Raw genomic sequence first — 72,089 nt, forward strand, 5'->3', positions numbered from 1 at the left:
ATAGAGGATTCGAGAACATAGGAGATAAAGATATGGGACATTTTGTGTATCGATTTGTGACAGGATTTAAACCAGAAATTGGAGACATGATTCCTCAACACATGTTGTGCTGGCAAGCAAGACCAATAGATGACATTCTTAAATACGCAAAGTATTGCGGAGATGAGATTGACAATAGACGAAAGAAGTTAGAGGAAAAGGTGATGTGGGCCCAAGTAAAATTAGCAGACCAGCAGGAACTCCAACTAAACAGTCAGACAGGAAATCAAGGAAAGGGGCAAGGCCAAAGTGAAAATAATAGGGGAAAACGAAAAGGACGAATGAGTAGAGAGGAGTCGAAGAAAAAGTTTCCATGTCAATGGTGCGGAAAATTGGGGCATTGGAAAAACGAGTGTAAAAATATTCAGAATGGTAATGGCCCAAATCAAAATTTAAATCCACAGGCACAGAATGAGGTGATAATGAGACAACCGCAGCAGGTTGTAAATCGACAGAGTCAGTTGCTACCTGCCCCTATGCCAAATTTTGTGAACCAGTCCAAGTACAGTGCGGACACCGGATTTCAAGGAGGAGGTGAGCAGGTTGTAAATCTACAGAGTCAGTTGCTAACTGCCCCTATGCCAAATTTTGTGAACCAGTCCAAGTACAGTGCGGACACCGGATTTCAAGGAGGAAATGGTAAGAAAAATTCTGTAACATCACAATTTCTTTTACAGGACACATATTTCGATGACAGCGACTAATGACGGTGCCTGAGGGGGGAGGAAAAGGAGTGCGTACTTGGCGCATCCTTACCGGTAGATCAGTCAGGTCCATATATTGATGGTAATGTAGAAGGAAAAGATATTACCTTTTTGTTGGACACTGGTGCTATTTGTTCTACTGTGAGAACAGCAGACATCCCAAACCTACCCCTCTCGGGAGAGGCAATCCAAGTAGTGGGTGTTTCAAATAATCAGATTAGAACCCCTATTACAGAACTAATGGAGGTGCTCATTGGCAATTTCAGGGAAATGCACAAATTTGTGGTGTGTGACTCCAGTCTTGTAAATTTATTAGGAAGAGATCTACTGTGCAAAATGAACTGCACAATATTTTGCACGCCGGACGGTGTTGCGATTCAAACCCCAGATGAAGACGGAGTCTACAAAATCATTGTAGCTAAACAAGGCACAGAGGTAGACGAGATGTATTCTTTGATGACAAAAGACGATTTACCAGATGAGGTCAAAATGGCAGTAAATCCTGATGTGTGGAATTTTACAGGGAAAGGAGTAGGGTGAATGGCAAATGTTGACCCAGTGAAAGTAACTGTGAAGGAAGGTGCAGTCTATCCAAACACTCGACAATACAAAATGTGCCCCGAAGTTAAAGCTGGTGTAGCAGCAGAAATTAATCGAATGATTGAACAAGGCATTCTAAAAGAAATAATGAGCAGTCCCTGTAATTCACCTATAATTGGCATTAAGAAACCCAGCGGGAAATATAGAATGGTTCAAGATCTAAGAAAGATTAACAAGATTGTGGTACCTTGTTGCCATGTAGTGCCCAACCCAGCAGTAATTATGTACCAGATACCATGGAAGGCAGGATGGTTTACTGTAATTGATCTATGCCATGCCTTTGTCTCCATTCCATTACACCCAGACAGCCAGTATCTTTTTTCATTTAAGTTTGAGGACCGTATTTTAGTCTGGAATCGCGTTCAAGGGTATATTGAAAGTCCTTCGATTTTTTATCAAATATTGAAAAAGTGCTTAGAAACCTTAGTGCTACCCAGGAGATCATTGCTGGTACAGTATATTGACGACTTGTTAGTCGCGTCTAAGACAAGAGATGACTATGTTACTGATTCCATTGCCTTGTTAAATCATTTGGCTGATGGTGGACATAAAGTGTCCCCTTGAAAAATGCAGACCCGGAGTCAAATATCTAGGACACCAACTAGAACGCGGAGTAAGGAAAGTGACCCCTGAAAGAATAGAAATAATAAGGCAAATGAAATTGCCGCAAACCCAGAGAGAAATAAGAATGTTCCTTCGGGTTGTGGGATACTGTAGGCAGTGGATTGTAGGGTTTTCTCTACTAGCCAAACCCCTAATACAAATGACCAAGAAACGAGCAAAAGATCCAATAGAATGGGATGATGAAAGTATGGAAGCATTTGTGAAATTACGGAAGTGTTTGTGTGAAGCCCCTGCCTTAGGTATGCCAGATAACTCGAAAGAATTTGCACTGTTTTCTTGTGAAAGAAACAGTTGTGCACTCTCAGTCTTGTCCCATAGATATGGTTTGATGCGACGTCCAGTGGCATACTTCTCTGCTACTTTGGACCCTATAGCCTCAGCTTTACCTGGTTGTTTAAAAGCAGTAGCTGCAACCTGCATGAGTCTGAAACAAAGCGAATCAATTGTGATAGGACATCCTGTAAAGGTGCATGTTCCACATTCAGTTGAGATTCTTTTAACAAGAACTGGAACTCAGTATTTTACTTCTAGTCGGATGACTAAGTATGAAAGAATCATATTGGGTGCTGGATACGTGACAATAAACAGGTGTACCGTACTTAATCCTGCCACCTTATTACCAGATGTATATGGAGAAGAGGTGAGAGATGAAATCGAGCACGACTGTTTGGATGTGACTGAACTTTGCACCAAACCCCGTCCAGACATACAGGACGAACTTTTGAAGAATGCTAAACATGAGCTATTTGTAGATGGCTCGTGTATGCGCCATGAGGAGGGAGGACTATGTGCTGCTGACGCTGTGTGTATATTGGCTGGAATAGTCGAAGCATCCTATTTACCAGGAGTCAAATCTGCACAAATAGCCGAGTTGATAGCTTTGATTAAAGCTTGCAAAATTGGGAAAAATTGGAAAGTAACAATTTTTACTGATAGCCAGTATGGTTATGGGTTGTGCATGATTTTGGTCAGTTTGGATACAGAGGGATTTCTTGAATTCTTCAGGAACCCCAATTAAAAATTGAAAATTCGTAAAAGAACTGCTTGAAGCAATACAATTGCCAAAAGAAGTGGCAGTGGTTAAGTGTGCCGCACATCAGTCAGGAGATGACTATGTGACAGGTAGTAATAGGTATGCTGACCAGGTTGCCCAATACTGTGCCAGAAATAAATTGTCGGTAAACAAGAAAATTGAAACAAGTGCAATTAACTGCCATTATGCTACTCTCAGGATTGGAAACATGGGAAGAAGTAAGACAACTACAAGATGAGGTAGAATTGAGAGAAAGAGAAGAATGGGTGAAAGTAGGGTGCCAAAAGAGGTCAGAAGATGATGTGTGGGTTTACCTAGATGGCAGGCCAGTAATGCCAGACAGTATGCTTTCACAATTGGCTAGGATGTATCACGGAGACACCCGAATAGGCAGGGATGCTATGATCAGACTCTTTAGGCAGGATTGGTTTAATCCAGAATGCAGGAATGTAGCAGAGAGTCTGTGCCAGAGATGCTTAATCTGTCAACAAATGAATCCAGGCAGGAAAACAGTGGTCAGTATGGGAAGAATTCGAAAAGCAGAAGATCAATTTACAAGACTACAAATAGATTTCATACAATTACCACCTTGCAGAGATTTGAAGTACATACTTGTCATAGTTTGTTTATTCTCCCGGTGGGTGGAGGCATACCCTACTAGAAGAAATTACAGTATAACAGTTGCCAAATTATTGTTGAGAGAACTGATTCCATGGTTCAGTTTTCCAGTATCTTTGGAATCAGATAGAGGGTCTAATTTTAATAATGAAATAATTCGACTAATCTGTGAAGCATTTAAAATTGAACAAAAACTGCACTGTGCAGATCGCCCAGAAGCTTCTGGAGTGGTAGAACAAATGAATGGCACTATAAAAATAAGACTGGAAAGGTGTGTGCATCCACCCCACTGGAGTAGCCTGATGCTTTAACTCTTGTTCTAATGGGACTCATAAGCATTCCTGACAAGAATACAGGATTGAGTCCCCATGAAATACTCATGGGAAGAGCAATGAGGCAAGCATGTATACCAGGACACAAACTGTTGAATACATCTGATGATTTGGTATTGGACTATTGCAAAGAACTGGCTGACCTTGTGCTTTCTATCTCTCACCAGGTTGGAGAGGATGCAGTTGCCAGGCAGCCGGATCAAGCACATGATCTGAATCCCGGTGACTGGGTGTTGGTGAAGAATCACACTCAAGAGTCGTGTTTAGCACCCGGGTGGGAAAAACCACATCAGGTTATGTTGGTTACAACAACAGCAGTGAAATGTGCAGGCTTGCCTAATTGGATTCATGCAAGCCATACTAAGAGAGTACCAGCATCTGACGAGGAAGGACCCCAAATGACTCAAGCAGTTGAGGCTGCAGAAGGTTGTGCAGCTGAAGGATCTAGACTAACAGATCCTGAAGTGGCTGACCAAGAACAACCGAGCATAAGTCAGGATGACTGGATACCCGTGGTTGACATACCTGAAGTTAATGTGAGAACAAGAAGCCAAACCCGGTTAGTAAGACAGGAGAATAGTGAGGACCAGATAGGTATAGAAGAATAAGCTCAGGAAAGTGAAAATACAAATGTTGGAGAACCTGAGCAGGATCAGAGAAGGAGAGAACAATCTACTCAGACAGAGGTGGATGAAATCATTCATGAGTCTGAGGAGGGACAGATAGGTCTAGAAGAACACGTTCGGGCTGCAGAAAACCAAAGTGCGGTAAGACCTGAGCAGGACCAGTCAGGAAAAGAAGAACAAGTTCAGGTAAAATAGAAAATCAAAGTAAAACCTGAACAGGGTCAAGCCAGGGAAGAAGAACGCATCCAGGCAGAAAATGACGTTACAGAAATAAGCCCTGGACAAGGACAGACAGAGAGGGATTCTGAAAACTAAAATAACTAGATTGTGCCACAACTTAATTAAAATTAAAAAAAACTCGAAGACAGTGACAGTGCAGTGCAAGCAAAAAGGGTCAGACGAGGTGATAACTGGCCAGGAGGTGTGAAAAGGTTAAAGTCTCATTTCAAGACAATTAATGAAGAACCTGACCAGGTAAATGAAATTTCTAGTCAGTCTGGGACATCTACTGATAAGCCAAAATGAAGAAGTCAAAGATTAAAAGTATTGAACAATAAGTTCAAGGGTCCTGAATGGACATATATAATTCTTGAAGAATTCGAGAATCTAGATTTAAATGAAGAAAGTGATGAAGAAATAAATGCAGAACAGATTGTTGAAGAAGTGAGACCAACCTGAACATTTCCCAAGAAGTTATATATTATAAATAATTTGAAAATAAAGAAGAGAAATCTTCTTAGCCCAAAATGGCTGATGATAGGGCAGCTGGAAACCCAAACCGAAATTGTGTACAAAGATGCTGTAGACTATGCATATGTAGTATATTTTTAGTACTTATAATTTGATTAATACTAACAGTAGCCATCCCTTATTTGATGGTTACAAAAGAAAAGAATAACACAAACACACATGAAAGGGTAGCTAACATTAAAGGAGATAGAGTAACATTAGAAGCACCAGATGAGTCTAAGACTAAAAGAGACATAGTAGATTTAGGCGCACCAGATGAGTTAGATGTACACCACACTGTGACAAATAATGACACTGCTTTAAATGTATTTACAAAGTTACTAGTGCAATATGTGGACACTATGGAAGTCAGTGATTGTTATGTGTGTATGAAATTACCTGCATCCATATCAGAAGGTGTAACATATCACCATATGCCATTAACCTATGGTATTTCTTGTAGTATTTTAGCAAGTTTATTTTATAGAACAGGAATGTTACAATATTAATATTCTAATGTAGATGTGATTGTTTCTGAGGTTCCTATGCGAAAGAGCATGAACCCAGTTCTTAGTACTAAGGATGCACAGTTTATGGGAGAATATTTTCTAAATAAACAATAGGTATAGCTGAAGCACACAAGCACAATCTAACATGTAAATTACACGAAGAAGAAAAGATATTTTAGAATTTAGTTGAGCAAAGGAGACAGGACTTCCAAAGAAGGGCTTCTGAACCAAAACCTCAAATACCTCAATGGGCTGAGAAAGAAGAAATGTATACAACTGGCAAGACTCATGCTGCTATGTCCTTCGACTTTGAAAAGAAAGTGAAGATATGCCTGCATAGATTAAAGACTGAATATAACAATGCATTTATTGATTCCAGTGAATGTGAACATAATTTCTTAGTTATTGGGGGATGGGTACTAAAACGTGGAACAGATCCAGTATTTCCTGGAGTTTATTACGTGTGTGGCAATAAAGCTTATTTCAGGCTGCCTGATCATTGGTACAGGAGTTGCTATTTTGGAATAGTATTCCCAAAGGTGTACCATGTGAAAAGAATCACTGGAAGCAATGAAGACGTAAAGGAACTAACACGTACTAAGAGAGCTAGTTTTTCAGAAATAGTAGGTGATATATTTAGTGCATTGATACCTTCAGTGGGAGTAATTCTGAATTCACAAAAAATTTGTCAGTTATCTACAGTAGTTGATCAGTTATCAACTGACACTGCTGGAGGATTGTTGATGATCAACACAGATTGCAATTAGATCTATGGTTTTGCAAAATCGACTTGCTCTTGATATATTATTGGCAAAAGAGGGCAGAGTCTGTAAAATGCTGAAAGCGCAATATTGTTGCACATACATTCCGGACAAAAGTATTGAAATAGGAGGATATATTAAAAATATTACAAAATTGGAGGAAGATTTGAAACCACTGGAAGTTGACAGTGTATGGAAAAAATTAACAAATAGTATCACTACCATAGGGAGCTGGTTTTCTAACATAGGAAAGAGCATTATAGGTCAAATAATATTGCCAATATTTGGAATAACACTATTAGTCTTAGTAATAATGATATGGTTCAAATGTTGTAAGAAAAGAAAAAGATATGAAGTGACCGAAAAGGGAAAGAAAAGAAAATACGATGAGATACAATTAGAAGAAATGAAAGGAGATCTACATAAAAATATGAAGAGTTTGCAGTTCAATAATGAAAAAGAAGGAAATGGAAAGGTTGTAGAAGGAATTGAGATGTTTTAAAGTTGGCATCTGATTTGGTGGTGGGAAATTAGTGATGGCATAAAATGCCATCAGAGAAGGGATTGATGGAGCAAGGGCTCGTATAAAAGAGACTTGCTCGGATGCAATCTTCTCAAAATAACTCGTAATACCATAATAATTGTGTTTGTGAATACCAATGTGCATCGCAGTTTATACATTTAGTTTTGGGGAAGCTTGCATATGTTTCGTATTAACAAAATACCCAAGCGTGATTTAAAATGGCTTCTAAGTGCAGAATTCTGTACTGCACATGCGTAAACTGCATCTACATAGTAATGACGAGCCTTTGCTTGGATGGAAATCTTTGCAGCTGCGCAATCAATTTTAAGATGACCGCTAGAAACTCACATGTTAAAGCGCATGCTTTTGCTGAACTAAACCCTGCAACTTTATTAAAATGCTAATGCGAAAGATTTTTATAAGTAAATGAGATTAGTGTAGGCATAGGTGGTATACAGTCAAATCATTTTATTTTGATTTCTAACAAGTTTCTTTGACTCTTTCTATTTACTTTGTATTTGGGCCTCAGAGCAATACTAAAGTCCATATCCCATGTGATACTCAACGCATGCACACTCGTAACCCGCCAGGAACCATGATGATGTTCTTGAACCTCAACCAAGGCCACGATCGCAACATGTCCTGGGAAAGCAGAAGACATCCTGGAGGATGAATGAGAAAACTATTAAATGTATACATTTATTGATAAAATTGTGAAATGCGGGTGGGAAATAAAGCTTGGGAAACCAAATTTAAGGGGCAGGAACGCTGAACAATAGACTAAAGAAAGTCATTAAAACTTAGCATGGTGTGATGATCATCCCCCCTTTCCTGCCCAATCAGAATTAGGAGTTCATAAACTTGAAAGATTTAGGGGTGGTACATTCCATTAGAAAAGTATAATTGAGGTAGTTTAGTTAGTCAGTTAGAGTTCGCAGCAAGACCAGTATGCTGAGAGACCGAGATGCTGTCCGAGAGCTGAACGAATGCTGAAGAAGAATCAAAATTACAGAAGTTAGAGCCTTAACCTAAATATTTAGAAGAACATCGTGGAAGAATCGAGGAGGTATATAATAGAAGAAGATCGCGGAAGAATCGAGGAGGAAGATAGTGTCAGAGAGGGGTGTGACGCAGGCGTCGTATCTAGAAGAGATCATCTATCCTGTCCCTGAATCCTGTCCTGATCCTTTGTCACCTGATCTGTCCCAGGGGACCCTTACCAGCTCCTTGGCCAAGGGTTTGGTATCCACACCATCTTAGGTAACTATAATTCTATGTAGTATATCATTGTATTGCTCTCTCTGTTTCTCCCTATTCAGGGACTGTCATCGTAATAACATTGTTTAATGATTTTTTTGACATAAATTTGATTCCCTTCCTTGGAGAAACGGTGTACGAATTGTATTTGGGTTCTTGGCTTACATGAATTTAACTAGATAAACATTTAAAACTCTCCCTAGTCTGTGGTTATTTAAAGCAATTTTATTCTATGACAATTTTTACCTTCAAAAGTTAACTAAAAGGTCCATTGACCACAGGAAAGTACATTCGGTCGGAAAGGTTTGGTAAAAAATGATGAGGTAAATTCATCTTACAGGTATTAGTATAACAAATTGACCCCAGCGGTACTTTACTAGCTCATGTGTATGCGTGTTTATTGGGCCCAGGATAGTATGTGGTTTGTGAGTATCTCTAGCTGGTAACCCACTGGGTCAGGCCACAACATCAGAGTCTGCCTCCGCCACCACCACCATCTCCACCCTCACAGCTGCTCCCATTCCAAGTGTCCGTGGACCCTCCCGTGTTCAGGAGCATGTCTCCTTCGGGCCCGGCACCGCACCCCCTGCATCCGTCACCCCTGCTGCCCTGAGTGTGGAGTCTGTGGATTTGCTCAAACAGATACATGTGGGGCAGATATCCATGCTGAGTGTCCTCCATGCACACAACAATCTTTTGACCCAATTGGTGTAATACATGGAGGGCATGTCATCAAACATGTCTGCCCTAAAGCGGACACGTCAGTCCATGGCCTCCTCACTGACAGCAGCGGTGTACCTCCTATAGCAGACCCTCACCCCTCCTACCTCTGCCCCATCCACAGTCCCAACTAACCTACCTGACCAAAGCACACTCACTCAGGCACATGCACACACCCCAACAGACACAAGCAGCACACAGCCACCTAAAACAAAGTCCCAAAAAACATGCACGCACACTCAGGGGACTGACATCACACACACAGGGGATAGGGCCAAAAAACCACATACCCATCCACAACCACTATGAATTTCTCAGCTACCTCTCTCTCCAAAACCCATACCCTTGACTCTCCTGCAACCCCCCCCCTTCCCAGAGGGTCTTCCTCTGTGACCTTGGCCTCTTCCCCACTGATATATCAGACCAGACTCGCAAGGGGAGTTGGAAATCACCCAGCACAGAGAGGAGATACACCCCTGCCCGCACACCCTCCCCTAAGAGTAGGAAGACTGAGGCCCGCACCCATACATCCCCAGAACAAAGATATCAAAAAGCCCACCACCATCCCACACTGCCACCACAAAACCAATTCATCCTGAGCCCAGGCCACCCCTCCCAAAGTTCACACATCACAACCCATCCCAGTTTCACCCACACACCATTACACCATCCCCAAGATAATAAGGTCCTCCCCCTACCACAAGCACTTCACCTCCCAAAACACCACACCTTCTGCCAGTTACAGACCCTGCAGTGGATACCCCACGCCCTCAATCAGACCTGTTCACCGCAGTGGAGCCCTCACCCCCTCAATCAGACCTGTCCACTGCAGTGGATCTCCCACCCCCTCAATCAGCCCTGTCCACTGCAGTGAAACCTGACACTCCAGTAGCCCCCATACCTCCCATAACCCATACTGGTACACCCTAATCCTGTCCATGTGGTGCCTGGCATGCCCCTAAAGATGGCCCTCCAAGGGGAGATGTTCCCTAGTTGTAGCAGTGCAGGCAAGCGAGGGAGTCTAAAGCATTCGGTTTGCCCCGTAAAGGGCTCAATTCAAATGGACTGTCCATTGGCCATATTGTTCTTCATGTTCTGAATATTTTTATCAAAGGCTGAATAAAACAGTACCTTTTCTTTTGTAGATTTGTATTTTGTGTACCTAATTTTGGTAAAGAAATTGCTGTTGAAATCTTGTTTAGTGAAAATGATGTATTAGCAATGTGAGGGATTGCATGTGGTCCATGGTATATGTGTACTATTACAGTATGTATCAGAGTCATCATTGACAGTAATTTCAGGTTGTCATGATACACAATGTTTTGGACATGGAGTGTGACCTGCTTTTGACAACATCCCATCTTTGACTTACACTTTGCACATAGGTTGTTCTGACATTTGTACACATTGTACAATTTTCCTGCGGTACAAGCTTCTATGATGGACATGCAGAATAGTGCATTGATGATGAACACATCATCTGTCTCATCAGTGCAACTTGTTAAACATGGAGTTTTCTTGAGTGCAGTTGACTTTGGGGGACACACATGCACGCAGGCTGATGGAAAAAAAGTATTCTGTGTGTTGGAATTGTTGGACCCATGTCTGAGTTTCATTGGGACATGGTAGGCCCCTGCCAAGACCAAGCTTGACACAGCTGACCTTACTCAGTAGTGACATCAGCTCATGGCAGTGTATAAATCTGTGACATATCCGGAGACCATGGTGTGTGTCATGTGAGCTTTGATCTCTGTCTGAAAACCTTATTTCCTGCCAAGACTGTAGTCCCTGCAGATGTTCCTGTTTGAGAATCTTTTTGTGTGCTGAGTAGTCCAGTGCTTTCTCTACCTATTGGACTTTGAGTGTCTGAGATGTGGGTGCACCAGTAGAGTGGAGTCATGATGGTGACATCCCTGGTTGGGTTGAGACAAGGGCCTGCACTGTGGGAAAACACACATGTGACACATTTTTTATTCCCTGAGTCACATTTGTGCAAGTAACATCTGCGGATTTTTAATCAGTCATCTGTTTTTGCAAGTTTGGCACTGGTATGTGTCTATGACTGCTCACCCTCATCAGTTTCTACCCTTCCCTGTAGCCTGATGGCAACATGTCTTTTTTGTAGGTCTACTTGAGTGTTTCATTATTCTGAGACAGTCTTAAAATTCCAAATGTGTCTGACACATATCACGTTATACACATGTACTCCATCTTAAACGGATCTACAAGTTTCAACATGTGTAATGCCTAGCTATGTGTATTGTGTTTATTAAACACAGATCCCACCACCACCCTTGGGGTTGTCAACAGCGCAGGGAGATTAGCTTACACATTTGCCTGTGCATTGGAGCCTATTGACACAGTTGTTGTGTGCCCTATCTGGTGAGACATGTATCTTCCAAGTCTTCTGCAGTAATCAGTCAGCATATTCATTTTGACAATAGTGATGATCTGCACATGATGCAGATTGTATAGCTAGATGCAGAGTTGATGTGATAGACATGGCAAAGAAGTTAACATTGTGAATGGTCTGATCTTGAGCTGTGTGCAACACACATAGTCAACACATGTTCACTGTCTTTTATGTTGTTGTTCCATGCTTTGTTACACCTCAAGTAGGAATCTGGTCTACACATGTAGCGCTAACAGCTGTGACACAACCATTTCATGTTTGTTGCTGTGGGAGCATCATGAATGTATTTTGATTGTCTGTGAAGTTGTGTGTTGTCATGGGCTGTCTCCTGTCATTCAACATGTCATTCTTCTGTGAGTTTGTTTACTCCTGTTGCCCTGCAGGGTTTGAATATGTGTTGTTGTGGACAGATGCTGTGAATTTGTGTCCCATACAGATGTGTGTCTGGCACCTCTTGTTCAACCATGAACTGTGTGCGTCCTAGTATGTGGCTGCTGTGTGTACCTTGCTGATAAAGTGATTGACATATTGGTCATACACAACAGTAGATGGACCCATGTTTGTATTTTGATCACAATGATATGTGGACAATAATTTGTTCCTCGTCATGTAGCCAGCAATACACACTGTCATGGGTGCCTTTGCAATGTCACCAGTCAATTTAGGCTAAGATGAGGCAAATTGATGCTGATCAAGGTGTGTGGTGTTTAGACTGGCCAAATGGGACTTGTCTCTTGGCAAGGCCCCTACCTATAATGTGGCCTTACATTACTGGCCATGCCATGGGAGTAATGTTTGGGTATGTGAGATGACAGTGGTTCTTGCAAGGAACGTGACACAGTGTGCAAGAGTGAATGTGCCCAAAGTATGGCCCACCTACTAATTTAGCATCACAGAGGGTCAGCAGACATGATACTGTCACCACAGTGTTGTGGCCTTGAGGGTACTGTGGAAGAGAGTCAGTCTCTTGATGTTTTTTTTGGTGTTCCACCAAGCTTGTTCCACATGTGACTCTTGTGCACCCACTCATCAAACAATGCCTGATTGCCCACATTCACTATCCCAAATTATGGAATCCTTACAGATTGTACTCAGCACGCATATGTCTCAGTGAGGTTCTGACCCACATCGTGTATACTGTGCCAGGCAAGAAACACTTCAACACTCACACAGATGTGGTGTTTGTTCTGCAGTGTGTAGCTGGTTGGTTGTCTTTGTGCATCTTCACCCATGTATTTTCAAAAATTTTTCAATGGCATTGAGTGGATGTTTAGTTTAGTTTTTTTTTTCTCTAATGGCCCTGTGACTCCTTCATCTTCACTCTGCACTCTGTTTTGCATTTGACCTTGCTGCCACAGTGTGGTACTGGATCTCATCAAAAATATTGTTTCAGATTGAATCCTTTGTAATTGTGTGTGCGTGTGACCAAAATGTGTGTTTATGCATTTTGGATGGTCACATGTTACATTGTCCAATTGAACATTGCTGGCAGTGATAGCCCCCAAAAACACCGATTTACTGCACATGGCTGAGGGTATCTGACACACACAACAATGTTGGCCTCAACAGTTCTGTTGTTGTTTGGCACACAACCACTACTTTATCACTACATTGCTTGTGTTTCTAGGCCTAAAAATTACATGATTGGTCTGACATGCTGGTTGTGTGAGACATACATTCACTTTTTTGTCACTACAGTGATGGGGGGTTATCCCCATTAATCCTATCTGCTTGAAAATGCTGGGTGATGGAACCTCACACTCCCCTTTTTGTCACTAGTGATGGGGGTATCCCCCATTATCCATATGTGCTTGAAAATGCTGGGGATGGCACCCCACACTCAACTTTTTGTGAGCTACAGTGATTGGGGTATCCTCCATTACCCCTATGTGTTTGAAAATGCTGCGGGATGTCACCCCACACTCACTTTTTTGTCACTACAGTGATGGGGGAGTATCCCCCATTACCCCTATGTGTTTGAAAATGCTGGGGGATTGAACCCAACACTCACCTTTTTGTCACTACAGATATGGTTTGTTTATCTAAGGTATCTCTTAATGTGTCAATTTTGCAAGCACTGTCCAAACTAAACACAAGTTAGGCATGACAGCACTGGGGGAGTATTCTACATCCACCCCCTATGGGGCGGGCAGTGCTGGTGGTGATGGGCATCCACCCCGTGAGGTGGGCAATGCTGGAAGTGATGGGCATCCACCCCCTATGGGGTGGGCAGTGCTGGTGGTGTTAGGCATCCACCCCCTATGGGGTAGGCAGTGCTGGTAGTAATAGGCATCCACCCCCTATGGGGTGGGCAGTGCTGGTAGTAATAGGAATCCACCCCCTATGGGGTGGACAGTGCTGGTAGTGATGGGCTTCCACCCCCTATGGGGTGGGCAGTGCTGGTGGTGTTAGGCATCCACCCCCTATGGGGTAGGCAGTGCTGGTAGTAATAGGCATCCACCCCCTATGGGGTGGGCAGTGCTGGTAGTAATAGGAATCCACCCCCTATGGGGTGGGCAGTGCTGGTAGTGATGGGCATCCACCCCCGATGTGGTAGGCAATGCTGGTAGTGTTAGGCATCCACCCCCTATGTGGTGGGCAATGCTGGTAGTGTTCTGCATCCACCCCCTATTGGGTGGGCAATGCTGGTAGTGTTAGGCATCCAACCCCTATCGGATGGGCAATGCTGGTAGTGTTCTGCAGCCAGCCCCTATGGGCTGGGCATTGCTGGTAGTGTTAGGCATCCAACCCCTATGGGGTGGGCAATGCTGGTAGTGTTAGGCATGGGTGTGTTGCCTTTCGCGGGATTGTGATGTTTTTGTGCGCGGCGGGTGTCTGACTTACCGTCTGTGACGGGATGACATGCGTGATTGGATGCAGGGATCGTGTTGTGGCACGAATCAGAGCTGAAATGCAGCTCTTCCGGATGCTGTGACGGGCTGGTGGTGACCTGTTCGGCACGTAGGAAGTACGCATCATACTTGGCTGGCTGGAAACTGCTTCGGAAATGGCTCCGGACGACTCCATTCAGCGTTATGGAGCTGGGTCATACAGAAAATGGTGCTGGAATCGGAGTGTACGTGTTGTTCGGGAATTAGAGACTTTTGTGCATCGTACTTCGTCATTTGGATGGATCGGTTCCCAGAACAAGTCGGTCGGAAGGCAACGCAACGGACGGCTCTCGGAGGGCCTTCTGAGGGAGATCGGAATCGGCCCCTTATTAGTAGAGAAATACACATTGGCTAAAGTGGGGAAATTAGAGCTGGCCTTTATTGACCTTTCTTCAGCTTTTGATCTGGTAAACAGATCAAAGCTATGGTCCATTCTGATCGATATGGGAATAGATCGATGTTTAGCTCACTTCTTTGCTGACTTACACAGGGATCTCTCTGCAAGGGTGAGAGTCAGCCAAGAAGGCAATTGCATAAAGCACTTTAGGGCTGGAAGAGGCGTCCATTTGGGCTGCATTTTAGCTCAAATGCTTTTTACCCTATATATAAATAACCTAGGAAAGTTTTTTTGACTCCACCAGCTTAGATATTCCACGAGTAGGGGACAGGGTAATCCCTGCCCTCCTATACGCAGATGACGCTGTATTATTGGCCCGTACAGCTGTAGGGCTTTAGAGGCATTTGGATTCCTTTGGGGCCTTTATGCAATCATTGAACCTACTAGTCAACATAGCTAAAGTAAAAAACCTTATATTGTGAATGCGTAGAGCTGTCTAGGGTGACCTCCAACACCTATTAGGGGGTCCTATTCGGCGAGAGGTGCTTGTGGGTCACCCCACAGAAAGCAAAACAAAACGCGATGGCTAGATCTACGGCTGCCGTCCATGGTTTTGCTCTGCGACTTAGGGCCAGGCCAATCGCAGCTATGCTTAATATTTACAGGTCTAAATGAATAGTCATTGTAATATACTACTCTGCTATCTGAGGTTATAAGTCGTGGAGGGGCTACAGACAGTTGAAAATAAGTTATTACACTCTCTTTTGTCAGTCCCCCAATCAACCTCCACTTTTGTAATACATCAAGAGTTAGACGTTAGCTACGTATCAGATTGGATAAGGCTGGTCCCGCTGGTATGTTGGTTTAAGACCTGGATTAGCCCAGAACTGTCTCCATGGAGGGAGTTAGCTGCATCCCGTCGTTACAACATGTTAAGTGAATTTTATATAAACCAGAGTACCCAGATCTCTTTTTCTTTCCCAGAAAAAATAAGAAAAGAGGAACTGGTGTGGGTAAAGAAACCATTTTTTAATTTATTGTCTGTAGAGAGAGAAAGGCGATTTAGCTAACAAAACCTACAGTAAAAGCTTATCTTCTGCTAAAAACCTCTGCCCAGGCTGAACCTTATATGACAAATGTCACTAAGCCCTTCCATCGCCTGCTTTTAACTAGATTTCATTTTAATTTGATTCACTTTTTACTAGCCGACCCGCAACGCAGGAGCAGGGTGAGCGACTTAGGCCCTTGCACATGTGACAACTTTTCAACCCAGTACACTATGCACTTGATAAAGTTTTGCGATCATTAAAGTGTTAATCGTAGCAGGTTTTTACTTCCGTTGTTAAGGGGAAAAGGTTTTATACAGGCTAGACCTGCTTTATTTTATCTTCAGATGTTGAATGATCCTTGAGAGACTTTTAACATTGCGAGCTACGTAGTCGCTGCTAGCAGACTTAGGAGAAAACGGTATTTCCTGACAAGTGTTCTGATTGTACCTGTATGACTAAATGATCTCCGTCTTAATGCTGGCACTTTGTCTCGAGCTGTTTTTTAATTCTTATCTTAGCTGCTTGTTACTATGTATGTATTAATGGTAACTCAGGTTTTTAGTGTGTCTGTAAAATGTTTTTTAGGTCGCCCATACTTATTGATGATTTGTATTTTAGATGTTTTTATTGTGTGGTGTTATATGTTGTATGGTTTTTCTTCACCAAATAAAGTGGTTTTGACTGGCTGAGTGGTTTCCATTTCTTAGTTTTGATAATCTGCTAAACTGATGTTGGGGCGGGTGTCTTTTCATGCAAGATCAACCAGTGGTAGAACCATCTGAAGGTAAATTTGGGTAATCCAAATTTTGAGATGTCATGAATATTAGGATACAGTTCTGCTGCAACATTGGTTATGTTATTGACATGTATAAATTAAAATTGACAAATCCCATAAGGCTATTGACAAAATAGCATATCATAACATAGGGCCTGATTACGATGGTGGAGAAACCGCCAGTGACAGCCTGTCAGTGGTGTTTTCACCACCATCGTAAGCTGGTTTTACGGCTGCCACATTACAATGGTGGGCGTGTCTCTGGCGGTCGGAAAGACCGACTGCCACTGTTCCGACGGGCTCAAGGAGTCAATTGGACCGTCGGAGCAGAATCATCATAGCTCTACAACGGTGGTGGTGCCTAACAGGCACTGCCATGGGATTATGATGTCCCTTTCTACCTGCCTTTTTCATGACGGGCAACCCACCATGAAAATGCAGGTGGAAAGGAACTTTTGGGGCCCGTAGGGGGCCTCCTTCCCCACTGCACCCCAGATATTGGCACTGGAGGACACCTATGGTGCCCCCACGTATCCCTGCACCATGTGAAAGCCACCGTATGGTGCCTGCCATGTAATGCGAGGATATGTGCAGTGTCCCCTTATTGTCTTCCGCGGCTTGTGCTGCAGCTAGCAGAACATGCCGCAACACAAAATATAGGCATTGCAACCACCGTGGTGGCGGTCGCATTGTAATGCCTATGTTGGGATTACCGACAGACTGTTGTAATCAACCCCATAGTTTTGAATATGTATGTTTGAAAAGTGGAATGCAAATTTACTGATTGAAAAGGAATATTTTTAGTATATTACTCAATGCTGGGAGAATTGAATTTGTTTTATATGGCGCTTGTTCCATTCTCTAGCCTCAGTTATAGAGAAGGCTCTATCCCCAGATGTATCTAATTTGTTTTAGGTGATTCTAGAAGGAACTGTCCTACAGACTAAAAGGTAGGGCTAGGTAAATAATTACTTAGATGTGTTATATGTCCAGTGTAGAGGCCAGGAAGGTGGCGAGGAGTTGTGAACAATGTTATGCACTATAAATAATGTGTTTAGTAATATTGGGGAAGTTTAAAATGAAAACCTCTGCAGACCGGGTGAGACCTGCTTCGTGGACGCACTGCTCTCTTCTTCCTGCTGCTGGCCCTGCTGGTGCTCCCTCGGCCCCCTACGCAGCATCCAAGCCTGCTGCCGCCGCTGTTTCATCGTGCGGCCTGGAAGCGGCTAGAACTGCATTTCCCAGGTGCCCCGGCGCTCCTTTGACGCAAAATACGCGCCCGGAGGCGCATTTAAGATCGGCGCTCCCTCGGTGGAGCGGGAAGTTTAAAATTAAAACCTCTGCAGACCGGGTGAGACCTGCTTCGTGGACGCGCTGCTCTCTTCTTCCTGCTGCTGGCCCTGATGGTGCTCCCTCGGCCCCCTACGCAGCATCCAAGCCTGCCGCCGCCGCTGTTTCACCGTGCGGCCTGGAAGCGGCTAGAACTGCATTTCCCAGGTGCCCCGGCACTCCTTTGACGCAACATACGCGCCCGGAGGCGCATTTAAGATCGGCGCTCCCTCGGTGGAGCGGGAAGTTTAAAATTAAAACCTCTGCAGACCGGGTGAGACCTGCTTCGTGGACGCGCTGCTCTCTTCTTCCTGCTGCTGGCCCTGCTGGTGCTCCCTCGGCCCCCTACGCAGCATCCAAGCCTGCCGCCGCCGCTGTTTCACCGTGCGGCCTGGAAGCGGATAGAACTGCATTTCCCAGGTGCCCCGGCGCTCCTTTGACGCAACATAACCAAAAGGCAAAAATAAGAAAATTGTACTACCTCCCCGCCAAGAGAATGGGGACAAAAGAAAGTTAATAAATAGTATTGAATCCCCTAACCAAGATGATAATTCCACCTTACAAGAAGGAATTACATTGAATGATTTGGTAGACTTCATGATAAAAATAGAGCAGGTAATGAAGTCTTTGATATTGCCAGCAGTAGGAAGACTAAAGACCCTTGTTGATAAAATTGAGGGCTTAGAAAAGCAAGGGGCAGGTAACTTAGAAACACTGGAACATCTTAGTACACTAATTAGATCTAAAGTTGTATTGAATACCAACAAAACAGATAATGCTGTTATTAATGTTTCGCATTCATTAGCACCTGCAATTCTACCTGAAAGGTGCGAGAAGGATGATGCACCCCCTATCCTACCTACGGGGGCAAATATGTTAAATGAAATGGATTCTGGTGGTAAAAGAATTGAAAAAGAGAAAGGTAAGGGATATGATGAGAAGGAGGGAATGGCAGACTTAAAAGTCTATAATCGAAATAAGGATGGAAACGATTATGACAAGGATAAAAGAATATATATTGACCTCCCTCCACAGTCAATTCCCTATACCGTAGTGTTGACAGGGGTACCAGAGTTGAGCAACGGAAAGGCCGAAAATTATCAGGAACTCAAGAATAAGGTAATTCATTGGCTGAATTACAATAGGCCATTGCCTGGACAAACGCGTGTAGAAATTCTAAATGTTAGGAGAGTACACTGGATTGGACAGAGGCATAAAGATATTCAAAGAGATTGTATTATCGTGAACTTGAGGGACAGAAGAGCAGTGAGTTTTATTTGTCATTGGGAACCTAACTATAATACTGTCAGAATTCAAACTCTAGACCTAACCTACTTTTATCCGTTAATGGACCTAAGGAGAGATAATACCTGGTATCCCGGGGAACATAGGTTCAGACATAGAGGTAATGTTAGCCCAAATTTTAATATCCCTTTAGCAAATAGATTTCAGATCTTGCATGGGTTAGAAGATATTGACTGACTCAGGGGAGACAATAGACCCACTGATTTGAATACTAGCGAAAGTAGCAAGTTAAAGGACCAAGGGCCTCGGAATACCATCACCGAACTAGAGATAGCTAAGGTGGTCCTTATTAGCGAGAGCCCACAAATCGAGGTACTTTGTGGTGGGGAAGCATCTCTAAATAGTAATAATGATTTAGTGGATGATCAATTTAGTGGGGAGGTTTGGTCCCTCATGAGTTGGAATATCGCAGGACTGAGATCCAAATTGGGTAATAAAAATTGGGAAAAACTGGTAGGCAATTTTGATGTTATTAGCCTCCAGGAAACATGGACAACTGAACCCATACACATTAATGGATTTAAAACATATTTCTCTCCAGCAGTAAGCTCAACTCATGGTAGGGCTAAAGGAGGTTTGTGTACTTACGTTTCGAATCTGCTAGTAGGAATTAAAACTGAGTTAGTTTTTAATAATGTGTATTATCACATTATAAGGATCACAGTCAATAAGGGGTTTTCCATAGTTTTGATTAATTTTTATGATAACATCCAAGGAGAAGACCCAATGGATGTCTTCAGATTATTAGGTAGTAATATCACCTCAGCAATTGGGAGGAGGACAGAGGACACCTGCGTTATTTGGGTAGGAGATTTTAACTGTCAATTATGCAGGAGTGCAGAGAGTGGGTTATGTGGGATAAAATTAGATAGAGACATTGGCTTTAGTCATTTTGAACATTCTGGACGAGGGGATTATTTAAATGAATTAATATTTGAAAATGATTTGGACTTTGTAAATAGGTTGATTAGTCCAGAAATCCCCTTTTTACCAACGTTTAATGGCAGAGGGGCAAATACAACTATTGACTATGCCCTAATGACTTCTAGACATAGGGATATGATACGGAATTATAGAATTCTGGATTGCCCGCTTAGCGATCATTTTCCTTTAAGCTTTAATATAACCATGAGACTTAAGAAATATCGTGGTAGGGTCAAATCTAAAGTGATAATAGATAACATTACTATGGCCCGTAAAAATGGTTACGCTTTAAAGTGGACAAAAATTTGCCCCGCAGATTTCCAGGAGAAACTAATAAAAAGTACGCTGCCCCAATTTTATGTATGTACAGATGAGAATGCCAATGATTCTGATTTCATTAATAATTTTTTATTGATTATTGCCCAAATAAGGAAGTTATTGTGGGTTGGTACTAGTGGTGGGAATACAAGGCAGAAGAGGTGGTTTGATTCAGAATGCACCAAGGCTTATAGAAGTCTAAAGCGTGCTATAGATGCGACAGAGAAGGATACTGATTTAATCAGGAATTGTAGGAATGTCTATAAGCAGACCCTTAAAAACAGGAAAAATGCTTTAAAGCTGGAAGCATGGGATGCTTTATGTGACGCCTCGTTAAGCAAAGACTCTGCCTCATTCTGGAAAGTTGTTAATGCCCCTTTTTTAAATTTCAGCGACACGGACCCACTAGACGTGGCAATTACTGAGAGTGAGTGGGCTGAATATTTTGCTAAGCTGTATTCCATTGTACAGGACAACATGGAAAGTACCAATGATAATTTCCAATTGAGAGACTGTACACAGAGTAGTAGCCAACTTGAACTTGAAATAACAATAACAGAGGTGCAGAAATGTATTGATGCATGTCTGGCGGGAAAAGCACCTGGCCCTGATGGAGACCCTGTCGATTTATTTAAAAACAACAGGGAACTATGGGCTCCAATCCTTACACGTTTGTTTAACGCCACTCTGAAAAAAGTCCTCCTCCCATCGTGGTGTGAATCCCTGATAGTCCCAATTTTTATAAAGGGTGACCGTGAAAACTGCAAGTGTTACCGCCCAATATCACTCCTGGATTCTACTATTAAAATTCTAGGAAGGGTAATCTTAGATAGGTTACATGTATGGGCTAATGAAGCTAATATTCTAAGTGACCTGCAGTATGGCTTTAGGAAAGGTCTTGGTACTATTGAACAGTGTTTGAATTTGCATATTTTAATTGAAAAATACACCAAAGTTAAAGAGGGACGAATGTTTTCAACTTTTGTGGATCTTACCTCTGCATTCGACTCAGTAACACATTGTAAACTTTGGGTAGTTATGAATAAACTGGGTGTGGATAAACAGATTATTAACTTCCTGAGAGATCTTTATGCAGGAGCATCGGCCAGAGTAAGATATGGAAAAAATGGTGAATGCACTGGATCCTTTGCAATCAAAAGGGGTGTACGACAGGGCTGTGTCCTGGCGCCGTTCCTTTTTACACTCTATATTAACAACGTGGAAAAGACATTGATAACTGAGTGTAGGGACGTGCCAATGGTAGGGAAAAGATCAATCCCAATTTTGCTATATGCAGATGACGCGGTCCTGATGGCTAGAACACCACAGGCCATGCAAAGAGTAGTTACATCCTTTTTTGATTTTATGAATCAGCTTGATTTAAGCATAAATTGTTCTAAGACATTCACCATGCACTGTGGACCGGGTGCACAGAGGAAGAAAAAAGCAATTTATATTGGAATTACCCCAGTAGAGGACACTTTAACATTTCCCTACCTAGGGGTCTTAATTGATAGTTCCGGGCTATGGAACAATACAATTAAGACAAGGAAATTGTTGTACTGTAAATCTATCATGGCTTTAAAAAATGTTAGTCGAAAAATAGGGAGGAAACCAATTAAGGAAATGTTGACTGTTTACAAAGCAACTTGTGTAGCTATTGTCACTTATGGGGCAGGCCTATGGGGATATGCAAATGCCAGCACATTACAAGTGGTCGAAAACAACTTTATAAATATCTCCTAGGGGTCCCACAGAGTGTTTCGACATATGTTTGCCATGTAGAACTTGGTGAACCATATTTAGAAGATATAATAAAAACTGCACCAGTTCTATTATGGCATAGAATATGGACCGCAGATGAATCTGGTTTAAATCGAATGATCATGGAAAATGCGATGGGTCTAGAGAAGTGTGGGAAAATTAGATGGCTGAATTATATTAATAATTTTCTCACGCTACTAGGGCTGGGGGACTATTACACAGACCCGCCCTCTCTTTGTAATATATCTAGGAAATGTTTAAAAGATAGATGTATGACCTATTTGCAAGAGACCAGAGTTAGAATAGAGTTCAAGAAAACTACGGTGGTAGCTCATGAGCAAATTGTAATTTGCAATAGTTTGCAGCCATATTTAAAGCTACTAACGAGTGACTACGAAAGGTTTTTACTGATACGCTTTAGATTTAATTTACTATTTAGATCACTCAGCTTTCCAGCTATGAATAATTGGTCAAAAATTTTGAATAAATGTCCCTGTGATGATCTATCAGTGCAATCTGATATGCATATACTTTTCTTTTGTAAATTTTATACCAGACCTAGACAAATGTTTGTTGTTCCTTTGCTAAAAATGATGGAAATTAATCGATGTCGCCCTGCTTTTTTAGCTGTACAGAAATTGGATAACATTTTAACAGTCGTATTTATTTCCTCATTTCTTAAAAATGTTTTTAAATTACGGAAAACAATTGAGATCTGAACTTACTCGGTTTTTCTTATGTTTGATTCCTATAATTGTTATTTTAATATATGTGTAATTATGTGTTTGTACTTTTATGGTTATTTTGTTTTAATAACCGAATAAAGATCAACTTGACTTGAATATTGTTTTCCTTAGTGGGAGCCACTGAAGAGTTCTAAGGATAGAGGTAATGCGGCATCTGGACCCTGAAACTAGTCGAAACTAGTCAAGCTGCAGCTTTTCTACTAGTCAGTGATGCTGCCTTCAGACAATTATGTGGGCATCAGTAGAGAGAGGCTTTGGCTCTGCCCACATGTTGTCAGCCGGAAGTACATGTTTTGTTTGCACAGAAGTTGTGTGCTTCCACAAAAATACACTTTGTTGTGATCATTTTGCTTATTTTTCCTGCTGGTTGCTCTTGAAATTTCAGGGGCACACACATGATCTTGTAATGCTGTAGACATGTCTTAGCTAGCTGTATAATTTATGGTGTTTGTCTTCCTCTGGCATCAGTACAGATGTGAGGAGGGTAGTCATTGACCTACAGGGGTTCTTAGGTCTGGCTGGAACGTGCACCTGTCACCTGACCTTTTAACCTACACCATATATTATCTACAGTTCTTTGGTTCCAAACAAATACAAATTAATTCCTATACTATTTACTTGTAATGCTTCAATTACCATACAACAGTCCTTTAAAGTCAGACCTATTGGCATTGCCAATGCTTGTTTTAAAGATGTTTCAGGCAGTCCCAAGTTGTCAGCCTTTTCATAGCTCAGCCGCGATTGAATTATGGCTGCCATGGCAAGCATAGAATTTCTGTGGGATTTGGAGTGCATTTTATTGTCGAATGCTTTACTTGCTAAAAGTACACGCTGTTTACTTTTTCATCCAGGTTTCCCTGGAAAGATTGGAATCAGTGGTGATACCAGACTTACCGACTGCTTTTGCCGGTATGGGTGGAAGATATTATTTTACATCTTACAAGATTTTACAGTGCGAGCTTCTCCAGTACCTTTCCAAAGCCTTCTTGATTGCTCATTCACCAATTACACGAATGAAATCATTTAAAAAAGCATCCTCGAAAGGGAAGAAGCAATAAAACGTGTAGCTACAAGATGGTTCAAACTTTGTTATTTCACATAATATCATCTAGATGAATTATTCCTCAACTCATCCACAATCGCCCAATCTTAGTTATTTACAGTGGTAGTGTATTATTAGCCCATGAGTGGCTCAAATGCCATTTATCTGAACTTGAAAAAAATGTAACTGGGGTCAAGTAATCAACGACAGATTAACATTATCACCACCTGTGAGATTGCATTGAAGGTTTTCCACATGAGCGATAAGCTCTGTATATGTGAAATTCCCCTGGGTATATGAGACAATATGATGATTGATTGACCAGAACTGAAGGAAATGTGGCCCAGCCTCTCCAAATCATTATAAATTGTTGCTGAAAAAAGTCTCATTTTAGCTGCTAAAACTATTCATGTATGGCTGCCACTGCACTTTAAAAGGAAATGGTCCAGAAATGAACATGCAAGTTTCATCTGGTGATTAGTTGCTGTTGTGCATGACCATTTCTGTAGGGTTATCCCTAAATGTTTGCCTTCATCCTCCCATTGTTCTGATCTTCTTTTTGTTAGCTTTAGGACTCTGAGCATGTTACCACTGCTAACCACTGCTAAAGTGCATGTGCTCTCTTCCCCACAACATGGTATGAGTGATTTACACCTGATTTACACCTGTTTGGCATATTTAATTTACTTGTAAGTAGTATCCCATATACCCAGGGCCTGCCTATAATTTAAATGCAACCAGGGGGCCTGCAGCACTGCTTGAGTCACCAAAAGAAGTAGCCTTTCAAACATGTCTCAGGCCTGCCACTACAGGGGATGTGTGCGCAATTTACTGCCACTTTTAATTGGCATTTAAATCTACTAGCCAAGCCTTAAACTCCCCTTTTATTACACACAGGTCACCCCTAATGTAGGCCCTAGGTAGCTCTATGGGCAGGGCGCTGTGTAAATAAAAAGAAGGACATGTACCTTTATGTTTTGCAAGTCTTCTTAGTGACAAACTGCCTATTTCGTTTTTCACTTTTGTGTGGCCTACTCGTCTCATAGACTAGTATTGGGAATTCCCTTACATACTTTTAAGTGGTAATTCCTGACCAGAAATAAGTGGCGTTGCCACATTTGGCACGTTTTGAATAGTAGTGATAAATCCTACTTACTGGAGAAGTTGGATTTCACTTTACTATTTCAGAACTGCAATTTTATAGAAGTGGGCATTTCTCTGCGCGTATAACTCTTTGCAGCCTGTCTCTAATATATGGCTGGGTGACAGCTACACTTTGTGAATGCTCTCTACACATCCACAACACATAAATGGCTGGGTGTGATTGGGGATACATCTGAGTTTATCTGCATACTGATATTTTTCCTGGGCAGGGAGAGGTGGTTCATACTTACGTTTGAATAAGCTGTGTCCTACCCTCACACAAAGGGCTGATTTACCCCCTACTGATCGTCAGGAGACAGGGCTGGGCTAAAAATGAATATTTGTGCACTTCTGAGTGTTACTTTGAATTCATCCTCTACATCAAAGGCATTTTTTAGTATAACTACTGGATCTCAGACCCCATGCTTTTAGATACTGTGTGGAACTTGTAACCAGGCGCTGCTGGCTCTACAGCTGCATATTGCCAGGAGGACTCCTGTGATGCCCACTATTCCAGTTTACTGCTTTGCTGTGTTGGTCTACTGCTTGCTGATTGCTGGGCTGAAGGAGGGATTGCCACTTCAACTATCTGAATGTGCTGGCCTGCACCTTGCACCCGCCTCTGTGCCCTACCAGTGCTCTCCAAGAATTTGTAGGCTGGCCCCTGTTTTGCAATCTCTGGGCCATGAAATAATGCCCCTAAGAGCCTCTGCCATGGGACTCTGCTAATGAGAGTCTGACAGCAGCATGCTGACTAAGGAGCAAAGACTGACTGCTCCTTACTTTGCCTTTCACACCCAGGGGAGCCTCCAGAAGTGGCCATGTCTGTCGCTCATCAATTGTTCCTGGGTACGGAGCCACTGCTGATGCCAGCAGAGACTGCTCTGAAGAGTAGCTGCATCATGAGAGGTTGCCGCCTCTGGTTCTCCCGGCGGTAGTTAACAACCACATTTCTTTTCCAGGCCTACCCAGGTGGTCCGTCGCCACACCGCCTTCCAGCGGAAGAGCCCCAGGGAGATGAGCTCCAGCTGCAGCAAAAGGTACTGTACTTCTGCAGCTGCACCGTGCGCTCATGGGCAGCTGACTCTGCGAGTGGAAGCGAGGGACTGAGTGAGGTCTTTCGTGTCGCCTTCAGTTTGTGCCCTTCCTTTTCCTTTGGAACTAACTTTAGGGTCACTGTTTTTGCTCTGCTTGACGGGGTGATACCTCTGTGGAGGACCCTGAGAGAGGTGTGAGCCGCCCCTAGAAATTGTGTTACTGTGGCACCTGAGCTCCCAGAAATGTTCGTATAAAGTTGAGTAGGTGAGCAGCTACCCCTATGCCCTATGTTTTAATGATGCATCCAATGTTCTACTTAAAATGTATGTACCTGGAAAGTAATTAGGTTTTTCATGTATTTAAAGTAACATTAGCATATCTCAAAAGGTATTTATTGATACATGTTGTTGCGGGGAAACTGAAATAAAGAAAAACAGGACTCCTCTTGGCAAGGTAAAAGCAGGGATACTGTTGGGGCAGGGACAGTAGCTATCTCCACACAGGTAAACAGCTGGTCTTAAATGGCTGCTCCCAGGCAGCCCCTTAAATAGTTATACAAACAATGTGCTTATAAAAGGTAAACAAAATAGGTTACTCAATAATTACATATTTGTTACAAAACATCACATTATCTAGGTCCTCCACTCCTTTTTCTTCTACACATTCAATTTATTTTAATTCTAACAATGCTTAACAAACCATGTATTTGATTTTTTTGAATGCATGTATGTTTTATTGCTTATCAGATTATGTGTGTTCTTGGCTGATTCTATCTCCTGTTCCTATTCTTTAATCATGTATTCAATTTACTGAGAACACAGTGCGTGTTCTGCTGTGACCATAGATTTCTTCAAGCTTGCAAACACAGGTTTTCCTTTAACTAAGATGTTGCTGATCATGCACTCTATTTCCTAGTGAACTCTTCACCTCTTTTGCATCAGCACTGAATTTAGGCCTGCCCTGCTCTTTCACCACGTATAGCTGTGTAACACTCTCTGCTGATGTCTACTGTAGCGTAACTTCTTCATGTTTCATTTCCTCTCCAACATTCCCCCCTCTGGTTGATAGTCAGTCAGTCAGTCAGTCAGTCAAAAGTCTTTATTCGGTTTAAGTGCAAACCATAAAAGCATACTACAATAAATAAACTTAAAAATACAGAATTCATTTTAAATAACCAATACAGCTAAAAGACGCATTGACATAGATTAATAGAAATAGAGCAATGTGTCCAATTAAAAAAACATTAAAATAGATACAGTTCATTTCCTCAAAGAGCGAATTAAAACAGATAAAAAATTCGCAATGTTAAAAGTTTCCCAGACATCATTTAACATCTGAAGGTAAAGAAGAGCAGGTCTCACCTGAACAAAGCCTTTGTTTCTTAGTATAGGTAATAAAAAGCGTTTCCTTATGTCAATAAAGTGCTCACAGAAGAAGAAAAAATGTGTCATGTCCTGTGGAGAAAAATTATCACAGGAACAAGGGCCAATATCCATAGCCCTTTTCCAGCCTTTCCTATCTCCAAACAAGAGGTGTAATTGATTTAGTCTAAATCTAGTCAGTAGGAAACGATGATTTGCATTTGTGACATAGCCTAAGTAGGGTTCCATGGATGGTGTAGTTTTACAGAGCTGGTGAGCCCTAACGGTGCCCTTAACCAGCTCGTTCCCTTCCCTATCGATGGTAGATATGTACACAAATGTTTCTTTACACCATTTAAAGTCACCTTTTACCAGGGCCTTTGGGGACTGATATAATTCAGGTCTACCTAGTTTTATGGCCAGGTTCTGAATATATTTCAGCCAAGGTATACGGGACCCAAAGTCTAGCAGTGTGCAGTCTTTCATGATTGTGTGGTTTAATTGTAAGTCTGGGTTAAGCCAAATGCTAATCCATTTCAATAATGGGGCCAGGGCGATACTATCTTCTACAGAACCGATTCCAAGTTCCTGGTGAACATTATAGTTGGCAGTTGAAATCGGGACTGAGAGGAGGTTTTTTAGAAACCTGTCCTCAACGATCTGAATGCTTTTAACATTTTTGTATCCCCATATCTCGGCTCCATACAGTGCCAAAGAGAGGCATTTAGCTTTATAGACTTGAATAAGGGCCCTCATTGGTCTGGCACCTAGCTTTCTGGCAAAACCCAGAACACCCACAGTGGCTCTAGATAAAACAATCTTTTTTGCTGTAATTTGAGTTACCCAAGAACCTTGGTCGTCAAAAAGAACGCCCAGATAAGGAAATGAAGATACCCTGGATAATTGGTGACCCCCACATTTAAACGTTTTAGACTTAGCAGATTTTGGACCAATAACCATAACATGCGATTTTGCAAAGTTGACAGTTAAATCCAAGGCCTTCATGAAGCCCGCAAATGAATCTAGCAATAACTGTAGACCCACTCCCGTTCTTGCAAGTAGGGCGGCGTCATCAGCATATAAAAGTGCAGGGATTAAACATTTCCCTGCACGAGGGATATCATTACATGAGCGGATTAGGGCATTGTCTAATTCATTAATGTAAAGAGTAAAAAGCAGGGGTGCCAAAATGCACCCCTGTCTAACTCCATTAGATATGGGTATATCTTTTGTACAATTGCCCAATTGATCGTACCGTACCGTAGCCGATAGATCCCTGTGGAGATCAGCTAAGAAGTAGACGATGTTTTTGTCTACTCCGTGGGATAGGAGCAAGGACCATAATGTTGACCTATTTACACGGTCAAAGGCCGATGATAGGTCCATAAAAGCTACCAACAAGGAACCCTTCTTGGCCACCGTGTATTTGCCTATTAAGAGTTGTAAATTTAGACATTGGTCTATGGTACCCATCCCTTTTCTAAAACCGTACTGGACCTTGGAGAGTGTTCCTGTCTCCTCTAGCCAACCAGTCAATTGGGCGAGGACAACCCTCCCCAGTACTTTCACAGATGAATCTATTAAGGAAATTGGACGGTAACAGCTCGGATCGCCTCTATCACCCTTTTTAAATATAGGTATGATGACAGATTTTGCCCAAGTCAACGGTAGACCCAGTTGACATGCATTAACGAAAACGTTAAATAAGATTTTAGACCAGATTTTTATGTCTGATTTAAAAAGGTCAGCCGGGACTCCATCAGGTCCCGGCGCCTTATTACTTGTCATTTGCATAATGGCATGTGTAACCTCTAATTCTGTAAAGGATAGGGTATAATTCTCGGAGTTCAATATAGGCGTCACCCTAGGGCCATCTCCATCATACACCTGTTTGAAATGGCTGAACCACTTGTCTTCTTGAATACCGCAATCAAGCTCATTATTACTTTTTTACCATTAAAAAAAGGCTTGTTTACGATAGTCCAAAATTTGGCACTATTTTTAATGACATCAAGGGATAGGAGTTCGTCCCATGCCTCTTCCCTAATTTCATTTTTACGCTTATTCTGGGCCTTTTTGTAGGCTTTCCTGAATACAGCGATTTCTGCTCTGTCTGGTGGGACAGCTTTCAGAGCTCTCATTAACTTCCGTTGGGCCAATGAGCAACTGTGATCAAACCATTTCTCCCCAATCATGGGTTTGGCCTTGCAAACTTTCTTAAGGTCACTGTTTACCTGTGAACAAATTTTGGCATAGGCGGTCAAGACCACTTCGCCAAAAATCCCGTCTTGCAAACACGTATGCATTTCATCCCCAACCTTTTCCAACAAATTCTCATTAAAGTCCTTCGGGACCACTTGACACCATTTCAGGCGACGTGTTTGGTCAGTTAGCCTTATATCCAGAGTTCTGACTGTCGGATTATCAGATTCTCTTTTCCTAAGATCGTCAGACAAAGTTATCTGGACAGGGTTGTGATCACTATAAGTAGACCAGATAACATTATACCGACTTACATTATCTGCCAAGGTTGTACTGACAAAGATGTAGTCAATAGTGGAACCCAAATCAGTACCTTTGTACGTTGGGATATCATTTAAATGATTGACGGGGTGAACCAGAGCATTGTCGGCAAGGAGTTCTTCTAAATACATGCCCTGTAGTGTGTGTTCGAAGTGCATATTTCCTTGGTTTGAAGGACCTAAGCTGTCCCATACAAAACATTTGCTAAAACAATGATGAACATTTAAATCACCAAGCACTATAACCGAATAAGGGTTCTTATTATTTTCATTATACGTTTGCAAGAAATCATATAGACTGATCAAATGTTCATTTGGTGTACTTTTAGTAAATGAATTATAAAAATTAACAATAAGCCAATTCCCATTAGAGTTGGATTGAATTTCCACTGCTAAACAGTGAGGCGAACCTGATTCCACTTTGCTGTATTTACCCTCGAGTGACAATGAAATGAGGGTGAGAAGTCCGCCCTTTGCCCTCCCCCGGCAAGAGACCACCGCAGGTGACCAAAAGGCAGAAAACCCATCCAACAAGAAGGTACTATCGGTATCCCAAGTTTCTTGTAGCCCAATGATTTCATGGCCTGATAAACTATCCCTCCATAAGGGATCATGCGCTTTACTATTTAGGCCGGCTATATTCCAACTAAGGACACTTGTGCCTGCAGGCTGTATTGGAACGACAGCTATGCTATCCACATTATCAACATTTACATTCCTCACTATTGACATAGCGTGAGGGGTGCCCTCAGCACTCATATTTAACTCAGTTCCACTTAATCCCTGGTCCACCTCCCGTGTCGGGATTAAAACTTCCCTAGTGGATAGAGAGGTAACCCAATCATGGTGAAGTCAATCATTAGAGTCTAAATCACTCAGAGCTTGAAAACGGTTAAATGTGACGATACCATGAGAAAACTGTCCATCAGGGCAACGTGCTCTACCCTCCAATGCTTCACTAATAGGTGGGTTTGTCTGTTGCCTATAAAAGTAGCCCAATTGTCGAACACTAATACCCTGGTCAGTATGAGGAAGCAAAGTAGCTTTTAGTAGAATATTATTCACTAAGGAAGGATTTCTAAAATTTATTATGACACAATCCCCCTTTATTTTTTTACGAGATTGCCCTATCCATGAAACTCTTCTAGTCGTTGAGATCTGATGGGCCAAATGCACTGGAAATTCACACTGTTTGTTTAACCACGAAACAGTTTTGCTCTTAAGAGATTCGTGGGATTCTATTTTGATATTTTGAGAACCATCCTTCAGGGGAGGAACATTTGTTAACACTACAACAAAAGGGGCGCACTCGGAGGGTAAGTCTGGTTGCGCTCCTCCTGTATGCATGAGCCTGGGTGCATGGTTACTCCTTAAACAGCTATCTAATGGTAAAGTTTTTTGCATATTGGTCGTGGGTGCAACAACCGGGGGTTCAACACTATTAGAAATTGCCTTTGGGGATTTATGGGGATCAACAGATCCACATGAACCCCCAACCACACTACAAGATTTCACAGGGGGGTTGTTACGAAGGACCACAAGCTTACGTAAACCTTCAATCTCTACCGATAGTTCGCCAATCTTGGCTACTAGGGGTTCAACTATTTTTATAATTTTAGCCTCCAAAAAGCCTACCAGAGCGTCTAATTGGTCAGGATCAATCTTAGTTGTTAAATTATTAGAAGAGGCTTCCTTCAAGGTGTCCCCAGCTAAAGACGCAGAACCTGTTTTTTTATGGCTACTTCGTGCACCTCCCCGTTTTGGTTGAATGTGTTTGCGGGATCTCAAAACTCTCTCTGTTGTCGGGCCCGGGGATACCTGTGAAGGAAACTCATTTACATCTTTTGGAGGGTCCATATTAGCCTCAGGCAAATCTTGTTCAATAAGAACTAGATCGCCCGGGGTAACCAGATCATGATTATCATTGGAACTAATCACACCGTGAAACGGGGGGGATGAAGTGGTGGATATATTATTCAATGAAGGGGAGATGATAGTCGAGGTGGAGCCTTGACCTAGAGATTTGCGCCTTTCACTATTAATTTTGGTAACTACTTTAACTAGGTAGTTGTCTAGGGTTGAAGCAGTGGCAGATTTGTTCCCCAACAAGGGTTTAGACATGTTGAACAAGTTCCTACAAAATCCTAAAACAACAAATTAAACTATAATATTGTATGTTTATCACCAACACATACAATAATACATGTCATCCAAATGAAGTGTTTAAAATCAGCACTACAGCGTCTTAATTTCTGGGGATAGGCAGGGCACCCAGTCCACAATATCGCGATTAAATACCTTGCGGCTTAATAGCGTGGCCCGACCCGGCCTCTCTCGGTCCTCTGAGGGCCACAGAGTGCCCGCCCTTTGCCCGGGCTTAGCCCGGCGCCGCCCGCGCGCGTCCCGCGACGTGGAGAAAGCGGGCGTTTTTTAAGCGCCTCCGGGCGCGTGTCTGACGTCAGGGGCACAGGGTAGTCTGGGGGCTGTAGTTTCCTCCGCTCCAAGCCGCGGGGTGCTGTGGCGGCGGCAGGGGAGAAACACAGCTCAGGAGAGCCAGGAGTCAGCGACCGTGGGACCGGGCAGCAGAGCGTCCAGCAGAGCCCACAACAGGTATAGGCACACCTTGTTTCCTCCTTTCCCGCTCCTCAATGAAAGCGGGCGTTTTTTAAGCACCTCCGGGCGCGTGTCTGACATCAGGGGCCCAGGGTAGTCTGGGGGCTGTAGTCTCCCCCGCTCCAAGCCGCGAGGTGCTGTGGCGGCGGCAGGGGAGAAACGCAGCTCAGGAGAGCCAGGAGTCAGCGACCGTGGGACCGGGCAGCAGAGCGTCCAGCAGAGCCCACAACAGGTATAGGCACACCTTGTTTCCTCTGGTTGATATTTCAACTACTGGCTCTTATCCTTGGTCTGCACTAGGCACTAGATGATATGCATTGCCCTGAGCATCTACTAGTGTTGGTGCCCTAAATGTAAACATTCCTCCTGTCTTTGTAGTGATCCTCCGACAACATGCTAAAATTAATTAAATACCAAAACATATCAACAACAGATCCACAGCAGCTGGCAACAAGGCTTTTACAGTCCTAACATCAAGGATAGTAGTAGAGAAAACCACCGCTATGACAAATATCTGGGCATCTCCTTCATCTACCATTTTCTTCTGTAGATTATGCAATGTTTGTATAGCCTCTGATAAAGTTCCATTGTCCACATCATTTACTGGGATGTAAGTACAACAAGCAGTCCTAATGTTTGTGCATACCCCTCTTTCCATGGCCGTCATGGTCCGGTCAAGTGCATAACGATGCTGCATAAACATTCTCATGGCATGCAGTTCTCCCTTTATGGCATTAAATCCATCTTTTGGGGTATGGATTGACTTCAAGAGTTCCCATCGAGTTATCTGCAACCATCAGGCAGTTGCGTTTGCCTGGACAATTGGCAGAAAACGTTCAAAGAACAACTGTGGCTCATTAAACAACATGTACTCATTCCAAGTGGTAGTGCCATAATATTCTGCCCTGATGTGACAAAGTTGTTGAATGGCTCATGAGGTGTTTATGTAAGATTGAACAATTTACTCCTGGAATTACCAAGACAGGGGCGTGCCAAGTGACCAGTGTACAGAGGCCATTCAAGTTTAGTGGTAAATGAGCGTACAGTAGTTCTCCATAATGCACATAATAGTCCATGAGAGTGGAGGTGAGACCCTGCATGTCTGCTTTTTCTATTGCGGCACTGCAGTTGATATTCTATCCTACATTAATGGTGCAGTTTCCTCTGAAACATAAAGTGACAGTCTCATGACTGTCTGAGGACTTACTGTACTATCCATCCAAGTGTATCGCGCCATTGTTCTGGGAATGATAAATAGATGATAGTTTAGCCTTTATCCCTAACATTCTCATGAGATGTGTGAAAATTGCATTAACAAAGTGTGTGCCGTTGTCAGATCTTATCTTTTCTGGATTTCCCTAGCAGGGGATCACCTCCCGATTCAGAAACATAGCTGCTGACATAGCATCACAATGGACGCACAGTCCTGCTTCAAGCCAACAAGAAAAGTTACAAACCACGAGTATGAGGTACAGATATTGTTGCACCTGTCCATCATATTTATAAAATTAAAATGAAGAGCTTTAAAAGGACCTTGTGGTCATGGTATGGTAGAATTTATTGCCTTCAGTGTTGGATTTGGAGAGCACTGTTGGCATACTGTAAAATTGTGAAGGTACATGGTAAGCATATCATGCAATTTGGGAACAAACCGATCTTGTTGTATTTTTATAGACAAATAATCTCCTTAGTTATGGGCTGGTACATGCAACTGATCAGGAGCAATCATAAATAAAGCCTGAGGCATCACTGGTTTTCCTGTAGATATGTGTCTATAAATCAAATTGTCCCCTCACTGGGAGCACCCTCTAGTCTCCTATAGCTGTTTCTCATGCATTGGAGCATCTTCCTGCAGCTCTCGAAGATATTAACACGCTGATGCAGCATAATGAGGAGTAACATTATCTGTCATAGGACTTGATTCAGACTCAGATGGCGAGGCAGTCTAGTCCACCAGAAAAGGGACATGCTATGAACCTGATGGCGCAGGCGAGGATATGCGCCTAGCTGTCTCTTTAGCTGCCTAAACTACTAATGCATTACCCGTGCCACAAAATCCAGTCCATTTGTCTGTGCAGCACATTTCACAATGATAAAGCAGGTGCCTGTATTAAAGCCTTTAAGAGATTTCTATGCATTACTTCACTCCCGTCTAAATTAAAGAAGCCTCTACTGCTCTATCTCATAATGCTAGAATGAACAGTGGTAGTTACATAAGCTGAAACTGAATAAATTGTGATGGCTTTTCCTATTCCTTGCTTAAGAGCCACTATCTAGCCTATCAGTTCTTCTGCTTGTGCAGAATAATGTGCTGGTAGTGTAAACAGCTCTACTATGTGGAGTGTGTATGAAGAATCATTCTGTTGTGCTCTGACTATTGCTGCACCTGTGTGTCTTGCTCCTGTATCCTGGTCAATAGTAGATGAAGCATCAATAAAATACACAATGCTATCAGGAATAGTATCCTCTGTTGTTTTTTGTTTGTTTGTTTTTAGAGTTTTATATAGTGCAAACTAGACCCAAGACTTCGGGTATCAGAGCGCTTTACATGAGCACCAGTTCATTACAGATGGACGCATTCATTTTTTTGTTAAGCACAGTGGGATTAAGTGATTTGCCCAGAATCACAGGCTGTTAAGTGTCGTTGATGAGATTCGAGCTGGGTTCCCCAGTTTCGAAGTCGACCGCTCTAGCCGTAAGGCTACATCCTCTCCCCTGTTGCTTGACTAGATTCATTAGGAATATACGTTGCACAGTCATAGACATTATCCTCTGTGTAGCCAAAGTAATCTGAGCCTTCTGAATAATAGCAAATACTGCATGTTCTGCTTAGAGTGTCAAGTGGTCCCCCTATGAGAATGGAGGTGCTCATCTGTTCTGCAAAGGCCACAGTGGTGACAGCTTGCTCACAAGGATAATGTGGGGAACAACCTTTACAACGCAACTTTTACAACGCACTACACTTACAACGCATTTTTTACAACGCAAAATCCATTACAACGCACTACACTTACAACGCATGACACTACAACGCATTTTTAAAAACTACCTTTACAACGCATTCCATTACAACGCATACTACCTTTACAACGCATACCATTACAACGCATAATATTACACTACACTATCCAACACTTACCCTACTGTTGCACCCCCTGGAGTTAGAATAGTAATTTTTACCCTTATACTATCCAACACTTACCCTACTGTTGCACCCCCTGGAGTTAGAATAGTAATTTGTACCCCTATACTATCCAACACTTACCCTACTGTTGCACCCCCTGGAGTTAGAATAGTAATTTTTACCCCTATACTATCCAACACTTACCCTACTGTTGCACCCCCTGGAGTTAGAATAGTAATTTTTACCCCTATACTATCCAACACTTACCCTACTGTTGCACCCCCTGGAGTTAGAATAGTAATTTTTACCCCTATACTATCCAACACTTACCCTACTGTTGCACCCCCTGGAGTTAGAATAGCAATTTTTACCCCTATACTATCCAACACTTACCCTACTGTTGCACCCCCTGGAGTTAGAATAGCGATTTTTACCCCTATACTATCCAACACTTACCCTACTGTTGCACCCCCTGGAGTTAGAATAGTAATTTTTACCCCTATACTATCCAACACTTACCCTACTGTTGCACCCCCTGGAGTTAGAATAGTAATTTTTACCCCTATACTATCCAACACTTACCCTACTGTTGCACCCCCTGGAGTTAGAATAGTAATTTTTACCCCTATACTATCCAACACTTACCCTACTGTTGCACCCCCTGGAGTTAGAATAGTAATTTTTACCCCTATACTATCCAACACTTACCCTACTGTTGCACCCCCTGGAGTTAGAATAGTAATTTTTACCCCTATACTATCCAACACTTACCCTACTGTTGCACCCCCTGGAGTTAGAAAAGTAATTTTTACCCCTATACTATCTAATACTTACCTTAAATGCAATTTAATATTATGCGTTGTAATGGTATGCGTTGTAAAGGTAGTATGCGTTGTAATGGAATGCGTTGTAAAGGTAGTTTTTAAAAATGCGTTGTAGTGTCATGCGTTGTAATGCAATGCGTTGTAATGGATTTTGCGTTGTAAAAAATGCGTTGTAAGTGCATGCGTTGTAAAAGTGTGCGTTGTAACGACATACATCCGGATAATGTCCTCTCATCACTTTTTCCAACTATCCACTAAAGTATGAAATGGGTTTATGTTCTCAGGGATAATGACAAATGAGATAAAACTCTTCAGTGAAATCAGACGTTACCAAAACTGGGGCGTTCGTTATCTCAGTTCCCAAATTTTGAAAAGTTTGCTTAATTTCTGGTGTCCACATTATCTTATTGTTCCTGTCTTTTGCCTGCTTAATAGAAGTCATTAAAGGGGCTATTAAAGTGCAGTAATCAATGACCCATTGTCTCACATAATTACACAGGCCAAGAAACATCTGCATACGCTTAAATGTTTCTGGCTCAGTCATGTGACGTGTAGATGCTGCAATTTTTGAAGTTACCTGTTGATCAGAAACTGACAGTAACTCTCCTAAGTAATGGACCTCCTCCTGATAATACCGAACTTTGACTTTTTCTACTTTGCATCCTCTCTTTGCAAGAGTAAGCCTGGGCAAAGCACTGCGCTACGCTTGCGTAGTTTGCGAAGTTCGCGCTACTTCGCACTACGCGAACTGCACGTAGCACAGTGCGAACACACGTAGTGTAGTGTTGCATAGTGCTGCGGTCATTTTTTGCTTGCTCGCGGTCCTCAACGTCAAGTTGGCGACCGCAAGCAAGCAAAATGACATCCCGGCGAGACTTTTTCCTTGTTCGCGATCAGCAACATCAAGTTGGCGATCGTGAGCATGGAAAATAAACCTCCCGGCGAGATTCCCAACGCGAGGAGGTCAGGTTTCTCATTGCGAGTGGTCGCGTATGCTCGCGACCGCTCGCGATGAGAAACTACCAGTTCGCGTTGAGAAAGCTGCCGCTCGAGTAAAAATCTACTCGAGCAGCAGAAAACCTCAGCTCGCACTGTGCAAGATGCCATTTTCAATGATTGCACAGTGCCGGTTGCTTGTCCGCACTGTGCAATCATTGAAAACGACATCTGGCACAGTGCGAACAAGGTACTACGCAGTTCGCGAAGTGCTACGCGAAGCTCGCATAGTGCGAACTGCACTTTGCGTAGCTCCGCAAAGTGCTACTTCGCAAACTACGCCCAGGGTTATGCAAGAGTAACCAGAAGAGCTTTAGTATCTTTCCTACACTGTTTTTCTGTAGGACTGCAAATTAGTATTTCATTGAGATACTGCAACAACATACTGTCACTTTGAAAATTTTAAAGGTAATTTCTCACCACTGTTCAAAATGCTACAGGTCTCACAATACCCTTGAGGCAAACAAGAATACCAATCCTGAGTCCCACGATAGGAGAACACTGTCAAATAATGACTGCCTGGATGGAGAGGGATGCTAAAGAAAGCATTCTTGAGAAAAATGTAGCACCCTGCAGAATATTTGTCAAAATGATGGAAGTGTCAGGAACAATTGGGAATTCTGGTACCACTACATCGAAAAGAGAGCACAGGTCTTGACCCATACGCCAAATACTACCCTTGAATTTCTTACCCGGGTTAATAGAGGTATTACAATGAGACATCCAAACTAAATTACTCCTTGCTTTAGCAATGCCTGTATACAGGGGCGATGCCATTATCTTCTTTTTTGGAAAGAGGACACTGTCTCACGTTACGTAGGATAGCACCTTCCTGTAATGTATTTCTGAATGTAGTAGTAGTACGAATAAGAGCTACATCTTGGGGACCCTTAGTCCGCAAGGTGTCTGATACTTGTGAAAGATCGGCATCCCTAATATGGTTCACTGACAGAATATCGATATAAAAAATATAGATGTAAAAAATATTGATGAAAAAATATAGAACGCACAAAATCTCGAATCCCTATACTTAAACAGGTAAGTACAAAAATACCGGAAAAAATGTTGATGTTAAAAATATAGTTGTTCAAAATATAGATTTTTATATATAAATAAAACAAAATAATAAATATTGAATATATTAAATAATAAAATCAATTAAAAAAAGAAAGTAGATTATGGTGTTGATTCTAATCCTGTAAAACCCGGGTACGAACCGTCGTACGGAGCGTTTTCTCTGTCCGACTCGTACCCGGGAAAACCACCTTACAAACCCGCAAGTACGATTCGTACAGAAATACCATTTCCGTACGATTCGTACAAAACACCGACCGGCAAAAATATACCCACAATTCCGATCAAGGACACCGCGTACGTGACGTCCGGACGGAGTCAGGCAGCGTTTTACGAACCAGCAAGTACGATTCGTACCCACGTCACTCCGCACGAAGCATTTTTTACGGGAGCCAAAAACTGCCAGGAAATTGAGGACGACGTGAGGAAGGAGCACCTGTACGCGACGGACAGCCATGGACCCCATCCTACGTTTCATCCCGGCCCTCAGAGCCTACGACCTGGTGCACAGGAACCAACGCAGACGCCGCAGAAGGTCAGAACAACACCCAGGGGCAAAGGTGGGGGAGCAGGGGCAGGAAACATAACCCCCACCCAAGGCAAAATATATACTTGCCCTGTACATACCGTACCTCCAGGGACTGGTCACTCGGGGGGAGGGGGGGCGTGTTCACCAAGGCCTGCGTCCCGCCACAACGGAAGTGGACGTGGACGCGTCCCGTCACCACAACAATTGTGGTACCCACGCCTTAAAAGCGTGGGTACGGGTCGTACCACGCCTACCCCTACATCACCCCAACATTGGGGGTACGGCCTGTACCCAGGCCTGAAGAGCGTGGGTATGGGTCGCACCACGCGTACCCCTACGTCACACCAACAATGGTGGTACGGCCCGTACCCATGCTCTTCAGGCCTGGGTACGGGCCATACCCCCATTGTTGGGGTGACGTAGGGGTACGCGTGGTGCGACCCGTACCCACGCTCTTCAGGCCTGGGTACAGGCCGTACCACCATTGTTTGGGTGACATAGGGGTACACGTGGTGCGACCCGTACCCACGCTCTTCAGGCCTGGGTACGGGCCGTACCACCATTGTTTGGGTGATGTAGGGGTACGCGTGGTGCGACACATACCCACGCTCTTCAGGCCTGGGTATGGGCCGCACCACCATTGTTGGGGTGACATAGGGGTACGCGTGGTACGACCCATACCCACACTCTGTAGGCCTGGGTACGGGCTGTACCCCTACAGCACCCCAACAATGGTGGTACGGCCCGTACCCAGGCCTGAAGAGCGTGGGTACGGGCCGTACCACCATTGTTGGTGTGACGTAGGGTACGCGTGGTGCGACTCGTACCCACGCTCTTCAGGCCTGGGTACGGGCCGTACCACCATTGTTGGGGTGACATAGGGGTACGCATGGTACGACCCGTACCCACGCTCTGTAGGGCTGGGTACGGGCCGTACCCCTACGGCACCCCAACAATGGTGGTACGGCCCATACCCAGGGCTTCAGAGCGGGTGGGTGGGTGTTGTGCTACGATCCACATCAGTGGACAGAGACATAGGGGTGTGTGCCTATCACTCCCAGCAGTGCCCAGACATATGAGGGGTGGGTGCCTATCACTCTCAGCAGTGCCCAGACATATGAGGGGTGGGTGCCTATCACTCCCAGCAGTGCCCAGACATATGAGGGGTGGGTGCAGAGGACCCCCAGCAGTGCCCAGACATATGAGGGGTGGGTGCCTATCACTCCCAGCAGTGCCAAGACATATGAGGGGTGGGTGCCTATCACTCCCAGCAGTGCCCAAACTTATGAGGGGTGGGTGCAGAAGACCCCCAGCAGTGCCCAGACACATGAGGGGTGGGTGCCTATCACTCCCAGCAGTGCCCAGACATATGAGGGGTGGGTGCCTATCACTCCCAGCAGTGCCCAGACATATGAGGGGTGGGTGCAAAGGACTCCCAGCAGTGCCCAGACATATGAGGGGTGGGTGCAGAGGACCCCCAGCAGTGCCCAGACATATGAGGGGTGGGTGCAGAGGACACCCAGCAGTGCCCAGACATATGAGGGGTGGGTGCAGAGGACCCCCAGCAGTGCCCAGACATATGAGAGGTGGGTGCCTATCACTCCCAGCAGTGCCCTGACATATGAGGGGTGGGTGCAGAGGACTCCCAGCAGTGCCCAGACATATGAGGGGTGGGTGCAGAGGACCCCCAGCAGTGCCCAGACATATGAGGGGTGGGTGCCTATCACTCCCAGCAGTGCCCAGACATATGAGGGGTGGGTGCCTATCACTCTCAGCAGTGCCCAGACATATGAGGGGTGGGTGCAGAGGACCCCCAGCAGTGCCCAGACATATGAGGGGTGGGTGCCTATCACTCCCAGCAGTGCCCAGACATATGAGGGGTGGGTGCAGAGGACTCCCAGCAGTGCCCAGACAAATGAGGGGTGGGTGCCTATCACTCCCATCAGTGCCCAGACATATGAGGGGTGGGTGCCTATCACTCCCAGCCGTGCCCAGACATATGAGGGGTGGGAGCAGAGGACTCCCCGCAGTGCCCAGACATATGAGGGGTGGGTGCCTATCACTCACAGCAGTGCCCAGACATATGAGGGGTGGGTGCAGAGGACTCCCTGCAGTGCCCAGACATATGAGGGGTGGGTGCCTATCACTCCCAGCAGTGCCCAGACATATGAGGGGTGGGTGCAGATGACCCCCAGCAGTGCCCAGACATATGAGGGGTGGGTGCCTATCACTCCCAGCAGTGCCCAGACATATGAGGGGTGGGTGCAGAGGACTCCCAGCAGTGCGCAGACATATGAGGGGTGGGTGCCTATCACTCCCAGCAGTGCCCAGACATATGAGGGGTGGGAGGGGTGGGTGCCTATCACTCCCAGCAGTGCCCAGACATATGAGGGGTGGGTGCAGAGGACTCCCAGCAGTGCCCAGACATATGAGGGGTGGGTGCCTATCACTCCCAGCAGTGCCCAGACATATGAGGGGTGGGTGCAGAGGACTCCCAGCAGTGCCCAGACATATGAGGGGTGGGTGCAGAGGACCCCCAGCAGTGCCCAGACATATGAGGGGTGGGTGCCTATCACTCCCAGCAGTGCCCAGACATGTGAGGGGTGGGCGCAGAGGCCTCCCAGCAGTGGACAGATACATGGGGGTGTGTACATCATCCTCACATTAGCAAAACTCCATGGGTGTATGAAGGCATCCACAATGTGCGACTATGTTGTCCCACTCCCATGAGGATGGATATCCTTCCCCCACTGCATGACACACCACATGTGGGTGTGATGACAAATTACACATGCATACCCACCCCTGGCGGTGGCAGCACAATACACACACTGAGATCATGCAACAAGACTGTATCCTTATGTGAAACCCCACTAAACTAAGAGAGCCTAAGGGAACACACACTGTCACCCACATTCCAGGACTGATAGGAATGTACAGGTGCTGTGGCAGCCAACAAGTTGTTGCCTCCCATGGAAGGAAAAGGATGGAGTACCCACAGATACAATGCCCACAATTGTCAGTCAGGTGCCCAAATACCCTGCGGAACAAGTAATACATGTGTGCTAGGCTGGGAGTACACACATGCATAGTGCGGAAAAGGGACCATGTCCACATTAAGCCACATTAAGCCATGGCAACATACTCCATACACAAGTACAGTGACTACCAAGGATGGCACAGACGAAGCAGGCGGAGACATTGCTGAGCAGGCATGGGCAAAGTTGAAGGGATCCCTCACACAGCAAGGAACTGTAGACACAGGTCAGCACAACAATTGGGAAACACCCTGCAGGGAAGAAGTCAGGTGCCACAGAGGAAGGAACACTCCTTGGGACAATGTCACCATACAGTAAGAGCTTACATGACCAAAGATTATTTGCAGAGACCTTGTGATGGCACGCAGATACCAGGGCCCTCCCCATGAGCAACACACTACAACATTTCCCAGACACCTAACACATTATCACCACCCCAACTCAGGGAGCAGCAGCACCAACAGCAATACCAGAAAAGCATTCGTGTGCAAATGAAAAACAAAATGATTTATTCAGCATAAAAACAAAAATTGGATTAGAAATGTACACTATATACAAGGCCCATAGGCCAGTCCATATGCGAATTCCGGGGGGGGGGACACATTGGGACGCGTCTCCCCTAGCTTGCCTGCACAGTTCACAGTTCCTTTCCATCCACAGGGGGGGGCATCATGTGGGGGGGAAGGACCAGGCACCGCAGGGACAGGAGGGGCAAGGGTAGGTGTTGTGGGTGCAGGGATGGACGACTCCACCACATGGGGGGGCAGTGCCAAAGGTGGTGGTTAAGATGGCGCTGCACACGGTCGCAAGGTCTTCCAGCGTCTCCCCTGCACCCGAAGGAACCACAGGCCCCAAGGAGGGGGGGTCGGAGGGATGGGTTGCAGCGCTACTGGGGGAGGGTGTGGACAGGGGGGGGACTCAACTCCCCTGCCTGGGGACTTCCTCGACCGCTTGCGGGGTGGTGTCACACTGGGGCTGAGGGACAGACTGGCCATGAAGGACTCTTTGTCCGACTGTTGGGCAGGGGAGCCAAGGGGAGTGGTTTTGGAGGAAGTGGGTCATGAGGACTGCGGACTCCCACTGTGGCTGCGTGGCTGCCGTTTGCCCCCCGACCCAGTGGGTGTGCCTACTTCCCCCTGTGTGTGCGTGACTGGAGGAGTGCGCTTGGCCTTCCCTGTTGGTGTGCTGCCTGCGTCTGGTGGGGTGCGTGCATGGGGATGTCTGGGTGTGCTTGGGACAGGCATGGGAGTGGGAAGTGTGGATGGGGCAGGGGTAGGGTGGGACGGAGCGCTGCAGGAGACCCACTGCTGCCGTCAGTGACGAGTCCATGGACCTCAGCAACATCCGTTGGTCAGACATCGCTGATGACATGCCCTCCATGTACGACACCATCTGTGTCAGCAGTCTGGTGTGGCCAAGGAGGACATTAAGCAGCGATGTCTGACCAACCTGCAACTGCCGCAGGATGTCCACAAACTCGACATTGACGGCAGCAGGGGAGACAGGGGCAGGGGGTGTGGTGCCTGGCACGAAGGAGACATGTGTTCGCCTAGCATGGACAGAAGGGACCCGAGCAAGTGGGAGGGCGGTGATGGGAATGGAGGGGGCGGAGAGAGATGTACTGCTGCTTTCAGCTGTGGGAGCAGCCTCCACCCCCTCTGGGAGCTCAGCCTCAGACCCGTCAGCATCATAGTCGGTGTTGGGACTGGACAGGTCCTTCGCCTGACTCCCCTCGCCCTCCGTGCCACTTGCTGTGCCAGACTCCCCAGCACTGGTGGCACCGGTGCTGGATCCCTCCTCCACATCCGTGCCGGTGTCTCCCTCGGTGTCCCCCAACGATACTGTGGGCAAGGAGAAGAGACAGGAAATAATCAGACACCTGTATACATATGACACATGAGTCCAAACTACATAGGTCACAGTGTATAGCATGAAAAGCATCATGAGTAACATCTACAATACTACGCACATATGTAGGCCATGCACTACACAGTTGGTTGAGCCACCATGCCACTTTGAAACAATGGAGAGCATGACACAACAGCAAAGAACTTGATATCGAACTATACAGAGAAGCTAGTGTCTGTGGACAGTCGAGCACAGCATCTGGACCACACACCGTTGGCAAAAATGGATGAGCAGGAACCATGTCTTTTAACTTTTGACACATGCTGCAAAGCACAAACATTAAACCCTGCACAACATGACTGGGTCAATACTTGTTGAGTGTCTGTTCCGACTATCATCACACACAGACCAGACCTGGCAAGGAGACATATGCTTTGGACATGTAGGCATTGCCCGCACAACCCCCCCCCTACCTGAGACAATGTGATTGAGACAGAGGAAGGACTTACACCTCTTAATCAGGGATCACATTAATGGGCTCCATTAAAGCCTAATTGCACTCTAACTACCCCTCGTGGGGCTGACCATACATATTATTGACAAACAACCATCATCAGATAGTTGTACACAGACACACAGGTACTGGCCAGTGTGAGGATGCACAAGCCACATTGGGTCACCCCGTACAGTGTACACATGTAGCACACTTTACGTAAATACAAATGAGGCCAGGGTACAATGCCACAGAGGCCAACCTATGCTGAAGACACTGAGAATGTCCACAGTGTTGGATGACACACATGATTCCTAGGAAAAGGTGTCTCAGGGGACTGTAGTGGCCACACTGCTCCATGGTCCTGGATAGATCTGACAGCAACAGGAGCAATAGTCCCCGCACTATGCATATCTCCCCCTCATGCACATCATGTCTGAGGCCACAACATTGGTCATGCATGCTGCAAGGCAGTTCATTTTAAGCCTCACACTCCTATGTTGAGACTCTGCATCAGTGCCAACAATCATGGACCCCCAAATGACTGAACTGGACAGGGCACAGGCAAGGTCCCAACACATGTCACAGACCACCCCCACACATGATGCTGCAAGCATTGGGCACTTGGATTAACTGCCAGCCTAGAATACCTTGTGCAAGAGTGACTACACACAGACCAGGGAACACATGTCAAGGAGGGGAAGGGAGGAAGAACAGGACCGGTTGACTTTGGGGAACAGGATATGTACTGCACATATAAACCCTGGCAGTGTATCCAGGCGATTGAGCACTTCCAAAAGCTGGTGACACACAACAAACACACATGTACCTACCCCATTCCTGCTGCTGCTTCTCCTGTGGCCGCCTATCCATGTCAGGGAAGACCACCACCAGGACACGCTTCATTTGGTGGGTCAGGCGCCCGCCGTGTTTGCGTGGAGGTGAGTCCCCCAGCAGGACCCGGGCGATCCTCCTGGTCCAGCACCGGATATCCTGCCAGCGTTTCCTCACCTGGGCCAGGTGCCGACTGCGACCCTCCACTGACCTCACGGACCTGACGGCCCGCTTCCAAATCTCCCCCTTGGCGTAGGTGGCTACCTGTGAGGATGACAAAGTGAGACAACATCAATACACCTGCTCCATGTCACAGAGACACACATTAGAACAATTGGGCTTGTTTGAACAGGGCATAGTATGCAGCAAACTCATTGCACCTTTGTCATAGGGACATTATCCTCTGGGGAAGGCCAAATGCACTACGTGGCATTTAAAGTACACAGGTGGCATGAGGGGTGCGAGAGAATCAATGATCATGGCTCACACTGTGCATCACAAGCAACACCAGGAGAATGGACAGCACCTCAAAGCAGTCACATGCCCCAGGCCACTGACGCAACCTCAGCGGAGTACACAGACACACACAGGCACAGGACAATCACCTGCCATTGGCAACTGCAGGTACAAACATCACTCTGCACATGTGCCACTTGACTGGGGGGAGTCACAGGTGTGGGCCTAGCTCAGCACGTCAGACACACAGCACGGCTCCCTGCTCACATCAGATGGGTAGGGCATACTCATCCTCCATGCAGCTGGGGTACAACACTCCACATAGACACTCACCCACATGACAGGGGACTTACACACACACACCAATGTCCAGGGGCCGTACACAGCATTTGGACACTATCACCACAGGTACACTCAACTCACACACATCTGTGGGTACAGTCACCTGTCACACTGGGGGGAACACAGAATCACATCAGGACTATGGAAACAACATTCCCAAGGGGATTAGCCAGGCTGAATGTGGCATGCACCATGCAGTGATTGGCACAGTAAGCACAATGCAAGCGTGGAGTGCAGATATGAACCACATCAGGCTCTGCATGGGAGACATAAGGCATCCCCACCCCCCTGGGACCCACCATGAACAACATTGCATGTCTGTCACACCTGGACACAATGCCAGAAGTGACAGACACAGTCACAGCTAGTGGAGTCAGCACTCACCTGCTCCCCTGGTCTCCCATATAGGCAGGGGTACTGTGGGAGGATGACGTCCAGCAACGCCTCATTTTCCTCTTGGGTGAATGGCTGGGCCCTCTCCACAGACCTAGACATGGTGCCAGAGGAATCACGAGCAGCAGCAGTGGTGTGGAATGAAAGGTTGTGCAGGTAAGTGCTCTCTCATGGGTCCTGGCTGCCTTATATCTCCCTTGCTGGGCTGTTTCATTTACAGGAGTACAGAGTGATCGGTCAATCTCATTTGCATCCTACGTTTCCTCCAATCCCTTTAAACCTACCCCAGTGAGGGCCTTTGCATGGTTCAAAATTTGAGCATGATGTCAAGTCAACAACCACTTTGCAACATAGTATATTGTCTCCAACCGACTTTTGCTGGCCACCTGATGCAAAAATTTGAACTGGAAACTCGGTCTCCATGACAGCCAGCATGCATTTAGGCCCTTATACTTGTCCCTCATGTCTCCCCTATGTAATTTCACTATCCACACACAGGTACGGTGCGTTCCACACGTACCCCTAGGGCACCACTACTCCAGTGATGCGGTCCGTACCCGCGTGTGTAGGGCCCGTATCACTTCGGTAGTGTTTCCGTAGGCGTACGTCATAGTGCTACGGCTCGTACCCGCGTATGTACAGCCCGTAGCACTATGGCGTACGCCTATGGCAACACTACCCTAGTGCTACGGACCCTACACACGCGGGTATGACCCGTAGCACTAGGGTAGTGTTGCCGTAGGCGTACTCCACAGAGATACGGGCCATACATATGCGGGTACGAGCCGTAGCACTATGGCGTACGCCTACGGCAACACTACCCTAGTGCTACGGGCCGTACCCACGTGTGTAGGGCCCGTAGCACTAGGGAAGTGTTGCCATAGGCGTACGCCATAGTGCTACGGCTCATACACGCGTATGTACGGCCCGTATCTCTGTGGCGTACGCCTACGGCAACACTACCCTAGTGCTACGGGCCCTACACACGCGGGTACGGCCCGTAGCACTAGGGTAGTGTTGCCGTAGGCGTACGCCATAGAGATACGGCTGGTACCCGCGTATGTACGTCCCATAGCACTATGGCGTACGCCTACAGCAACACTACCCTAGTGCTACGGGCCGTACCCGCGTGTGTAGGACCTGTAGCACTAGGGTAGTGTTGCCATAGGCGTACGCCATAGTGCTACGGGACGTACATATGCGGGTACCAGCCGTATCTCTATGGCGTACGCCTACGACAACACTACCCTAGTGCTACGGGCCCTACACACGGGTACGGCCCGTAGCACTAGGGTAATGTTGCCGTAGGCATACGCCATAGTGCTACGGGACGTACATATGCGGTACCAGCCGTATCTCTATGGCGTATGCCTACGGCAACACTACCCTAGTGCTACGGGCCCTACACACACGGGTACGGCCCATAGCACTAGGGTAGTGTTGCCGTAGGCGTATGCCATAGAGATACAGCTGGTACCCACGTATGTACGTCCCGTAGCACTATGGCGTACGCCTACGGCAACACTACCCTAGTGCTACGGGCCGTACCCGCGTGTGTAGGGCCCGTAGCACTAGGGTAGTGTTGCCATAGGCGTACGCCATAGTGCTATGGGACGTACATATGCGGGTACGAGCCGTATCTCTATGTCGTAGGCCTACGCCAACACTACCATGGGGATCAGACCAGTTATGTACACGTACGTGTGTACAGTCCTTGCACACACGCGTACTCCTACCCAAACCCCATATTGTGATACGACCATACACACGCCCTCAGAGCATGTGTACGGTGCGTTTCACAGCTTAAACTGGTGATAGGAGGCGCACAGGAAAGGAATGGAGGTGTATGACTCGCACAAGGATGGACATCAAGTCATTGTCAGTGCAGTGAATCATGTGTAGGGCCTAGGTGTGTCAGGCTGTGAGCTGGCACATGTCTCCTCATGTTTTAACCCAATAGTTGTGTGATGACCTGTGTACACATGTCATGTGTGATGGGTCACCATGTGGCGCACTTCCCCTTCACACTTCTTTTACATGTGTGCATGTATTTCAAACTTGTCAAGCACTGCATCACTTGGATGGCACAGTCCCCAACACCCGCAAATGTCCCCTGATGCCAGGTACACGAATGATGACACTTGACATCTCACTACCAGCGTGCCACGATGTGACTATGCCATGTGTGTGTCATGTGTTCCAATGATCTTGCTGTTGGTGTTCCGTCAACGGCATCTGCTGTAGCTGCATCCAACATGTGTCTGTGTGTAGATGGCCATGTCACACTATTACGCACACCAGGACACATGTGGAATAACACGTGACGTGTGTCTGTATGCATCTAACAGGGACTTGCGTGCTTAGGACATATCTGCATAGTCTCAATGTCTGTGTGATCATATTTGACATGTACCCCTTCATGGCAAGGTGTGTGGTCTGTCCTTTTTCCATTACATGTGACCTGTGCGTCTAGCTTGCCGGCAGCTGTCTGTATAAAATGACATCCTTCAAATGCACATATGTGGATGTATGTCACTCCTGTAATGTGTCTGGCTGTTCACTCACACTGGCCCACAGCTACTTTCATGTTACAGGAAACAGTGGTCCCTGAAAGCAAGAACAGTTAAAGATACAATGAATATAGCCTCAATCGGTACTATATTAAAGCCAGTGTCCAGCCGGACAGAGGCACCTTTAATATACAAAATGTATTAACAATAATCCAAAAAATGTAAGTTCAATCTCAGTGGGATACAAGCCTGTATCCTAAGACTTACATATCGCATAGAGAACAAAGTGCGAAAAAAGGTTCAGGCAATTTCATGGATGTTTCAATCAGTGAATACTTCAGATAGTGAAACATCTAATACACAAAAACGTCCCCTTCACAATAATTTATATTCAATAAATAGAGTGTGTAAGGTAGACAACTATGTCAACGGCGTTTCGATCCTTATCAGGAGGATATCGGATCATCATCAGGACAAATTAAATAAAAATTGCCTGTACACAAATGCCTGAATTGTATTACATAAGTGACAGCATAACAACAATGGAGAAAAATGGGAAGGAAGAAGGAGACAAAAAAGATACAGGAATTAAATCATTCGGGGAACAAATTGGAAACAAAGAAATGAGTCAGATAGGGAAATCTCTGGACAAAAGGATTGGCAGTGAAAGTCACATCAATACCAAGGAGAGGGTATTGGTCATGGTTATTCTTAAATACATTGCATGTTACAAGTTCCACTAAACACGGTAGGGAAAGGGATGCCCGTGACATACATTATAAACCATGAAGCTTGTGGCAAAGAGCTACTTTCATGGCATGTCATGTAGACCTTGACAATCCATGTTTGTAGCTGGCTCTTGGTAGGAGTAGCACCTGGCTGGCATACGTGTGCAGGATGTATTGCACAGACCAGACTCTGTATGTGGCATATGTGTATTAGCTGTTGAACATGTGCTCAGTTCATTGACATTGGTGTAGTAATGTACTCAATCTTTGTTATTCCTTCATATTTTCTGCAGGGCACCGCCTCTCCCCCGACCAATGCCAGACTTGGCTGCCATGAGGGAACGTGACTGCATACGCCGCTACTGATTCCCCCAAATGTTAATTGTGGACCTGACAACAGGCTGGCACCACACCTGCAACCGCGACACAGTTATCCGACTGCGCTGACCCCCAAGATGAAGGTGATGGCAGCCCTACATTTGTTTGCCACCGGTACGTTTCAATTGACCATTGCTGATGTGGGTGGTATGTCTCAGACCATGTTCAGCCGTGTCCTGCATGATGTTTTGGAAGCCATGTTGGAGCACCTGGATGAATTCATCCATTTTCCAACTCGTGAACAGTTGACAGGTATCAAGGGTGAGTTCTATGCCCTGGGAGGGATGCCGCATGTAATTGGGTCCATTGATGGGACACATGTGGCTTTGGTACCACCACAGGCACAGGAGGTAGCCTTCCGTAACCGTAAACATTACCACTCCATTAATGCCCTTGTGGTGTGTCTTGCTAACATGCTGATTTCCCATGTCTGTGCACGTTTTCCAGGGTCAGCACACGATGCCTACATCATGAGGCATAGCAGGGTGCCAGAAATGATGCTGCAGCTGCACAACGAACGAGCATGTCTTGTTGGTGAGTAGACTCTGTTTGGCCAGTATTCAGCGTTATCTTAGTATGTGACCGCATCTCCTGATCCACTTCTTTACATGATGTTTCCATGTAGGGGACTCTGGCTATCCCAACATGCCATGGCTGGTGACCCCTCTCTGCAACCGGAGAACAGCTGCAGATCACTGTTTCAACAACGCCCATGGGCAGACCAGGGGAGTGATTGAGAGGACGTTTGGCCTCCTGAAGAGCCGATTCCAGTGCTTCCACAAGACCGGCGGGTCCCTCCTATATGCACCAGTGAAGGTCTGCAAAATCTTCCTCGTGTGCTGTATGCTGCACAACATGGCAGTGGAGAAAGCTGTGCCACTCATCCTGGATCCCGATGAGCAGGAACATCCACCCATGGAGGATGACGGCCTTGGTCACGAGGCAAGTGAGGAGGAGGAGGAGGACATCCGGAGTCAGCTCATACGCAACTTCTTCTCATAATTGTGAGTCCCTGGGTCTGAGTGTGCACGCTTTGAGCCTTGTGTGGCATGTGTTGCAATGTGTGTGTCCAGCTGACTGTATGCTAAGTGACTTTGAGGTGTGTGCTGATGTGTCACTCGAGTGCTGATGTCATTCCACACATTTTAGCTGACACACTCAATTGACAGCTGGCATGGTGTCAACCTTATTCATGTGGAGTACATGACCATGCATGTGGATGACTATGTTTTTCCTGACTTCTTGTATGTCTCTCATCCCCAGGTATTTGCGCATGCTGTCTGCTCGTGGCATCGTTGTGCTCCTGCTATTCCTCATGAGTAATGCAACGTGTGCTGAATCAGCGTTACATGCACGGACATGGTGAAAATTCTACTTTGGGTAAGGATTGCAGCAAGGCTTTTTGGGTGTGGTAGTTGATTGTAATGTGTGGGCACTGCTCCTGTGCAGGTTATGTTACTATGCATACATGTCGACTCACCATGGGGCACATGACATGTGGCATGACTCACATGAATTGATAGTCACACTTCGTGACAGTCTTCTGTTATGGGATAGTGGTTTGTGATGAAGGCATCAATGTGTGTACAACTTCCCTCAGAAACATACGGGAGGCTACGGGTGGACATATTGCGAGACATCCCCATAGGATGCTCAATGGGGAATTGCAGCCTCTCCGTGTGCAGCAGGGGCTGTTTGGCTCAACCCCTTCACTTATGTGCCAGTACAATGGATTTTCAGCATCTGTGGTGCAAAGGGGGTGTCCGGTGTAGGTCCCACATGTTAATCCAATAGACCTGTGAGTCTGTTGCTGTTGATGCTTTTGCATAGGTGTGAGCCTGAGTAATAAAGGTGTTCCTCAGCCTCCAAGGTGCCTCATCTCTGTCAATGCAGGTCTCTTGCCACTGTGCATGCGGCATCTCTGGCATGGTTGTCAAGGATTGTGCATATGAGTCTATGTGTAGATTAGCAACCTGCTTGGTGTTCTTCATGTATTTGATTCTCTATTGTGCATGATGTCCATGGCTGTGTATGTGTTTTGGCATGTTAGTCCCCCCCCACGGCCCATCAACACCTTCTGGGGTGTGTTTCCTGTGCGCAGCTCGGCCTTCAGTTTCATGATCCGGTGTCATTCATCTTTGGTGATTGTGCATCCTTTGTCTCTGGGTGTGCCATTGCAAACCGGTTACTCCTTCCTTGACATACACCTTTTGCAGTAGTCCTTTCTGACATCCTAGTCTTTGTGTGGATATTGTGGCATAATTCCCAGGACATGCCACCTGCTGTTGCAGCCACTGCAGCAAGGGCACATGTAGTTTCCAGATTTGGCAACACACACACATCAAAGGTGCTCCTCCCTTAACACATTAATTTGGCTGTCTTCGGCTTGTCTGTGCCACAGTTGCGGCCACGCGGTACCAAAGGCTGGCCCGTCTGCACATGCAACGTGCACATTGCACGACCCTCATGTCCTTGCATGACCCACATCACACTACAGTGTGATGTTGCAGCCACCCTCCAAGCAAGGTCCATCCACACATCTCCCGCCTGCTCTCAGGCATGCACTGAGCGCACACACAACACCTTTGCATGATGAGTGTGCAACTCCGACTGCCTACACAGCGCTGCCATGCCTTCCAGGACCTGTCACACCCACCAGGTCATGTCCCTCCTACTCCCCACCAGATCTCTACCCCTGCAAGGACATGGGAGTGGGACTCAAGGCTTCTGCATGTAGTATGCTTTCGTCGTGAGGCACATGGCACAGGTATCACCTTTCAGCGTGTCAATCTACAATGTGTCCAGGACCCCCCTATCCACCATCACATGCGCACACGCCCTCATCATCAACTCGTATGCCATTGACAGCCAGGCGCTCCTCACCCTCACCAAGGACGTAGACATTTCCAGTTCCAATATTCAAGATTGCCTGGGATCCATAGATGAATGGCAGAACAGCAGCCACCTGAGGCTAGACTTGTACAGGACTGAGGTCAACATCTGAGGATTGTCCCCTTACAGCTGGCTCAACTGCTTGTGTCCCACCCACAGAGGCCCCGCACAGGCACCCAGTGTCCACACACACAAGATGTTGTGCTTCATGGATTGCTTGCTCCAATTTCCCATGGTAATCACCAGCATCTGTACCTCACACTGCAACACCCTCAGCATTATGCACATGATCCCCAGATAGATCCACTCCAAGGTAAGACGGACCACCCCCCAGGTCCACGACAACATCTGTGTCAAATACTGCCCTGCCCTCTACGGAGCAGCCAAATCCAAAACCCAGGGACACTTGTCCACATCCAGGCTGCATCTGCACACCTCAGCGTCAACATCCCGCGCCCCAGCCACATCACCATCCAGCAGAGATAGCTGCAATGGATCACTGTGTGCTGCAGGATGACCTTCAGACTCCTCATGCACACTCAGGAGGCAGGCCACAACCCTGACCCAAAACCGCCCTTGTACCACTGTCATCCGAGACCCCGTAGTGCCATCTCCGTGCATCCAACCTTGACCTGGCCACCATTCTTCTGATCAACCGTACTCGTGCATGCAGGACATAGTTCTCCCACCTGGGTACACATACCTGGGACTCCCTCCCCGGGAACCTCCAAATGAGGCATGACCTCTACGCCTTAATGTTAGTCTTCCAAATAGGTGTGTCCTCACAGTTTCCCTAGCACCTCCTCAGCAGCTTGAGGCCATCACAGGTGAGTATTGTGCTCCATGTCTGCATTGAATGATACATTGTGCCCCATGCGTGTCCCAGGGTATGGATGTGTGGAGTTAGTTCAACACTCAGGCATAGTTTGACATTTACACACACATATGTTGGTGAATAATGCAAAATGACAGCAACACCTCATGACAAACTTAAGTATTTATTTTTGGTGGGGTAAGTCTTTTTGTGGATAAAGTAAGGTGCTCTAACGGGTGCATAGAATCCAAAGTTCACAGGGGGAGATGGCATCCTTGTCAGTTGGAGTCATCAGAGTGCAGACCACAGTGTTGGTCATCATTGGTCAGACTGTGACCAGCAAGTCCATGTGGCAGAGAATCTCATTGGGTGAGGTGGTGCTGCTGCGCCAGAGGTCCAGGTGCCAGGCCACTTGACCTGGGAGATGTGGATGGTCCGCTGACTCTCACGGTCTTTTCCGTGGACGACCCACCTTCCTTCGGGGACCCTCAGATGCAGGCCTTGACGATGTCTGTGATGCTCCGTCGGAGGAATCCTCCTCCTCCTCCCTCCCTGTGGCTGGTGCTGGTCTTCTCCTGGTGTCACAGGGAGGGTGTCGGCAATCCGACGGAGTGAACGGCTCATGTCCGTTTGCACCGCCAGGGGCTCAGCCAGTCTTGCCTCCATCCGTCCTTGGTGTTGTTGTTGACTGGCATGTTGCTCGGCCTGCAGGTTCTTAATCTCGTTGAGGGTCGCCACTACCTGGCTGATGCCCCGGGTGTCAAACCGGTATGTGTCCAGGATGTGGCGCATGTGTGCTATACTGGTTACATCAGCTGGCTGGTCAGGTTCTCGCCTCCGCCTGCCTCCACTCCCATCACCCCTGCCCACACGAGCCGGGCCTGCCGTTGTGGGCACATCGGGTCTATGGGACCCCTGAGGGATGGCATTAGCGTGGTCGTCTGCCTCCTCCTGGGTGCCCGGAGAACCTTGTCCCTCCCGGTCAGACTGGCTGTGTTGTTCGGTGCGAGCAGGGCTCCTGGGTGTCTCCTGGGATGTTGCAGGAATGGGGGTGGTGGTTGGCACAGATGTACCTGACGCAGGTGCTGCAGGGGCTTGGGCACCAGAGGGGCCAGGTTGGTCGGGGTCATCCACAGAGTAGTGAGAGTCGTCGCTGCCGGTGGGGTCATCTTCACGCTGAGCCTGGGACTGTGATTGTTCCCCCCCATTGTTGGGGGGAGGTCGATGACGTTGCCCTGTGTGTGAGAGAGAGAAAATGTTAATGCTGTTTCATGCCGCATCCATGTTTCATACATATTCAAGTAGTCACAGTTCCTCCAGGTGGTTGGATGTGCCTAGCATTCCTCTCAATGTCCACTTGGGGATGGGTATGTTGCGGGGGACAGTTTGGTATGTGCTCCTGAGTGTTTGCCAGTAGTTATTTTGCTGGGATGCTTATTTGGCTATGGATTGGTCTTGTTGTGTCACATGTCAATTGTGAGAGTGGGTAAATCCGTTGCCTGCCCCGGGGGTGTGTTCTTGTGTGAGGGGGGTGTGTGACCAGGCCTGTTGTTGTATGTAGTGTGATTTGTCATTGGGTCTCCCAGCTGATGTGTCTGTCCCCTCATGGTGCATGCTGGCATGACAGTGTGTGTGAGTTCCTGTGCTGGGTATGTGAGCTAGTGGAGTTGTTGTTTGAGTGTACAGTGGTCACAGGAGGGCCTTGTGCTGCCTACAGCAGGGCCAAGTGTCAGCCACCTTGTCATTACATTGCCAGTCACTGTGCATTGGGCATGGTGCATTGGTATGTACCTAGGCCATATGAGCTGTGGGCATTGGTGTCTGGTTCTGAGTTGCACAATGTGTTGTGTGGGCCCCACCCTCCCAGCATCCCGGACATCCAGTCTTGGGTTTGTGGTTGGTGTGGCCTGGGACATGGCATTGCCTTCATTTGTGAATGGGGCATGGAGATGTTAGTGGCATGAGCGTGGTTTTTAGGATGTGGTTGTGTGCGGTGAGGGCTTGGGGGTAGGTGCGTGCATTTGTTGTAGTTGGGGTGTGGATGCCATTCCCCCATGTTACGTGAGTTGTTTGTGTACTCACCAGGCTCTGCGACTCCTTCAACTCCGTGTACTCCCACCGGCAGAAGCGTGGCCATCACCTTCTCCTCCCAGGGATGGTAATGTACAGGTCTGCGGGGCAGCCCACCTCCAGTGATGTTACTCTGGGCGTATTCCTCATTCATCTTCCTCTTGACTGCCCTGCGCAGATCGTACCACCTGGCTTGGCATTCATGCCTGGTCCTTCGGATGGGCGCAACAGCATTCACCTTATGGACGATCTTCTGTCACAGGCTGGTTTTTTGGGCTATGCTGGTCTGTCTGACCAATGTTCCAAACAGCTGTGGCTCGACTCTGATGACTTCATTGACAAGGAGCTCCAGCTCCGCAGTAGTGAACTTTGGATTCTTGTCAGTGGGCATGGTGTGGGGTGTGGGTGTGGATGGTTGTGGGTGTGTGGGTGTGAATGTGAGGGTGCGTGTGTGAAGGTGAAGAGGGGGTGTTTGTGAAGGAGGTTGTGTGAAGGTGTGTAACTGAAGGTGTAGTTTAGGTGTGAGTAATGTGCGAGTAAGGTGCAGTTGTTTGTCTGTGGTGTCTGTGAGCAGTCGGTCTGTTGCAATGGCTCATGGGTTGTGTGTGTGGGCCCTTTTTATTGGTCCAATTTTTGGGTGTGGCTGTGTTTGAATTGGTGGTGGGTGCGTTATAAGAGGTGGTTGTGATTTGGTCATCTGTTTGGCAGTTTGGATGTGGCAGGTCAGTCATAGAGATGTATTTTGTCATGTTGACGTGTTTTGTGGTGTTGTGCGAGTCGAATGGACCCTCCTTGTGCTGTTTTACTGTGTCCTGGTTCTGTACGAGTCTTTTTAGCGTAGGTACGGTCTGTACATACGCGATGCTGGGTGAGGGTGCTGGGGTACGGTGTTGGGGTGCGGCGCGTACAGGTGCGGGCTGTGCTACGGTGTTGGGGTACGGTGCGTACAGGTGCGGGCTGTGCTACGGTGTTGGGGTACGGTGCGTACAGGTGCGGGCTGTGCTACGGTGTTGTGGTGCAGCACGTACATGTGCGGGGCTGTGCTACGGTGTTGGGGTGCGCCGGCACGTACTGGTGCGGGCTGTGCTATGGTGTTGGGGTACGGTGCGGAGGGGGGTGTTCTGCTCGATTTTCCTGGCCTTCTTGTGTTAACAAGTGATTGAATGTGACTTCAGTCTCTTACCATTCAAGCCTAAGGGTTAGAGTAGTGAATGGAGCCTATTTACTAGGCACTTTGACATGATTCTGTGCTCTTCCCCATAGATCAGGGCTTGCACACATAGCCTAGGGATAGATTCGTTAGTATTAGGGATAACCTGTCCTGTAGTGAGGGTATTTCATGGAGCTGTGCTGAATTCAGGCCTGGTAGGCCTCAAACGGGAGAGACTCCATCTTTCTTTCTGCTTCGGCAGCTTGGGATACTTCTAGGCCAAGGGTTATGTTTTAGTTATGAGGTGTTATTCGCTTGGAGAGAACCGGTCCAGGCCGGCCCTTATCGAAGGATTGTATTTTTCTTCATGCCGAAGACACTACATCAGGCCGGCCGGCTGGGAACGTGTCCTTGGTACGGGGAGGTACAAGAATTTGGTGGGCGGCAGGTTACGGGCCGGAATTTTCCATGAGGAAATGCACCTCTATATTAGTGAAAGTCTGAGGCAGTTACATGTTCAGTCCGTAGGCGGCATCTGGCCGTTAGCAGTAAAGCTACTACTTATTCCAGGGAAGACAGACGCCATCTTGAAGGCGGAGAAGAACCGAGAGACAGATGCTTTCCTAGCAGAATAGCCAGAGAGGAGAGAGTAGCCGATAAGGAAGAGGTCCCAGTGACTCGAAGAAGGGTGATTCCAGGCGAGCCGAGATACAGACGAGAAGGGAACCTAGATGACCACTGAGTGCAGGCTACATACTACTAAGGTGATGTCGACCCTTTCTTATTAGAGTGTACAACTTAATCTTTCACTTTTCTTTGCAGGTTATGTGTTATATCGTAATGTTATGTGATTGTGTATGTAATGAGTAATAAAGTATCCAGTTTGTAGTGAACCAACATGTGCTGCGTGTTCTTGTATAAGAGGGTAGCCTATTCTTCTAGTCAGCTGCGGCTACATGAACAGATGTTAACCCTGATCAGGTAAGTGGTAACTGAATAAGGGAAAGAGGAGCCCCTCGAACCTGAGAACAGGCTGTACTCAAACTGGCAATCCTTGTGTGATCTGATGAATAGTGAGCCCTTTTTGTATGTTATGGTGACCATAGGATGAACTGTCGTATGAGACTGCCATCTGGGTAGAGAGGTCTGGGTTCGTATGAGACCGCGAGGCCGCCACTTGTGATACTGTCGTATGGGCAGAGAGGTCTGGATTCGTAGGGGATCGCGAGGCCGCCGATTGTGCTGATACTGTCGTCTGGGCAGAGAGGTCTGGGTTCTTATGGGACCGCGAGGCCGCCACTTGTGATACTGTCGTCTGGGCAGAGAGGTCTGGGTTCGTATGGGACCGCGAGGCCGCCACTTGTGATACTGTCGTATGGGCAGAGAGGTCTGGATTCGTAGGGGATCGCGAGGCCGCCGATTGCGCTGATACTGTCGTCTGGGCAGAGAGGTCTGGGTTCGTATGGGACCGCGAGGCCGCCACTTGTGATACTGTCGTATGGGCAGAGAGGTCTGGATTCGGAGGGGATCGCGAGGCCGCCGATTGTGCTGATACTGTCGTCTGGGCAGAGAGGTCTGGGTTCGTATGGGACCGCGAGGCCGCCGATCGTGCTGATACTGTCGTCTGGGCAGAGAGGTCTGGGTTCGTATGGGACCGCGAGGCCGCCACTTGTGATACTGTCGTATGGGCAGAGAGGTCTGGATTCGTAGGGGATCGCGAGGCCGCCGATTGTGCTGATACTGTCGTCTGGGCAGAGAGGTCTGGGTTCATATGGGACCGTGAGGCCGCCGATTGTGCTGATACTGTCGTCTGGGCAGAGAGGTCTGGGTTCGTATGGGACCGCGAGGCCGCCGATTTTGCTGATACTGTCGTCTGGGCAGAGAGGTCTGGGTTCGTATGGGACCGCGAGGCCGCCACTTGTGATACTGTCGTATGGGCAGAGAGGTCTGGATTCGTAGGGGATCGCGAGGCCGCCGATTGTGCTGATACTGTCGTCTGGGCAGAGAGGTCTGGGTTCGTATGGGACCGCGAGGCCGCCACTTGTGATACTGTCGTATGGGCAGAGAGGTCTGGGTTTGTATGGGACCGCGAGGCCGCCACTTGTGATACTGTCGTATGGGCAGAGAGGTCTGGATTCGTAGGGGATCGCGAGGCCGCCGATTGTGAGATCTTGGTATACATAGTAGGAATTCCCTGTCCTTAGGTGATAGATATATGTGGTTGTAGGATTGTAAATAGGTTCTAGGGAGGGGGTAACGTTCTGGCTGGGTTAGTGAGGCCCTGATGAGTGGGTTCTATCTGATCCGAAAACCCAAGCAGAACATTTGGCGTCACGAACCGTTTACGAAACCTGTGTGCGTTGTGGTTGTATCGTGTTTGCTTCTGGTGCGTGCGTGGTTTCGTTTGTATATTATTTTTACATAACTGTGAGTGTAGTTTTCTTTTCTCTTTCTTCTTTTTCTTTTTTTTTCTCTTTCTTTTCAAACATGTTTTCGAGAAAGTCGAAATCTACTTTTAAGTTACCCGTTGATATTCCCGGCTGGGATTCAACGCCTTATGAAGCCTTAGCCCGTGAGTGGGCTGATTCTACTGGTTTGAGTGAGAATTGGAATTCTTTTTTGGAACTGGCGGAGCCGGCTGATGTGATTACTTGTTTACAGAAGGCGCCGATATCTAAGGGTGATGAACTTCCCGTTTTGGGACGCAGAGGTTGGATTGTTTTGTCTGCGTACAGGATCCTGCATGAGAGGTTGTTGAAGTTACAGAATGTGCATAAGGATGTGGAAGCGAATTTTGTTGAGATTCAGAATGCTCATACTTTGTTGCGGTGTCAAAATAAATTGCTTGCTGACAAACTTGAGACGTACCAAACTATTGCCGAGAGGGCGGCTGTGCGAATTGCTCGTTATAAATACAAAAATCGGCGTGGTCGGGTTTCGAAGCGAAAGGTGCGTCTGGTCGTGGCGAAAGCCGGTCTGGATTGGAATCCTGATGAATGGGATGGTAATATCTGGAACTCGAGTGATTCTCCTTCCTCGGGTGAGGAGTCTGCCAAGCGCGAGTCCTCTCGCTCCGGCCGTGATTGTAAGTCTGCTTCTTGCGCCTCTGATGGTGCACTCCATGATTGCGTTCGTCCTTCGAGTGGGGTCGATGCTTCTTACACTGATTGTTCATCTACGTGTACTGGTCGAGCTCCTTGTGCTACTCGTCCCGCGGTCTCGGTGCATCCGGTTTTTCGGCGGAAGTTGCAGCAGGCTCCCGGTGCCCCGAATGGTATTGCTTTAGACTCTTTGGAGGATTTTACTCAACAAGAAATTAGTGATATTTTACAAAGATTTCGGCAGCGAGCTGGTGAGTCCTTACTCACATGGATGGTGCGCCTTTATGAACTGGGCGCTGCTGGCATTATGTTGGATGCTGGCGATTGTTTGAAGTTTTGTTCCTTGAGTTCGGATTCTACTGTACAGGATCATTTTCGTAACTTTAATGTTGGTGGTCAAATTTCTTTGCTTCAATTGGCGACTGAGGGTTGTAATCAAAAATATCCTACTGAATCTGATTGGCCTGTGAATGACAAACCGTGGTATACTTTGCGCGATGCTACGCAACGTCTCAAAGAGGAGGTGATGAAAACGGCAATTTTTCTGAATACTGCTGACAGGTTGCTTGATGGTTTCTTGACATCTTCTGTGCGGAATCGTATTATTCGTTCTTCTCCTGTTGCTTATAAGCAGGTTATGATGACTTTATTGATTAATCAGACTGGTAACATGTTATCTGTGGTGCTGGAATCGGTACGCCAACTCGGTGAGTTGGGTGAGTGGTTTAAACCTGAACGGCAATCCCGGCCTGACACTCGTACTCCTGGTGACAATAAACTTACTAGACGTGATATGTTTTTTGGTCTTATGGCTGATGGTGTGCGGAAGGAGGACATTGATGGTGAGACCACTTCTCGTTTGTGGGAAATGTTTCGCAAACGTGGCTTGGATCGAAAGGAGGGTGCCCGGCGTGTTCGGACGACTGAGTGTGATCGTGGTTTTTCTGACGGTAGCGGTGATGACGACCGCCGTGGGCGCTCTGATCGTCGTGATGATCGACGTTATGTGCGTGACTTGTCCCCCCGTCGTGAGAGAGACAGGGAGAGAGAGGGGGAAAGAGAGAGGGGGAGAGATGATTATGTTAACAGCAGACGTAGAGATGATAGGGATCAATCCCCTGAGTTGAGAAGGAGAGAGGATCGACACATATTGGCCGATCGAAACCCGCAGTACAATGCAGGGAACAGTAATCCATTTCGTAATGGAGATGGATATGAACAGGAGGTATCGATACCTAGGAAACGTGAGAGTCTTTATCCTGATTTATCCTGATACACAGAACGCAGTAAAGATGACTAGGAAATAGGTCAAGCTCCAGTACACAGATGGGCTCACAGAGATAATAGACCCTATGTAGATATTGATATTTATTGGAGACATCGTAATGTCCAAAGGGCCCGAGCATTGGTAGATACAGGAGCGGAGGCCACTCTTATTCATGGAAAATCAAAGAAGTTTAAAGGTCAGCCTTTTACAATTACCGGATTAGGCGGAAAGGAAACTCCCGCAGTTCAAACCTTACTTGAAATGAGAATAGGTAGAATTCCTAGAAAAGAATACTCTGTATTATTGGTGCCACTCTTAGAATTCATAATTGGAATTGATATTTTGAAAGGAATGACTTTGCACTTAGATGATGGATGTTACCAATTTGGAACTAAACATTATATATCGTCCAGGCCTGTACGGGTTGGTCGTTTAAGAATGCCCCCCATAAAAGTTCCCCAGGCGACAAAAGTGGTTCGTCAGAAGCAGTATCGTATTCCGGGTGGTCATGAAGAGATTAGTACCACTATTCAGGAGTTGGTGGATGCAGGTGTTATCACCCCAGTTACTTCTGCTTGGAATAATCCTGTTTGGCCTGTACGTAAGAGTGATAATTCTTGGCGCATGACTGTTGATTATCGAGAATTGAATAGACACACACCCTCTTTGACTGTTGCAGTACCGGATGTTATTACCCTAATTGAAAGAATCCAAAAACATCCAGGTACATGGTCTGCGTCCATTGATATTGCTAATGCTTTCTTTTCGATTCCGATTGCCCCCGAGTGTCAGGAACAATTCAGTTTTACGTGGAACGGGCGTCAGATGACGTTTAGAAGTCTTCCTCAGGGCTATGTGCATAGTCCTACGATATGTCACCGGCTGGTGGCAGAGCATCTGGCTGAGGTACCGGTTCATCCACAAATTCAGATATGTCACTATATTGATGATATTTTGATCCAAGGCGAATCACGAGAGGAAGTTCAGACCCAATTGGACAGAGTCATTGAGTGCCTGCGTGAGAAAGGTTGGGAAATCAACCCGGATAAATTACAAGGTCCGTCCCAAGCTGTAAAATTTTTGGGTATTAATTGGCATGAAGGGCACCGAGAAGTGATCCCTCAGGTTAAACAGAAAATTCTTGATTTCGCAGTTCCGAGAAATAGGAAAGAAGCCCAAAGCTTCATTGGTTTGTTTGGATTTTGGCGCCAGCATATTCCTCATTTGAGTCAAATATTGGCCCCTTTGTACCGTGTCACTCGTAAAAAGAATGCATTTGAATGGGATAAACCACAGCAAGATGCGTTCAGTCTGGCAAAAGAAGCAATTCAGCATGCTCTGGATTTATGGCCTGTATGTGATGGTGATGTGGATTTGAATGTGTCTGTACAAGGCCTTTATGCGAATTGGAGTTTGTGGCAGAAACAAGGCAAGAGTAGAGTACCGTTAGGTTTCTGGACCAAAAAGTTACCTGATGCTGGTGAGCGTTATACACCTTTTGAGAAACAGCTACTTGCATGTTATTGGGCTCTGGTGGATACCGAGCAGTTGACTTTGGGACATGATATAGTTTTGCGACCTGAAATTCCTATCATGCAGTGGGTTATGAGTTTGCCGAAAACTCACCGAATTGGACACGCTCAAGAGGCGAGTGTGATTAAATGGAAATGGTATATACAAGATAGGGCACGTGTGGGACAAAAAGGAGTTGCATCTTTGCATGAGCAGGTGGCACGGGCGCCATCAACTGAAACTGAGAGTGAATGTTTCGTACCCTTAGTACAGGAATCTCCTGTTAAGTGGGGTAAACCTTTTGATGATTTGTCCGCAGAGGACAGAAACCATGTCTGGTTTACGGATGGTTCAGCAAGGTTCATAGGGACGAAACGGCATTGGAAGGCAGTGTCCTATAATCCGATCACACAAAAATTGCTGAGTACAACTGGTGAGGGTAAGAGCAGTCAATTTGCTGAGCTCTATGCTGTTTATCAAGTTCTGAAACAAGAGTTACCTGGCATATGTCATATTTTTACCGATTCTTGGTCTACTGCCAATGGACTGGCAGTTTGGTTACCGACTTGGCATTCCCATAGTTGGAAAATCCATTCCAAGGAATTGTGGGGAAAAGAATTATGGCAGGAGATTTGGGAAATGCTCCCACAGAGTACTGTTACAATCTTCCATGTGGATGCTCATACCCCAATAGACTCTCTTGACAAATTCTTTCATAATATTGCAGATGAGAAATCTAAAATTGCTGAGGCAGTGGTGGACACGCAAGATTCTGATATTGCGGGATTGGAGAAATGGGCACACCAGAAAGCAGGACACTTTGGAGAGAAAGCCACTAGCAGGTGGGCTGCTGATCGAGGAATTTATATTCCCCTAGATTTAATTAAAAAATTTATTCTACATTGTCCCATTTGTCAGCATATCAGGCAGCGCAAAGTGCCCCAAATTGTTAAAGGTCATTTACATCGCGGGAAAGTGCCCGCTCAAATTTGGCAGATTGATTACATTGGTCCACTCCCTATGAGTAGGAATTGTCAATATGTTTGCACCATTGTTGATACATACAGTGGCCTGTTGGTGGCCCTTCCCTGTAAGCAAGCTACCCAACTGAATACTATTAAAACATTGGAATTGATTATGATGTATTATGGTGTGCCATTCCAAATTCAATCTGACAATGCATCCCATTTTCGTGGAAGATTGGTACAGGAATTCTGTGTGGAAAACAATATTGAATGGGTGTTTCATATACCCTATTACCCACAGGCCTCGGGTCTTGTGGAGAGGTTGAATGGCCTGCTAAAAGACCAACTACGCAAATTAACAGATGACAAGTATAAGAATTGGCGAGATTTTTTACCTCAAGCGCTATTGATTTTGAATAACCGTCCTTTTCTAAATGCTGAATCCCCACTTATGCGTCTGTTTCCTCCGAATGTTGTTGCTAAACCCAATGAGATCAGAGAGACTGTGATGTACTGGGAGATTACTCCTGGAGCTTTGGCTCCATGCAGAGCGACCCCAGGGTCGGCAGGTTTAGACTTGCATGCCATGGATGACACCATTATAAAAAGTAAAGATCGAGTCATCATTGAGACAGGTGTTGGTGTTCAGATACCACCTGGAAATTTCGGATTAATTGCCCCTAGATCGGGGCTGGCTGTAAAAGGCATTCAGGTGCTTGGAGGAATCATTGATAGTGATTATCAGGGAGAGATTAAGGTGCTCCTGCTGAATGGCAGTGAGGTTGACTTACTGATACATAAAACTGACCGAGTGGCTCAATTGCTAATAATGCCTGTCTTCAGTGGTGAGATGGTAAAAGGCACTGCCCCAACGTTGCTAACTGTACGAGGTCAGAAAGGTTTTGGCTCTACAGACAATTCTGGGGCCAGAGTTTGGGTGCAGTCGCCTAAGAATCCCCCTGAACAGGCAGAGGTCATTGCAACCGGTCAAGATAATACCATTTTAGTTATGAGACCAGGGAAAGATAGCTGGGAAGCAGTCCCGGCTGACAAATGTTACTTACGAGAATGAATAATGCCTGTATTTGATTCTCTTTCAGATCATTCTTTGGACTGTTGCTGCGGGATGTGTCGGCATCGGACTGTTTTTGGGCTGGTGCGACGAGAGAGGAGGGATCCCATCAACCCGGGATGAGTTGAGAACCCGAGTGTCGCGTTCCTTCGCTGCGTGGGATTCGTCATCGAACTTTTGGATTTCACTTGCGAAACGGGTGACTAGCGCCCCTCATTTCTGCCTGACACCGGTGAGATCAGTGAATGATATTTTGTCAACTTGTTTGGTTGCTGTTCCTGCCTCGTTGGAAACTTTGACTCATATTTTCAATATATCAACAGCTCGCCCCAATGTTCTTCTGGGCGATTTCGCTACCCATCAGTATTGCCCCTTGTGTACTGAACTGTCAGACCCGATACCCCCCATCCAGTCCCAAATAGTTACCTATAATATCACACAAGGTGATTTGTGTTTTTTCCTTACGTGTAATCCTAGTGCAATTTCGGAATGTATGCGTTTAAAATTGAAAGGGGCCACCTCATTCACCGCTCATGAACGAACTTTGTGCCTTCAAAGGACGCCGAAGATATGTACTTCTGTTCAGAATGACATGACTTGCAAGAGTATGGTAGTTGCCCCCAGTCATTATCGCACGATGTTACTACCTGCCGGATGGCTTTTCTCATGTGGTAATACTTCCTGGCCATATGTCCCCGCAAATATTTCTGGAGGCCCTTGTGCCATTACTAGATTAAGTTTGTTAATGTTTTCCTCGCATCCGAATGCCAACTCTCGTGTGATTCGAGATACAGTGAGATTACAGGAGGATTGTGACTCATCTTTGCATTTATATTCTAAGTCCGAATACCTTAGCCTGGCTATTTCAATTATTGGTGTTCCTGCTTTGGCAGTTTATAATGCCAAATCTATTGAGAAAATGGCCTGCTGGATGGTGAAATCCATTAATAATACTTCCACAGTCCTGTCGGACATGCTATTAGATGCCCAGGGTGAACGAAGGGCTATCTTGCAAAATCGAGCGGCCATTGATTATCTTTTGCTTAAACATGGACACAATTGTTCTGATTTTGAGGGTCTTTGTTGTTTTAACTTGTCTGATCATACACAATCCATTCGAGCTCACATTAACAAGCTACATGACTTGACAGAAGAAGTTAGAAAACACATTGATCAGGGCTGGTTTGACTGGCTCTTTAATTGGTTACCTGATTTGCATTTGTTATGTCAAATATTAGGAGGTATTCTGATTGCTATTGGCATTTTGATTTCCATCTGTTGCTTTATTCAGTGTATTCCTTCACTACTTCAATTCTGCACACCTGGTACTAGACATAGATCAGTTAGTTTTGTTTCATATTATTCTTCCACAGATGTTAGTTCCATTTAATGAATGTATAATAGACTGAAGTCAAGGGTGAAATGTTCTGCTCGATTTTCCTGGCCTTCTTGTGTTAACAAGTGATTGAATGTGACTTCAGTCTCTTACCATTCAAGCCTAAGGGTTAGAGTAGTGAATGGAGAATATTTACTAGGCACTTTGACATGATTCTGTGCTCTTCCCCATAGATCAGGGCTTGCACACATAGCCTAGGGGATAGATTCGTTAGTATTAGGGATAACCTGTCCTGTAGTGAGGGTATTTCATGGAGCTGTGCTGAATTCAGGCCTGGTAGGCCTCAAACGGGAGAGACTCCATCTTTCTTTCTGCTTCGGCAGCTTGGGATACTTCTAGGCCAAGGGTTATGTTTTAGTTATGAGGTGTTATTCGCTTGGAGAGAACCGGTCCAGGCCCGCCCTTATCGAAGGATTGTATTTCTCTTCATGCCGAAGACACTACATCAGGCCGGCCGGCTGGGAACGTGTCCTTGGTACGGGGAGGTACAAGAATTTGGTGGGCGGCAGGTTACGGGCTGGAATTTTCCATGAGGAAATGCACCTCTATATTAGTGAAAGTCTGAGGCAGTTACATGTTCAGTACGTAGGCGGCATCTGGCCGTTAGCAGTAAAGCTACTACTTATTCCAGGGAAGACAGACGCCATCTTGAAGGCGGAGAAGAACCGAGAGAAAGATGCTTTCCTAGCAGAATAGCCAGAGAGGAGAGAGTAGCCGATAAGGAAGAGGTCCCAGTGACTCGAAGAAGGGTGATTCCAGGCGAGCCGAGATACAGACGAGAAGGGAACCTAGATGACCACTGAGTGCAGGCTACATACTACTAAGGTGATGTCGACCCTTTCTTATTAGAGTGTACAACTTAATCTTTCACTTTTCTTTGCAGGTTATGTGTTATATCGTAATGTTATGTGATTGTGTATGTAATGAGTAATAAAGTATCCAGTTTGTAGTGAACCAACATGTGCTGCGTGTTCTTGTATAAGAGGGTAGCCTATTCTTCTAGTCAGCTGCGGCTACATGAACAGATGTTAACCCTGATCAGGTAAGTGGTAACTGAATAAGGGAAAGAGGAGCCCCTCGAACCTGAGAACAGGCTGTACTCAAACTGGCAATCCTTGTGTGATCTGATGAATAGTGAGCCCTTTTTGTATGTTATGGTGACCATAGGATGAACTGTCGTATGAGACTGCCATCTGGGTAGAGAGGTCTGGGTTCGTATGAGACCGCGAGGCCGCCACTTGTGATACTGTCGTATGGGCAGAGAGGTCTGGATTCGTAGGGGATCGCGAGGCCGCCGATTGTGCTGATACTGTCGTCTGGGCAGAGAGGTCTGGGTTCGTATGGGACCGCGAGGCCGCCACTTGTGATACTGTTGTATGGGCAGAGAGGTCTGGATTCGTAGGGGATCGCGAGGCCGCCGATTGCGCTGATACTGTCGTCTGGGCAGAGAGGTCTGGGTTCGTATGGGACCGCGAGGCCGCCACTTGTGATACTGTCGTATGGGCAGAGAGGTCTGGATTCGGAGGGGATCGCGAGGCCGCCGATTGTGCTGATACTGTCGTCTGGGCAGAGAGGTCTGGGTTCGTATGGGACCGCGAGGCCGCCGATCGTGCTGATACTGTCGTCTGGGCAGAGAGGTCTGGGTTCGTATGGGACCGCGAGGCCGCCAGTTGTGATACTGTCGTATGGGCAGAGAGGTCTGGATTCGTAGGGGATCGCGAGGCCGCCGATTGTGCTGATACTGTCGTCTGGGCAGAGAGGTCTGGGTTCATATGGGACCGCGAGGCCGCCGATTGTACTGATACTGTCGTCTGGGCAGAGAGGTCTGGGTTCGTATGGGACCGCGAGGCCGCCGATTTTGCTGATACTGTCGTCTGGGCAGAGAGGTCTGGGTTCGTATGGGACCGCGAGGCCGCCACTTGTGATACTGTCGTATGGGCAGAGAGGTCTGGATTCGTAGGGGATCGCGAGGCCGCCGATTGTGCTGATACTGTCGTCTGGGCAGAGAGGTCTGGGTTCGTATGGGACCGCGAGGCCGCCACTTGTGATACTGTCGTATGGGCAGAGAGGTCTGGGTTCGTATGGGACCGCGAGGCCGCCACTTGTGATACTGTCGTATGGGCAGAGAGGTCTGGATTCGTAGGGGATCGCGAGGCCGCCGATTGTGAGATCTTGGTATACATAGTAGGAATTCCCTGTCCTTAGGTGATAGATATATGTGGTTGTAGGATTGTAAATAGGTTCTAGGGAGGGGGTAACGTTCTGGCTGGGTTAGTGAGGCCCTGATGAGTGGGTTCTATCTGATCCGAAAACCCAAGCAGAACAGGGGGTACGGTGCTGACGTACGGGGGTACAGTGCTGACATGTGTGGGGTGAGGGGGGCTGTACGACTCATATTTGGGCACGAGTTTACCCGTGTACATGTAGGCTACAGCGTTCGCTCCGTACGGGGCCTTTTACATGCGGTTGTGTATTCGGATGGGCGGTACGGATCGTACTAGCGCGCTCGGACTTCTGTTTTACGATTTGCACGTACCAATGTCCGGCTCCCTCTCGGACCATTTTCCCGATGCAATTCATATGTATTTTTCACGTACGAATCGTACTTCGCAGTTTGTACGGTACTTGTACGATTCGTACGTAAAAAAATACGGATATGAGTCGGACGGTAAATTTTTTTAACGGATCAGAATCGGCACCTAAATATACAGTCTAACAAATATAACAAATACACTTTATTAAAAAAGGTAAACATATTTAAAAACATATATATATCTATATATATGTATTTACTTTAAAACAATTAATAAACTAATGATTTTAATTTATTTTATAATTTTAAAAGTATATAAAAATGTTCATATATATATATATATCCACAAACAAACCCCTCCGGTTAGTATAGAAGTTACAGGCCACAACGGGGGATGTCTTGGAAGTCTTTAATAGGACAACAGGGATGATGCATTTCGAGGTATAACGCCTTCCTCAGATGCCATTGAATTCCCGGCACTGCTCCACCCACACCTTTAAGTGCTGTAACAGAGTCCCAATGGTTGAAGCTTTCACCCCATATATATATATATATATTCCAACACAATCGATCCCTTCCTTTTGACACCGGTGCCAGCGGGGGCAGCGACAGCTGCTATTTATGAATACAAGTAGCTTTGTTTGAGTGATCCCAAATGAGTAAAGCGGCACACCAAAGTACAACACATTTCATTTATTGTGTGCACAAACTACGCATTTCAGCAAAGCCTTTTTAAGTTAATGACCTGCGCCCTACCTCCCTTAGAAATATAGGTTGCGGTTAGCAAACAAAGAAAAAATACTCTGTTCTGATACGCTTTACACCAATGCAATACAATTCATTAAATCATAAATTATGGGTAAATCAAACTTCGAATTCACAATTTTAAACATTTCAAATTAAGAAATTCATTCGCGACCATGATGCATTAGAAAAATACGCAGCAATGTCTAGGCGCTATTCCTCAGTCATGTACTGTGATAAAAGGACACCTTAACAAACAATCCATTGCCATCATGATCATTCAGGTTAATGCATCAAGGGCAAATATATATACACATGTACCCATGCTGATTGGTAATTAACCGTCTTCATACGGTCCTCTATCATATGTTAAATAAAGAGCATTGTGTAAACACTCATAATATTGAATGCATAAAAAACATATAGAATCTATATCCAAGGTAATGTACCACAGAATCCAATAATGATATATATATATCCTAGGATAGTATAGGTTCCTAGATCACATGTGGTTAATGTGATCTTACCCTAGACAGCTGTCAAGGAAATTACATTCTTTAAACCTTCCTTTTTCCTTCTAATGCACATGTATATATTGTTTATTCATTCACTTTTGCGTTTTTTTCTCACTCAAAATGTGTCACTACACAGTGCTAGCCAAAAAAAATTGAATTATACTGTGGGTATGCTCACACCAAAATCGTGGCAAAAATGATTGGAAAGTATATCTCATCATTGGATTCGGGGGTACATTATCTTGGATATAGATTTTATAAGTTTTTAATGCATTCAATATTATGAGTGTTTACACATTGCTCTTTATTAAGCATATGATAGAGGACCGTATGAATTATATATGTCACTATTATCAATGAAGACGGTACATTACCTATCAGCATGGGTACATATGTATATATATTTGCTCTTGATGCATTAACCTGAATGATCATGATGGCAATGGATTGTTTGTTAAGGTGTCTTTTCATCACAGTACATGACTGAGCAGTGCATTGCGGGGGCGTGAGATATAGTTAGCTGAACTAACTATAACAGGGGAATATCTAGGGATTTGTACGAGGGAAATGTCCAGCTAACTATAACGCCCCTGAAACCTATGTTTTTTTTAGTGAATATATATATATATAAAAAACAAAGGATTCTTAGCACTTCCGCGCTGCCGTTTTGCGAACAGAGAAACACGAACCACTAGTAATTTGGCACTGTTGTTTTAATTAATCCCCAGATCTGACGCGTTTCAGACAACACTTGTCCTTGATCACAGATCACAGAGTTTAGTTTGCCATCTTTTTTAAATAGGCAGTGAAAAAACCCACCCACGTGGGAAATCGACATAAGAGAAACACTAACTTTTACATTCAGTGCACTGAAGAGTTTGTTTTTTCAATTCTTACACATTATAATCAAAATCTCAAGGGGTCGATGAGTACAACACAAACTGTGCCAATGTATTGGTAAATGATGTTTTAAACTTGGATTGTAATTTAACTTGCATATTGCCAAATTGGCACCGAGAGGCCATATTTTGGAGTTTATGAACGTATTCTAATACACAAACCCCATTAGATGCTGCATGAGCCCAACATTCCTGCTATGGTGTTTAAAATTCAATATATTGACAGCCCAACATTCCTGCTTCGGTGTTAAAAACTCGATATTTAAATGCACAGAAGAATAGAATATAATGGAAAAAACAGCATTGCCATCAATATCTATTGTTCGTTAAAATCACTTAATAAATTGCACATACCAGTGAATGAAATTTTACACAATTCCTGGGATTGCTGTTGGGCATGCAATAAATAAATTTTCAAAAGAAACGCCTGTGCAAATATCGCAAATACCACTGCATACCTTAAAGAATATGCAAAGAGGCTGTCTCTGTACGCAGCTACAATTTATCGTCCTCCTTAAATGCAAAGGTTTATTTGTGCAAATATCGCAAAATACAATATAGGCATCTATAAATATACAAATTCCTCTCAACATCAAAAAACCATAGTACATCTCCCATTGACCTGTTTTTTTGTATATCACAACAATTTTATAAATAAAACTATTTCATAAAAGACTTGTGCAAATTAATGCAGACTCAATAAAGTGCTATGTTATATAAGTTCTACCTTTCGGTCAAAATGACCTAATAAAGTGCAGGTGCTTAAACCAATGATTAAATACCCTAGTGAAAACATTTTTTAACTTTAAAATTAGTTAATAAAAACAGAGCTTAGATGGAAATGGGAAGCTTACGGTTACAAGAACTTTTCTACATTTTTATACTTTTTTTATATATAGATCTAATCTTCATGTAGGGGAAATAAATATTGAATATCCAAATTCACT

Source organism: Triturus cristatus, chromosome 2_1 (genome assembly GCF_964204655.1).
Source record: "Triturus cristatus chromosome 2_1, aTriCri1.1, whole genome shotgun sequence".
In the NCBI taxonomy this organism is placed as follows: domain Eukaryota; kingdom Metazoa; phylum Chordata; class Amphibia; order Caudata; family Salamandridae; genus Triturus; species Triturus cristatus.